The sequence below is a fragment of the Leucopleurus acutus genome (assembly GCF_964270905.1).
Source record: "Leucopleurus acutus genome assembly, chromosome: 7".
NCBI classification, from domain to species: domain Eukaryota; kingdom Metazoa; phylum Chordata; class Mammalia; order Artiodactyla; family Delphinidae; genus Leucopleurus; species Leucopleurus acutus.
Genome location: NC_139150.1, coordinates 28,552,672 through 28,624,760, shown reverse-complemented (window position 1 = coordinate 28,624,760; position 72,089 = coordinate 28,552,672). Strand labels below are relative to the sequence as shown.

The 72,089-nt window shown below is 36.6% G+C and overlaps 1 protein-coding gene across 2 annotated transcripts; it reads left to right on the top strand.

The window, feature by feature from the left end:
- Window positions 1–17,559: 17,559 nt before the first annotated feature.
- Window positions 17,560–69,562, top strand: SMC2 (structural maintenance of chromosomes 2). Of its 2 annotated transcripts, none has more exons than XM_082843190.1 (25): window positions 17,560–17,629; window positions 19,070–19,298; window positions 19,927–20,076; window positions 22,290–22,412; window positions 23,031–23,069; window positions 25,698–25,808; window positions 26,015–26,059; window positions 27,336–27,569; window positions 27,807–27,956; window positions 31,084–31,317; window positions 32,750–32,909; window positions 33,419–33,536; window positions 34,293–34,431; window positions 34,814–34,933; window positions 42,262–42,466; window positions 44,413–44,548; window positions 47,860–47,984; window positions 52,089–52,282; window positions 53,314–53,457; window positions 56,652–56,846; window positions 58,660–58,860; window positions 61,188–61,304; window positions 64,446–64,606; window positions 67,698–67,845; window positions 68,725–69,562. In XM_082843190.1, the coding sequence occupies exons 2-25, from the start codon at window positions 19,131–19,133 to the stop codon at window positions 68,881–68,883; spliced, it is 3,576 nt and encodes a 1,191-aa protein (XP_082699316.1). In that variant the 5' UTR covers window positions 17,560–17,629; window positions 19,070–19,130; the 3' UTR covers window positions 68,884–69,562. The 2 variants fall into 2 exon arrangements, with proteins under 2 accessions (XP_082699316.1, XP_082699317.1); XM_082843191.1 differs by lacking the exon at window positions 17,560–17,629 and adding an exon at window positions 18,124–18,201.
- The last annotated feature ends 2,527 nt before the right edge of the window (window positions 69,563–72,089 follow it).

The following is a 72,089-nucleotide window of genomic DNA, read 5'->3' as shown; positions in this document are numbered from 1 at the left end:
GACAGAAAAAAGAACTCTATATTTTTAATAAAGAATTGTGTAACTTAATGGGGAATGTGGTATAATTAGCTAAAATCCATACAGCTATTATTATTGAAAAAAAGTGTTCTCATTTTTCAAAAATAACACACAAAACATTGAAAACACCATTTTCCAGAATTCATTTTTTCCTTTTTCCCTGTCTAAGATGTATTGAAGTGTTGAGAACTGGTGAATAATTGTTTTATCATTCATTCTAAACTCTACCCAATGCAGACTACATAAATTCAAGCCTATTATTCTCATAGCATTTATTTCATATTGATGTCAGTTTACTGCTTCAAGAACATTTAATTGAATCTGTTGAATAAAGGAGATGAAGCATTTTTGGAAATAGGAAATTACACTGATATTGATAAACTATAAAAAATCAACTTATAGGTGCCTCCAAGGTCTGACATGGGAGTAATTCCATTTTATTAATTTCTAATTCTGCTTTCTGTTTGTAGCACAGGAAGCATTTTATCAATAATGAAAAATATAAATAAAAATTAAAATCTCTTGCAATCCCACCTCACTAAAAAATCCTTTGTTTTCATATTTTATGTTCCCTTTATCATTAGAAAGCAAATTTTATGCATTTGAAAGTAGTGCACACTTTAATGTTTTTTGCACTTGACAGTATGTATAAGCACTTTTACATGTTGCTGTTCTTCACAACAATACGTTTTAATGGGTGGTTTATAGTCTACAAATTGATATCCTGCTTTTTTTTTTTTTTTTTTGCAGTACTCGGGACTCTCACTGTTGTGGCCTCTCCCGTTGCGGAGCGCAGGCTCCTGATGCGCAAGCTCAGCGGCCATGGCTCACGGGCCCAGCCGCTCCGCGGCATGTGGGATCTTCCTGGACCGGGGCACGAACCCGTGTCCCCTGCATTGGCAGGCGGACTCTCAACCACTGTGCCACCAGGGAAGCCCCCGATATCCTGCTTTTTACTGAACCATTTCTCAGTTTCAGACATTAAGCTGCTTTCAAGTTTTCACTATTATAATTAAGTTGGCAATGAATACTTTTGCATGTGATTTCTTTTTTCCTTAAAATAATATAGTCTCGAAAATATCAACGAGAGGTCCAAAAACTTGAAAATTTTCAAATTTTTTGCTATTTGGTTTTCAAAAAATTACTACAATTTATACTCAGGGCAGTGTGCATTAATGCAGTAGTTTCAACACACACTCACTTGCACATATAAGGTAATTTAATAGTTGTAAAAAGATATATCATTTGATTTTACTTCTTTAATAATTAGTCACATTAAACTTTGTTCCCTATGTGATTATTGGTATGTGGACTCATTATCCCCTTCTGGATTGCGGCTCCCTGATATAAGGACTCTTAAGACAATGACAAGATTATAAAGGAAGCTAATAATCCTCTGAAGGGAAAATGATCCCATCCCTCTTTTAGCCCCTTTCCAATTTGCTGGTTTATTCTTTAACTATGTCTGATAGGGATTTGTATTATACTTTATTCTTACCACAAAATCACTAATTCAATATTTTCTGATTTGGGGACATGATATGTATCATTCTGCATTTCATCTTATAGAGGAAGTAGGGATACTAATTAAGTTGGGGACGGGGGTAGGTGCAAGCTCTATAATTACAGAATAGCATAGGTGTTTCTATTTGACATATAATCTAAGAAATCATATAAGTAAAATATGAGGAACCCCTGAACTTAAGAGTACCACTGAGCTTATTCATGATTGTGTCACTTTAAGGTCGCTATTAACACTTTGATTCTAAGGGGACTTTTAAAATGTATTAAATGCTACTTTTGTAAAAAATAGCTACTATGTATCAAGTGGTATATTTTTTCTATATACCTTATATCTAATTTTGCCAGTAATCCTATAAAATAGATATCCATTTTCTCCACTCTGCAGGTTAGGAAACTAGGAATCAGAGAAGTTAAGTATCTTGTCCAGGTCCATGTAGTAAATGGCTAAGATGAATTTCATATCCAATGTTGTCTCTCTCTACAGCTATGATCTTTCACTTATACTGAGTTATTTAAAAGGGTAAGTATATTTTCTTCTTTAAACCTTAATTTGCTATTATAAATTATACTTTAACATTAGTATATTTTAAGATATGAATAAATTAGAATCCATGTAATCAAAACTCTCAACCAATTTCTATTTCTGCTTATAAACCAAAAATTATTTCTTTCCATGTAAATTTTCACCTGAATTTTAAAAACCCAGTATAAATAAAAAACACTTTGGAGGCCTTATCTCCCAGTGCTCTGTTACACTAACTGTACTTTCTGGGTAACAGGCTCATTTACCATTTTTTGAACATGATTTACACCTTCTTGCTTTTGCACCTTAGCTTATTTTCAACTGCAAACCTCCTTCTCCAGCTATTAGGGGTGTAATCCAAAAGATATCTTCCTTATGACAGATTTCTTAATAACTTCAGTCAAAGTAACTCCTACCTCTTTGGAATAGCTATACGACTTTGTTCTATGATCTTCTACTTCATTATTTTTATTCCACACAGTGTATGGAAAGAACATGGGCTTTGAAGTTGTACAGGCGTGATTCAGTACTCTTCCCTAGTCTAAATTATGTCACTTTTCTAAAGATTGGCATGTCAGTTAACTACTGCTGTGTAACAAATCACCCCAAAACTCAGTGTCTTAAAACAGTACGGATTTCTTCTTGCTCTTCAGTCTATGAGTAAGCTAGGTGGTTCTTGTGGTCTTGGCTGCACTTACTTATGTATCTGCAATGAGACTTGTATCAAGGAGGCAGCTTTACTGGTCTTGGCTGGAGTCTTTCATGTATTTGGTGGTTGGCTAGCAATAGATGATGTAGAGAAGTCTCAGGACCACTAGACTTTTTCCACATAATTTCTCATCCTCCATTAAGCTAGCCTGAGCTTTCTCCATATGGTAGTGAGCGTTCCAAGAGAGAGCAAGTGGTTGTCTTAGAGCCTAAGCTCAGAAATGACAGTCACTTCTACCACATTCTGTTGGGCAAAAACTAATCATAAGGGAAGTTCAGATTCAAGTGGTAGGAAATAGAGTCCGCCTCTTAAAGGGAGGAGCTGCCAAAATCAGCATAATGGGAATATCTACATTTCAGAGCTGTTAAGAAATAGGATATCTGATTGAAAAGTACGTAGCAAATGCTTTAAATATATATGTATACTCAACATGCTAAGTTACGTGTTCCTTACACATATCAGCCTGCCATACCCTGCACAAAGTCCACAAGAAATACCAAATGAATGGATTATAGAAATATATAATTTAGAAGACTTTCTGAAAAAGATTTTTAAAAAACATTTTAATAAAAATATGCAATTAAATAGATACACTATTGCCTCAAAATTACATTTAACTCAAGTTATGTAAAATATATAGCAAAATAAAAATTGATGCTAAAAGTCATGACAACTTTAACCATTTTTCTTTAAACTTCTGTTTCCTAATTTATGTTTTTATGTCATATAAAAAGTGGGAATTTTGAAAGGAGGTATTTGATCATTTTCAATATATAATTTGATCAGGACCATTATTTTTGGCAATAGATTTTCTTTTATGGGAAGAAAATAGAGTATATAAATTCTGCATCACATGCTGGGAGAAAATCAGTATGGCTACACATTTCTCATGCTTCAAAGATTTTTACTATAATAGAAATCTACAGGAACATAACACCTTCGAACTTCACTGCCTCAATGTGTCTTAGACAGACATGGTGAGAATGCATTCTCGTGAGTTTTACTTGCTGAAATAAAGCACACATTGTGTTTAGTAGCCAAACAAATGTGCTGACTTTACTTACAGTTTTAGAAACCACCTTATTTTGTCAAAGAGCTTTGAAACAATAATCTGAAAAAACTAGTATTTCCAAGAGAAAATTGAATATACATGTGTTTATATATGTAGTAAAATTCAGGGCCCAGATTTGACTCATATAAAAATGAATAAAATTTCTCTCATTCAATAAGAAAATACAATCCCCTATGATAATGAAACTTCCCTGATTAATCTCCTGTTACAGATTTATATGTTTCTATAGAACCCTGAGCAGGCACTTCAGTGTTTCTAACATTTGACTGACATTTTAGCTTTTATATAGGTCAAGGGCAATTTTCATACATGTAAAAAAAAATACGCAAGTTTGAATGTTCTATATACAATATTTAAGCTTTTAAAATTAGTGTTTCAAAGTTATGAAGTGGTTCAAAAAACTCAGACAACAATGTTGAATAATATAATAAAAATCATGTGCTCAGCACCTAGCTTTACCATATTCTCACATTATTCCATATTTTCTTTAGTTATACTTGGGGTTTTCTCTAAAATTTTTCATATTTCCATTCCCTTCATTCCTTCCCACAGGTAATCTACTCTCATTAACTCAACGTGTATCATTTATAGTTAGGTTTTCTAATATTTCCATTTGTATTTGTCTCTAAACAATATACACTATGATTTTTCAGAATTTTACACTATATGAATGGTATCATATTATAGGTAGGTATTATTTTTCAAATTGCTTTGGGAGCTTTATCCATATTAATATGTGTTGCTCAGGTTTGTCTGCATTATTTTTGTAACATTCTATTTTATGACTATATCGCACTATTTATTCTCCTGTTGATGGACACTGCAATTGTTTCTAATTCCTCCCCTTTTCAAACAATGCTGCCAAAAAGTCTAGGACATATCTCCTTTTGTACACATAGAAGAGTTTCTCTGCTAGAAAATGAGCTGCTGAGTTATGGGGAATATACTCCCTCAACTTGACTAGATATTACCAGTTCACAATTCATTTGCTGTGGTTGAGAGTTCCCATTCTCCACATTTTTCTTTCTATAATAAGTTATGTGCTTTCTTATTATCATATAATAACACCTGTAATGTGTCTCTTAACTCAGACCTCAGTGTAGTACTCAACTATGGTAATTGCCATACTCCTCATCAAGATCATGGATCATGATTAAACATACCAGTTGGTCTACCATGGTTTGCAGCAAGGAAGACGTTTATTTTGTGAGAGGAAGAAATTGGGAATGTTGAGAATGGGACCTCTCTCTGCTCCCATATGGAAGGAATGTTTGATTGGTTAAAGACTGACTATATCCAGATGAATCCTCTGCAAATAAACATGTGGATCTCACAGGGCAAGGCTCTTGGGATTTTGTAGCCTGGGAATCAGTAGTTAAGCATTCTTACCCCTCCACTCCCAAGTTCTCCTAGAAAGTCTATATTTTGAGAAGCTCCTCTTGTCTTTGGAATGAGACACCTTTGGTACGTGTTGTGTTACAGTCCAGGAGACACCAGATTTTGCCCTCCTATCCCCCAGAAAGTGATAAGTCTATTTTGCCTACTGTTCTGATTTTGATCTTCCAGGTGGCATCAAGTTTGTCTGATATTATAATGATACATTAATGATATATCATTATAATGATACATTAACCTCTTCAATTCCCAGCAGCCTCATTTATTCCAGGAGAGACAACTGGGAATCAGGGAGGGAAAGCATTTTCTCAGAACAGCGAGAAACTAGCAAACCATAGATTGTAACCCAGTCCTTCTGCTTCTTAGCAAAATGTTCTTTTTCCTATACCATTCTTCCAAAATGACTCCCTTTAGTTGCTGTAGTTTCTCCTCTGAGATTTTATTGGCATTTGCAAAACTGGGTTTTGTAATGTGTTCCTAGAAATAATACTGTGTAAATATGGACTTTAGTCTCAATATTATACAGGTCCTCTGCATTCAGTATTCTACCCCCTGTCGAGTCTTACAGCCACAGAATTTCAAAGCAGGAAAGGATCTTCAAAAAGTTGGCTCAACACTATCAATTTTCAGATAAGACAAAGGTGAAAAATTAAATATAAAGAGGTTATTCGCCCAGTGTCATACTGCTAGCAAGTGGCACTACCACTATCATACCAACTTCTTCTAATTGTAACTGTAAAGGACAAAATAAAACTTAGCTACAAAATCCTATTAAACAGAGATAACTACTATTAAAATATCTTTGTTTCTCCAATCTTAGTATCCATCAGAAAAATTTATAAAAGAGAAATAAAGGATGCCTTCTCCCCTGTATTAATTGTTTATATCTGAACCATAATACATTTTTAATTGAAGACAAAGACAAATCTTTGGGTGTCCAACTTAGGCTGACTTACATTACGGTATGTCACAAGTTAGGCCACGCCTCTGTGTTTTTGCTTATCTGTGTTTTTGCTCCCACTGCCTGTATCCCCTTTTCTCCTTTCACCTCCAATACTCATCATCACCCTGAAGGAAAAAAACCTAACCATATTGCCAGACACAATTTGATTCTCCTCCTGAATTAAGATTTTATTAATTACTCAATAATAATTGACCTCTCCTATCTTTGTAACACATTGTAGCTTGAACTTATACTTGTCATAAAATGAAGCAATTTTTTTTCATCTTTCCAAGTATATGTCTGTACCTTGGGATTACAGACTAATTCATCTTTCTTTCCTCAGTACTTAGCAGGATAGGTGTTCTGTGAATATTTGTTAAGGAAGGAGAAAAAGAGAGAAGGAAGGAAAGAAGGATGGACTCTGATAAACTGGAGCCAGACTGTGGTAAGGGACAATAGCCTTTCAGCAAGAGAATTGTTTTTATGAGTAGAAGGAATTGGTCTGAAAAGACATGGGCCCCTTTCAGTGTTTTTATTTGTATCCGTTCTAACCCAGGTAGGATTGTGTATACGTCCAGAGAGAATAAAAAGGGCTGTGTGTCAATTGAAAGGTCTGTTTCACTAGACTCAGTAATGACTTGGGACCCAAATAACTCTGCTGTAGAACACTTCTTTTTACAAATGAACATAACATACTTCACAAGTGCAGAAGTACTTGCATATTGGCAGCAGTTAATACTGGCTCATGCCATGATAGATCACTGGACATGATGCCGTTAAAATAAGGGCAGAACAGTTTTGGAGCAGCTGCTGAGAAATCCCTATTATACTAGCAACCTTGGCTGTGACATTAGCAAATCTTGAGAGTGGCTGGTTTTCAATAAATTGTGGTGGTAAAAATGGTCTGATTCTAAGGCCAGTGAGAGGTATCTGCTTAGACCAGAGATGTGTCATCTTGGAGCAGCATTTCTGTAGAATTTTTGAGGCTGGTGGTTGTGGAATCCTGACTCAGTTAACAGAAATGAATTAGCTAATTAATTTCTTCACAAATTCATTCATCATATATTTGCCTAGTGCCTTACCTCTATGTAAGTCATAGTCCTAAGTTTTTGCAAGTGCTGGACACACACTAGGGGACAAAACATCTGAATTTTCTTACCTAGTGCAACTAAAATTTTAGGAGGAGGAGATAGGAAATAAACAAGTAGATGAGTAAATAAGTAATGGAATTTTAGGTATTCATACACAGCATGGGAAAGAAAGGAATCAAGAATGACTTCTAGGTTTTGGAGAATGGTTATGCCATTTACTGAAATGTAGTCATTTTGTGATTTTTTAGTGAGCAAAACCAAGTGTTTGGTTTTGAACATGTAAATTTGAGATGCTGACTTGATATTAATGGAAATGTTGATTAAGCAGTGGAATATAGGAGTCTGGAGCTTGATGCCCAGCAATGAATCTCCACTGCAACAAGCATGGAATTAGGGATAGGAGCATTGGTAGTGCAGCCTGGGGCAATACATATAGGCTGACAGCAAGTGGCTGCCTGGACTGATTCATAATCCGTATGTCCCCATCTCTTGTGTGTTCCCATATATGTTTGAGGATGGTTATTCTGAAAGGAAAGGACCTAGAATTGTTGAGGAGCATGTGGAAGCTTGAAGCAAGCAAGATTTGAGTGCTAATGTTGATGTGCTCACACTGATACCTACAAATTAGTAAGGTATGGCATATTCCCATAATAGATGTACCTGCAGAGTGCTATGTAATTGTTTAACAGTGTCCCAATGTGATTATTTACTCTCACTATATAATTCACAATTAACATTTATTAATGTCAACAGACTAGTGGTGTTCCATCAGTGGAGATGGGTGACAAAATGGGAGGGTACTGGACTTGGAACCAGTGTAAGTAATCTTCCTTCAATGAAGAACTTGTTGCCTCAGCTGCTGGGAGTCCTACTGGCAGACAATCCTCAGCTGTCACCACCTTCAGGGGTTGCTTCAGTTGCAGAGAACCATGCTTCCCCAGTTCACGCCCCTTCCCAGGGTGGCCCACACCCAATGTGGAGAGTCCATGTAGGCAGACCACGGAGAGAGCTATGGCTGAGAAGCCCAAATGGCTCTCACACTGGGTGCTAGAGACTTCCCAGCCCAGGCATCAAACATGTGAGTCAAGCCTTAGAGGTGACCTAGCCCCAGCCATCACCTGATTGCAACTCCTTGAGAGACCCCAGGTGAGCATTGACTAGCTGATCCTAGTCAACCCTCGGGTGAGCAAAGAAATGAGCGCTATTATTTTAAGCCACTGTTTTAGGGTGGTTTGTTCACAGCTACAGATAACTGCAATTATGATTAAATTATTTTACTTCTTTCAGCCTCAATTCCTCTATCTATGGTATGGGAATAATTTTATTAAAACTTCCTGAACCTAACTCATGAGCATGTTGTGGAAATAACTTTAATAGTAATGTAAACTAGGCATTAGAGGAGCAACTTACTATAATTATCACCGTAAATCATCATTAACTTGGAAGGGACTGTACAGAATACCAAAAAAGCAGGGCTCTTAATTTCGAGGAGCAATGATATCACCTTTCAGTTCACAATCATTTGTCCTAACCACACAAACATTTGTGGCATTATCTATGGAATATTTTTTAATATAAATAAGGGATCTGGAATGGGAGGGGTGGAATGGAAATCAAGAAGTGGACTTAAAAACGATAATGTAACATTTACTTTTGTTTAGTCCCTCTGTATAGCTCAGATCAGCAGGCTATTTTCAAGCATATTTGTAGAAGGCACAATTTTGTCCACTCCAGCTTCAAATCTGGAAACTCGGCACTTAACAGTTAGCTTCTTTTACACTCACTAAACACGGCCTGCCCCGCACCCCGTCTTCTCTTTTTTTCTTCCCCTATATAATTTGAATGCCTATATCTCCAACTAGATATGTCTTTAAAGAAACAGATCCAGAGATTTCTTTTTGTAGTTGTGCCCTAAGAGTAACTATCATAGCACTTCGTAAATAGCAGATACCTAACACATATTTTCAAAATAGATAAATAAAAAATCCAACAGTGCAAATATAATTTGAAAGATAATAAAGGATCAGTGAGTACTTACTACTAAGATGCTTTCCATTTAATTGAAAGTTGAAAATTCAACTATCAGTTTAACCTATTTCTTTTCTTTTTTGATTTTCTAGATTCCAAGATTTTCCCCTAGTTGCTAGTACAGCCTGCCAAATAGTCCAGTTCTCCCCTTCTCCTTGTGCCTTTCCAGGCACATTTTGAGATTGCATTTCCTGAGCCCCTTGTCATAAATAGCTGTGGTGAATTGTGAGTGTAAGTGACGTGTGTCACTTTGGATGGAGCATTTTAAATTCTGGTTCTAGGCACTTCCAGAGCTCTTGTTCCCTCTAGCAGGTATCTACAAGATTCTAGGTAGTGGCTGCTCCATTAGGCTGGCTTCCTTACTGACTATGAAAAGAAGAAATGCCTCCTCCCTCTGCAATGGATATGTAGTATGAACAAGAAATAAGTCGTTGTTTTTAAGCCCTTGGTAATTTTTATTTTTTTCCCCACAGCATAATTTCCTGATAGAGCCATTCTGATAGAGCACCTAACGCTTAGTGACCAGAACTGATTGATGGGTTTGGCAAAGCCTGAGAGCAGAAGAATCACAGCTCAGGTATTTCTTTCCTTTCCAGTTCTTTGTCAGTGGAATATAAATCGGTTTAGTAATTCAGCACTTAACTTGAGATGCCAACTTGTTACCGTAGAGACCACGAGTCAGCACTTCTAATGACTGAATCATAGGCTTTCCAAACTCTACATTAAATTCTGTTAAAATAGCCTATAGTATCCCAAATTTTATCTGGCATTATCTTAGGTGGATTCCCCAAAGAGTAGACTGAGACAGAGATTTGTGTGCAGTAGGTTTATTTGGGAGTGCTGTGCAGAACACCTGTGACCTAGTGCAGAAAGCAGAATTGGCCAGAGGGAGAAGCCACACTGCGATGCAGTCACAAGGCTTCAACTGATGGCATGGGGAGCTCTTCAGATGGCCCTTTATAGTTGTCCTGGTTGAAGCAAAGGGGTTTTTGTGTCCCTGCATCAAGTCATTGGATATGGGCCAACACAGAAGAGGAGGTGTAACTTTCAGCTGGGCAACTTCCTTCTGTGGCGGACAATGCTGGGGAAGAGGCTCAGCTGTAAGCAATCTGCAGCCAACACTCCTGGCAACTGGAGGATCTCATGCCTCTACGCGAAGGAGGATTCTGCGTGGTATGGTACAGACCCGCTATAAGAGTGGTATAAATTGCTAGTAAAATTATTGGAAGCCTGTACAGGGTTATCTCCTATCAAAGCCATTACCTCCTTGTATTGTCCCCAAATGATCTGTCCACTTGGACTGTTGTTTCCCTACCTCCAACTGTCAAAGGTCTATTTTTCCTTAAGCATTCAGCTCAAATACCATCTAGGAAAATCCTCTGAGGATGTATCTCTTGATGATGTCCACAGCCATGAATTTTTTCTTCTTTTGGGCTTCCCTGGGACTCTGTACCAATCCTGTGTTACAAGTTTGCCTTATATGAGGAAAAGGTCCTTTAAGTGAATGACTGTAGGGTTGCTTCTCAAGCAAGGCATAGAGAAACTAGGATGGAAGATGGTGGGGTCGGGGGGAATAACAGGAGGGATTCCGATGGGACACTCTAGTGCCATTTGTTTTTCTGGGGTCCCACACAGATGACACTATGCCTGTGAGTCCCAGACTATCTTGTTGACCCATTTTGTGTCTTGTAAGTTAGAGTCTTCTCTCTTTTCACCATATTCTATTGATTGTTTCCCCAATATTATTCTTAAAGTTCTAGTCAAGGATTGTTTAAATGTTCCATTCTTGACTTGGCCTTATTTCAGAGCCTTAAAGGGAGAACAGATCATTTCAATTCCTTCTCAGGCTTTCTGTCCCCACTCCCCACCCGACTCTATCCGCACCCACAGCTGAATCCTGCATGGTGGTTGTGCTATTACTTATTGAGGTATTTGTCGGAGGGAGAGGGAAATGTCAGAGAGTAAAAGTCTGGGCTGTTAGGTCTAACTGTTATTTTACAAGTAAAAATCCTACCTACAGAGTCAACCTCTGATAATCTGTTTTAATTTTTATTTTGCAGGAAAGCAATTTCTTTATACTTTGAATTAAAATCATTCATATACCTATTTTACTTCCTCATTAGACCTTAATTTATTTGAGATAAAGAATAAATTTAAGAAAATCATCAGAAGCCTTAATTTCCCCATTTGCAAAATGAGTGGCTATAATTCTTCCAGGGCCCTTCCCTCTGTAGAAGTTGCTGATTTGATGTGAGTCAGCCTAAAATGATAGGATGTCACAATTCTAGAAGAGTTGAGAATACCTTATTCTCCAGTTTCCATATTAGTTTGCTGGCAGATATGCTGCCTACATCTTTTTGTTACTGTCAAGTAAAATAACTGCTCTGGAACAGAGGGCGAGAATAACACAAAGAAAGTAAAACAAAGAAATTTCACAACAGCCATCATCAGGAATTCAGGGGCAATTTGACTTACAGCAGCTTGAAATTTTAAAAGAAAAACAGAAAATGCAGTGTTTTTTCATTTGCTTTCTGTTTCTTCTTTAAACAAGCATACTCTATCTTCCCAAAGATTTTCCCCTAGAAAGAAAACACATTGCACAGCTTGACCTCTAATTTAAATCATAATTAAGCTTCCAGTTAATCCCCCAGTGTTCCGTTAAATCCCCCTATCCTCTTAAACAGCATAACCCCAGTTTTATTTTCCCCAGACATAAAATGCTGAATTACAGCTTATTTATGAGTTTCATGAATAAGACTAATTTGATTGCCGTTTGCAGAGAAATTCTCACCAGGTTATTACATTTCTAGATCCCATTAACTAATAAAAATATACAAAATAAAAATTATTCTAAATTAGTCTTCCAAGCAGAATCGCTGGCAACATTTCTTTCTATACAAAGAAGGCGTGGGGCTTCCCTGGTGGCGCAGTGGTTGAGAATCTGCCTGCCAATGCAGGGGACACGGGTTTGAGCCCTGGTCTGGGAAGATCCCACATGCCGTGGAGCAACTGGGCCCGTGAGCCACAATTACTGAGCCTGCGCATCTGGAGCCTGTGCTCCGCAACGAGAGGCCGCGATAGTGAGAGGCCCGCGCACCGCGATGAAGAGGGGCCCCCGCTTGCCGCAACTGGAGAAAGCCCTCGCACAGAAACGAAGACCCAACACAGCCATAAATAATAAATAAGAAGACGCCACCAACCAGCCCAATTAGGAAACTTTCCTCCTGTTGTCCCTGCTCAGCACTACTACCTATGCTAAATCCAACCTATTTTTTATTTTACGGGTCAAAAGAGCAGGACTGAGGAAAGCATATGGCGCTGAGAGCTCCGTGAAACCAAAAGCTGCAATGTTCATATCATGATAGATTCCTCAGCCTTATGAATGTCACAGTGGTCGCTGGTGGTATTACACAAAAAGAACACTGCAAGATGAAAAAAATTTTCAGTGTTAGATCAATGAAATAATCACCACTCTTAACTTGCTGAATCTTATAATATTGACTAGTTTGTGGATTATGTCATATAATTCAATATTTTCCAAGTCTTTATTTTTTAAATCTATTCTTTCCCTTTACCTTGATCAGAAAGCAGCAAATGAATCTCCTAAATTTATTCATATTCAACCAATATTGTCTACTATGTGCTATGTCACAAAGATATGTCACAATAGCAATATAGGTCAGAAGAAAAGTCTGGATAAAGGGTTAAGGGATTACAGAAGAGGTTGCAAATAAATCATCCAGAAATAGATAAGATTTGGGGTTACAAGTATCAGTAGAAATACACATGGGGGTAGATATGGAGAAGGGATAAGCATTTCAAGTTCAGCATGGGCAAAGATACAAAGAAGATAACAAAGAAGAGAACATCAATATTTCAGGGATGACAAAAAGTTCTTTAAGATGGCACATAGGGGCTTCCCAGGTGGCGCAGTGGTTGAGAGTCCGTCTGCCGATGCGGGGGACACGGGTTCGTGCCCCGCTCCGGGAAGATCCCACATGCTGCGGAGCGGCTGGGCCTGTGAGCCATGGCCGCTGAGCCTGTGCGTCCGGAGCCTGTGCTCCGCAACGGGAGAGGCCACAGCAGTGATAGGCCCGCGTACCGCAAAAAAAAAAAAAAAAAAAAAAAAGATGGCACATAAAATGCTCCATAATCTGGCTTCTGTGTATCTCCTACACTAAATCTTGCTACTTCTTGCCTCATACATTATGTTTATCTTCTATGCCCTTGCCTGTGCAATCTATTCTGTTTATAATGCCTTTCAGTCTTCCTCTGGTTAATGTCTTTATACATGTCATCTCTATTCAACTATGGACTCCCTTGAGGACAGGCCCACATCTTATTCATCTTTGTATCCCAGAACATAGTACAATTCTCAGAATAAGGTAGGCATTCTATAAATGCCTATTGAATTCATACATTCATTCATCTATCCATTTAAAAAGTTATCGAACACTTTTTTTTTTTGTCATTGGCTGGTGCTTGGTTTACAGTAGTGAACAACAAATGACATGGTAATCTAAGGAAGAAGCTGCAGGAGATGAGTCTAGGAAAGCAGGTTGAGAATAAATTATGAAAGGCCAGGCATGCCACCTTAAAGAGGTTAGAATTAATTCTGTAGGCAATTTTCACCAAGTTTATACAGAGTAAAGAGATATCATATTTCTGATACAGAAACATATATAGCTTGTAGGACATTAGAGAGGGCAGAGACTGGTGGCTAAGTATTGTTGAAGTAGAAATTTAAGTAGGAATTTGAATAATGTAACAGAGAGGAAACGTTGATTACAGAGGGGCAGATCTTGTGGGAAAAAAATCTAAGAGTGAAATCTAGTAAGAATTGAGTTGGTAGTAAAAGGAAACCAATAGAGGAAGGTCAAGCAGATGTTGTGGATTTGAAATAAAAAGTAATAAGGGACCACTGTGAGAGGGAGAACAATGAAATGAGAATGATATTTGAGAAAGGGGAATGAATAATCCTCCCATAATGGAAGGGGTGTGGCAAAGCAGAAAAGCAATGAGATGAGTAGCGTTGGCTATTAACCAGTGTGGAAGTGATAAAAGCCAAGGAGAACTGGAAAAACTGAAAAAATGTGAAATAAGTACACAGACACTGGATTTTATGAGTAGTGCATGAAAATATTTTCTTAAGCGCTAGTATCAGACATCTTTCTCTGTTTTTTAGGAAAAGCTAATTTGAATGTGGAATGTGAGAATCTGAAAGCAAGGTTCAGCAGGAGCAAAACAAAGATCCCTGATGTGCTTCATAAAAGGTCAATGGGAAGACCTCCTCTAGCCTGGCTGACTAAAATTCCCTTTATAAACTCATAGGAATACTGGGTAAAACATAACTATTGGCATGTAAACCATATATCAAGCACGGTAACAAAAAACAAAAAACACTTAGAAAATCCTAAGTGCCAGAGACAATTTGAAGAGCAGGCACTGACAGGCAGCCCTCCAACATTTATTTTACACTTGGCTATAGAGCTCAGAAGCCAGTGGCTGGGCTCTAATGCACAAGCACTGGCCCTTGAGCTTCACTGAGTCAGAGGAGCTGGAACTAGGCCCTTAGGTAAAACCTGGAGCCTTAAAGATCTGCCAGTCATTGGGATTGGAAAAACTCCACCCACTAGCTTGGGTAAGAGGCAAGGAAATTTGTTCTTTGCCTGGAGCTTTGGATAGGGGAATAAAACAAAAGATGACTCCTGAGCAATCAAAACCCCAGACCTGCAACAGATATAAATTTACAATATCTGTATTATTCAGGAACCACAAACTGAGAAACAATCATTTACAAATGTACCCAGATCTTTAAGAGTCAAAGAACCCTGGCAGAAACAAATGTGTAACTGGTCTGAAAGGACGCTTTCACAACTCAGGGCATAAGAGACTCACATAAACAAAACAACCCAATCCCAGAACAGCACCACAGGAGGAAATAAATCACTATGAGTAAGAGTCAGCCACTGCTGTAAACAGTAAGAGTTAGGAACTCAAAAGCTGGAAATAGTAGAAGTACCTGAAAGAGAAGATAAAGATATTTAACTTGACTAAGGAGGCAAAATAATAGAAATCATAATGAAAGTACAGGCAGATTTCACAAGGCACCAAACAGAACATGGAGTATTGAAAAGAATATTGTCATTGAAATGAAAATGAATGTGTCCAAGCAGATCCCACAAGTGAATGAATATAATCACCTCCTTTTCTATTCCTCATTTTAAATTATGCTCAGCTGTATTTCTTTCCAAGTTTGTCAGACAGGTTATACTTGGTGTATTCAAAATGTGCTGCTACTCAATACAATTTTGCAATGTGAACTTCAGTTCATCCCCTTGAACCAAAAATTAATCTCTCAACAAAATGAATCAACCTTTCCATATTTCTGCAATGAAGGTAAAGTTCTTTCAGTTTTTTCCTTCTGTCCTAAATTCCAGGGAAAGAGGATTCACCCAGGTCCACAGAAGAACTACTGTAGGACTCCAAAATTAGAAAAGTGCACCCAGGGAAAGACGGTCCCTGCCAATGCCCTGGAAGAGTAGAAGACCAAGTCTTTTTCCTAGGTCTTGTTTTATGGCTTTTATCAGTGTCCTTGCTGGTGCTGCTGCCTTCTACATAAGGACGAAGACTACACTAGCCAGCCAATGTTAAAGCTTTCAAAAGCTTTTGATACACGGTGATGAAACAAGAACAGTGCTCTATTTATACTATATCCACCCTACAGTCTATCTTTACTTCCAGCCCTAACCTCTCCACATTAGAGTGGTTTTAGCGGCTTTGTGCCTTGGTGTTCTCCACTTCTCTGTGGTGATCTCAGGGGCCAGTTGTAAGTCAGCCATGAGTGAGTTCCTCAAGTCCACCTGTACTAACGGAAATTCCTTCGTGCTTCTGACGTGTTCTAAGACTAAAATTGCTCTAGATCTCTCCTTTTATAAGGAATTTTCGTTTTAATAATTACTTTTAGTAGTAGTTAGATGTGTTTATTTTTATAACTACCCAGAAGTTCTTATCCAGCAAGTGTATTTGCATATATTTTTTATCCATTTGACTTAAATAATATCAGCTAGTTATTAACTAATTAAAATAGTGCAAAGGCTAATAATGTCTGTCTTAACACTTACACTTTCACCCCAAAGAACTGCTTATCTCACAACTTGGTAAAATCCGCATTAGGGTTTGTTGGCAAATTAAAATTCTTTATTCACAGTGATGAAGACGACAGAGTTGAAAAGAAATGTATATTAAGACTGAATAGAATCAATACAAGTGAAGAGCTGTGGAGTGTAGATGAAGGAATCACAGTACACAAAGATAACTGCTTGACTAAATGATGTTAGGCCTGTAATGATTGACGTATATAAGTGGGTGGGATGAGAGTAAACAAATGAATTCTTTCTTATACAAACAAAAAATTTCATAAAACTTATTCTCTTAAGTAGAGAAAGAACTTCAAAACACTGGCTCATTCTTGGTAATTCTTGGTAGTTCGACTGGTATTAAATATTGCAAAGCCAACCCGGGGCGAAGAAAACAACTTTAAATATACAACCTAAAACAGCATACTGACTGAACCATCTTTTTATACATCACCTAGGAATAGACACCACCATAGTGCACTATGAAGCCAAGCCCTTCCTAACTCATTAGTATCAATATCCTTAACTGTGAGTAAACTGGCCTTTTTTTTTTTTTAAAGAAAAGTACACACTGATAACAGGATCTGTTATTACTAGTACTGGAGTCTATACACGAAGAGAAGTAATTATACTATTTAAGAGTACGTGCTCTGGAGCAAGACTGCGTGGGAACAAATCTCCGCTGCTCCGCTTACTACTTGGAATAAGTTGCTGAACCTGTGACTCAGTTTGCTCATTTGCAAAATGAGAGCAATATCACGGATTTCATAGGGTTGCTACGAGGATTTTTAAAAGCCCTTGGAACGCAGCCTGGCACACGAAACGCAATAAATATCAGCTGTTACAAGGTGTTCCCCCTAAAATTCTCTGAAATGTTAGTTCTGCCATTGCTTATCATTCTACAGCTTTTCAGTGAAAGGAGGGGAACTCCTATTCGTCCAGCACCTATTATCGGCCCCACTCAATTTCTCCCTGGGCGCTGCACAGCTTTGGCTGCGAGCCTATCGTCCCTTCCGGACGCTAAACCCGAGATGTAGCCGGCGAGGGGTGGAGCCAGACCGCGACCCACAGTCCTCACAAGTTCGGTCGGCGCTGCCCCAATCCCAACAAGGGGCAGCTTCCATTTTGGACGAATCTGCGCCAGCATGGGGAGATTCCGGGGCTTCTGAAGCAGAGCGAGGAGACCGGTAGGAAGCCACCCTGCCTCCCTTGCTCACAGACCACACAGCAGCCGGCACCTGCGAATCCCCCCACGCCCGCGGGAAGGCAGGGCTTCCCGAACGCAGCTGCCGCAAAACCGGGCCTGAGGCGGGGCGGGGCCGGCGAGCGCGAGGCCCCGAGGCGGAGGTGCGGGGCTGTCCGAGGTGTGCCGGACGCCGAGCTCAACGTATGCCACCAGCTCCTTTAGTCCTCAGGCCCAAGCCGTCGCTTTCCCGGAGCCGCCACCGTCGCGACCTTCTTTTCTATCTCCCTGTCACTTTGGTTGTTTGATGGAAGAGAAAAATGGAAGGCAGGCATCTCTGAGGCACCAGCCAATGAAATAGGCAGAGGAGGTGGGGTCCTTTGCTCGCGCCTAAATTCAAAGGCATAAATAGTTCCTCTCCGCTGTTGAGCGCGGGCTGAGTGTTGTAGTCGCTATGGTGGAATTTGCTTCTTAGCTCCCGAAGCCGGGCAAGGCTGGCCCACTCTCCGCCCTAGTGACTAGGAAGAGCTTTGTGGGTGCCGCAAGCCCAGGCGGCCTGACGCAGCGGTGAGGCAGGTGCGTGCGCGCGGCCGGTTGGGCCTAGCCTGGCATTCCTGGCCGGAGATGGGCGTCGGGGGCTGGGGAGCCGAGGAGCAAGGGACCTCAGACTAAAGTTAGTTCTAAGGGGTTCCTGGCAGAATGGCTAGTTCTTGCCATTGAAGTAGGGCGAGGAAGTGTTGACAGAAAGGCCTGGTGAGGCGAGGAAAGAGCCTGAGTGAAAGCAAAAATCTTCATCTCTTTATGTGGGGTTTATCTATTTAATAAATATTTACGAACCCCCCCCCCTCGCCCCCATCCCGCGCCCTCGAGTCAGGGACTATTCCGGCATACAGCGGTGGACGTAGGCGAAGATGCTACGGAGATTACATTGTGATAGTTTGGATAGCCGAGTAAATAAGTACTGTTTAGTGTCAGCTTTAAGTGCAATGAAGGAAAAAGGAAGCGGAGCGAGGGGGTGGGTAGAGGTGCTCTTTTATATAGGGAAGTCAGGAAGGACCCCAGTTAGGTGACGTTTGAGCAAAGACGTGAGTGTTGGAATGGAGAGTGAGCCATGCCAGTATCCGGGAGAAGGGCATTATGGGCAAAGGGGATGCGGTGTGAAATAATCAGCCTTCGTTACCTAGAGTATGATAACGGTGGAAGATAAGCCTGGAGAAGTAAGTGGTTGGCTTCCAGGTTGAATTAATGGTTTAATTAAGTACTAACTAGAGACTAACGCCTGTATATTTTTAAGTTAAAGAAAGATACCTTTGCATCAGAGGAAGTAGCTTGGCAAGTGGCTGTTTTATTTCTATAGAGCTGTCATTCTTATGTTTCAGTCTTCTACATTTATTATGGTTCCAGTTTTACATTCCACTTATGTGTTGTTATTTGTTTTGTACAGAACTGCTTTGTGGCTTGCTTGATTTCTAGCAGAGATTTGCCTGTCGGAGTCAGTAGTGAAAATGCACATTAAGTCAATCATTCTTGAGGGATTCAAGTCCTATGCTCAGAGGACTGAAGTCAATGGTTTTGACCCCCTCTTCAATGCTATCACTGGTTTAAATGGTAGTGGGAAATCCAACATATTGGACTCCATCTGCTTTTTGCTGGGCATCTCCAACCTGTCTCAGGTAAAGTGTAAACTTTCTCATTTATGTGAATTTAAATTTGAGGAGCCTCGAGGGAATCCTCATTACACTTAGAGACTATTGCTAGTATCCTCTTCATTTGCATTTTTATGTGAAATATCTTATACCTCACCACAGTCCTTTAAAGGTCGGTATTATTACTCCATATTTTAGGTGAGAAAATAGAAACTTAGAGGAGTTGCCTAAGGTTCATCTTCTTAAGATGTTTGGAGCAACACTGAAACTCAGGCATTCTCATTCCAGAGTTGTACCCTCACCCCATCCCTGCCCCCGCCCCCCCCCATTATAATGTCTTTTCAGGACCTTCTAATGGGATTGGATGAATAGTGAAATTCGTAGACACTGTCTTTCCTTAAATCTTTCAAATGAGCTTTTGTTAAGAAATGAGTAGAAAACAGTTCTCTTTGGTGTTGAAAAAGTCCTATGGAGAAAGGTGCCCATTTCAGGTTGTTACCCATTTTCTTTGCTCTTCTTGCTTATGAATGCCACTGCCTATCCTTGCCTGCTTAATGGATACTACATGGGTGATTTTCCGACAGCAAGAAGCACATTTTTAGTGCTATTTTGCGTAGTATGGGGTTTTGTAACTGAAACTTTTCCTTTATTTTAGGTTCGGGCTTCTAATTTACAAGATTTAGTTTACAAAAATGGGCAGGCTGGTATTACCAAAGCCTCCGTGTCAATCACCTTTGATAATTCTGACAAAAAGCAGAGTCCTTTAGGATTTGAGATTCATGATGAAATTACAGTAACAAGGCAGGTGAGTGGCTACTAAATATTTGGTTACCTAGAAACTTGCAGGTCTGATGTGCGTTTTGGCAATGTGACTACTGGAGAGAGAAAGTTTATGAGCAAAATTGATGGATCAAATACTGACTAGATTCCTTAAGAATATCTTCCTTATGTTAAATTTTGATCATGCAAATTCTGCCGTGTACCAAGAGGATTGAAAGGGATCTGAAATCCATCAGTCCAAGCACTCAACCATGCTTAAATCTTGAACCACACTTGAGTCTTCTCTCTCTCTGCTGGAACACCTGTAGCTCTTGGGATCTTTCTATGTTCTCAGGTAACCCATTCTGTTTTTGGAAAGGTCTAATTAGAAAGTTATTCCTATATATTGAGCCAAAGTGCTGTCTTCAAGTTTTACACATTAATCCTCATTTTCTTGAGAGCATCAGGAGCAAATCTAATTTATTCCGTATTTCAATATTTAAGTGTTCTGTAAGTCTGTTTCCTAAGCTAACTCTCTAGGTCTTTCAATTGATATTTAGTTGTTTATAGGTCTTTCAGTTGAATTGAATACAAATTTGCTCCAGTTTTTTATATCTTTTTTTTTTAATGCTTGGCACCTCAAATTACATATACCAGAATTGGTCTAGCTGCGACAGGATTAAGCAGAATTGTTGCTTCTTTCATTTTAAGTACTCTACTTCTATTTTTCTCAATATGATGTTGGAGAGTTCATGATACATTGTGAATTCATATCTGATGTACTAAAAATAACTGTAAATTGTTCATGTGTTATTAGCCACATACTGCCAGTTCTGTATCTAAGCAGGTTTTTGAAACCAAGGGAGGACCTTACATCTGTCCCTTAAAATCTTTTTTTATTATAGTCAATGTTTTCAGTTTGTCAAAATTTTATTTTAAAAAATTCTGTTAATTCGCATTTACTCTCCAACTTAGCATTATGTAACTTAGATTTCCCTCTCTATTTTACTTTTTTTTTTTGCGGTACGCGGTCCTCTCACTGTGGCCTCTCCCGTTGCGGAGCACAGGCTCCGGACGCGCAGGCTCAGCGGCCATGGCTCACGGGCCCAGCCGCTCCGCGGCATGTGGGATCTTCCCGGAACGGGGCACGAACCCCGTGTCCCCTGCATCGGCAGGCGGACTCTCAACCACTGCGCCACCAGCGGAGCCCTCCCTCTCTATTTTAATGAAAGCCTCTGGTTGAAAAAAAAAAGGGTGGGGGATTGACTAGATCGGGACAGAATCCTGTTCTCTGTCATTAAGCATCTATCAAATAATAACCCTTTAAGGATTTTAAGTAAGTCTGCTACTAATCCACCCCAAATTCCTGTCCTCATGCAATCCATATGCCTGTATCTTCACCATAATTTTGTTATAAAGACTGTCTCAAATTACTTATGGGTAAATTAGGACTGTTGTTCAAATATATTAATAAATGATCTACCACCCTCATAATCCTGTCAGGGAAAAGGAGTGAATTAATATTTATTTAATATTTATTAAGTGCTTAATGTGTGCTGGGCATTGTTGAATGCACTGGGAAATACAGATAGAAAGAATGAGAAACATACCTTGTCTTTAAGGACCTCAAAATATGGGTGAGACAATCATACCCAAAAAATGATAATGCAAGTGCTGTAGTAGAGTGTGAACAAGCTGGTATCTTGTATAAGTTGTTCCTATTAAACCCATGCCGAAGTTCCATGGTTACTCTTTTTCTTTCAAGTATTTACCAGTCCTGTCTTTTACTAATCCCTTTTAGCATCTTGACAGGGATTGATATTAAACTATTTGCCTTTCATTTTCAGTATCTGACTTCTTTTCTTTTGGAAATCAAAAGGGAGGAAGAGGGCTTAACCTCTGAGTATGGAAAATTGTAGAAAGAGGGTGATCAGGGATAGAAACTACAATCTACACATACTTGGAAACATGAAGCTAGGAGGGCCCTTAGAGACCTAATCCACTGCAGGGGAGGTTAGGAGGCTTGTGCTTGGTTACGTAACTAGTTAGTAAAAGTCCCTGGATTAGAAGCCAATTATCCTGACTCAGTCTCATATTCTTTTTGACCATGTCACACTTTCTTTATTATTTACCCTATATTGATTTTGTTTACCATTAGTTGGACAGAACAAACATGAAAAATAATGTATTTGGGAATTTATCATCATAGCACAAGATGTGTGTGTTCATTTATATCTTTTAAAATTCTTTCCTTTTTAGGTGGTTATTGGTGGCAGAAATAAATATTTAATCAATGGAGTAAATGCAAACAATACCAGAGTACAGGATCTCTTTTGTTCTGTTGGCCTTAATGTTAACAACCCTCACTTTCTCATCATGCAGGTATTTCGTTTGTCGTCTTTATATCTCTTTCATAATAGTTTTGACATCTTTTATTTTTTAACTTATAAGAGAAGTGCTTCTGTTTGGATTTTTCATTTTTTATTTTACTATTAGCCTGCTGTTTGGGCACCTGTTAAGAAATGTGGGTTAGTTTTTTGTACTTACGTGTTCTAGTATATTGTATACGTTTGAATTTTGAAGAATGTCTGGAAGTAATTTTCTTTGACTTATCTTGGAGGGCCATTGTTCCAAAAAATCAAGAAATGTTCAATAATTATGCTAACATTAATTCATATACTTACCTGTCTTAGAATTGGAGACTTATACATCATTAACATTAACTGTTTCGGAAATATGGTCGAGTTAACTTTGTATCATTTAATAACATGTAATTTGTATCACTCATGAGAAAGTGGGTAACGAAATTCTAGAGTTATAAGCTACCTTTGGTCTCAACTATAATAAAAGAAACATCTTTTCATGTAGGTGGAAGAAATAACTCCCAAAAGATTGGTGTATTAGGATACAACAGCTTCAGTGCAGATAAACATGTATGTCTTAGGTTATTCTTTCTGTATTTTGTTATTATCATAGTAAGTTTGCCAATTTTATTTTCAGGGCCGAATTACAAAAGTGTTGAATATGAAACCTCCAGAGGTAAGAGTACTCTTTAAGGACAGTAAAAATAGTAATTATAGATATTGTCTTAATCTTCTAGGTAATCAATTTTTTTAACATAATTTTTTCCATTATTAAAACTCTTGGAAACATTTAAGAATGATAAGTAGAGGAAATAGTTTTGTTTTTTAATATTTAACACTGTGCCCCGTTGTTTTTTTAAGTTATGTAACAAACCTTCTGAGCCTTACTTTCCTCATCCATAAATTGGAGCCAATAATCCTTACCTCAGGGTCTGTTCTGAGGATTAAATGAGAATCCTTAAAAGAAGTAAAAGAAGTCTTAGGACCTTATTAAGCAAAATTTTTAAAAAATTATTTTTTTAATTGAGATATAATTCATAAAGTAGTTTCAGGTGTACAACATAATGATTCTATATATATACACATATATTTAATATATGTATATATCACAAAATGATCACAGTAAGTCTACTCAACATTTGTCACCACACAGGTAAAATTTTTTTTTAAGATGAGAACTGTTAAGATTTATTCTGTCAGCACTTTTCAAATATGCAGTACAGTATTACTAACTCTAGTCACCATGCCATACATTACATCCTCAGGACTTAGAGTTTGTACCTTTTGACTACCTGTACTCATTTTGCCCACCACCCTTTCCCCACCTCTGGCAACCGCCAATCTGTTCTCTGTACCTGTGAGTTCACTTTTTTTTTTTTAAGAGTTTACATAGAAGTGAGATTATACTGTTTTTGTCTTTCTGTGTCTGACTTAATTTACTTAGCATAATGCCCTTGAGGCCCTACCCATGCTGTCACAAATGGCAGGATTTCCTTTTTGTATGGCTAAATAATACTCTATTTAATTTATTTATATATATAAATATCACATATTCTTTATCCATTCATCCATCAGTGGACACTTAGGTTGTTTCCATGTCTTGACTATTGCAAATAATGTTGCAGTGAACATGGGAGTGCAGGTGTCTTTTCAAATTCGTGTCTTTGGTTCCTTGAGATAAATGTCCAGAAGTGGAATTGTTGGATATGGTAGTTCTAGTTTTAATGTTTTGAGGAGACTTCATGCTGTTTCTCATAGTGGCTGCACCAACTTACAGTCCCACAAACAGTGCACAAGAGTTCCCTTTTCTCCACGTCCTCACCAGCACTTGTTATTTCTTGTCGTTTTGATAATAGCCATTCTGACAGGTGATATCTCATTGTGGTTTGGATTTACATTTGCCTGATGATTAGTGATGTTGACCATCTTTTCATGTACTTGCTGCCCATTTGTATGTCTCCTGTGGAAAGATATCTATTCATACCCTCTGCACATTTTTTTCATTTGATTTTTTTCTATTAAGTTGTATGAGTTCTTTGTGTATTTGGTTATTAACTGCTTATATATGTGATTTACAAATATTTTCTCCCATTCAGTTGGTTGCCTTTTCATTTTGTTGATGATTTCCTCTGCTGTGCAGAAGCTTTTTAGTTTGAGGTAGTCCCGCTTGTTTACTTTTGGTTTGGGTGCCTTTGCTTTTGGTGTCAAATCCAAAAAAAAATCATTGCCAAGACTGATGTCTAGGAATTTTATGTGCCCGATACAGTATTAAAAGAAATTTTGCCTCTATAAAGTAGCCTTTCTCAACTGGTGTTCCATGTCAGCCTATAGAAAAAGATTTGAGTGAAATTAATTCATTACGTACAATGGATTGCTTAGGACATTAAGACTTAATTTTCTCTTAGAGCCCCCTTGAGAAAGAGTTGGTACGAAGGAATGAATGTTTTGTATAAGAGCAAAAGCTCTTTTTGTATTTTTTTTCTATGGAGAAGAACTAAGAAGACGACTGATAATTGATAATACTAGTCTGGTTTGACCATAGGTCATGCTTATTTTCTTTAGATAACATCTTAAGGGAAAACTTCTAATTCAAAACCTGTCAAATACATAGAAATCAAAATGGTTTTCAGAGAAATAATCCTCTTGAGATAGGGATTGATGGTGACTAGAAGCTTCTGAAAAAGGAGTGCTAGCAAAATTGTCCTACTTACAAAATTGTAATTAATATTTGCCTTTTTCAGAGTACTTCTCATGAATTATTTTACTTCATGTTTACTTCTCAGCAGTGTTGTGAGATATTATCAGTACTCTGCAGAAGAAGAAACAGAGGCGCAGAGAAAATTAAGTTACTTTCCCAAGTTCTTAAAGCATGTGCCACAGTTGGAATGCAGACGTTAGGCCATGCTTCATCCTTGTAGGAACAAAATGGCTGAAGTCTCACTTGGGACAATTTTAAGTAGAAATTTCTAAAATGAAAACTGAATGTTGTTAGCCTTTACTTTTTCTAAGACTCATATTTGAAGGAAAAGAGGAGGAAGGAATTACTGGCTTCAGTTTTAAAGGAAATGCACTCTGGAACCTCAGCGTGGCATAAAGTTTGATTTTAGAATTGGAGTGAAGGCCAGAAATGTTTCTTGAATGTTAGGGTTATTAGCTAATATGCACAATTTTATGTACTTAACTTTTATGATCCATAATTTTGTTAAGATACTTAGGTTAAGGCATTAAATAATATCCTTAATGTAAATTCCAATGAGACTCATTGTCTTGGATTCTTAAAACATTAATACAATCGTCTTTCCAGATTTTGTCCATGATAGAAGAAGCAGCTGGAACCAGGATGTATGAATACAAAAAGATAGCTGCCCAGAAGACTATAGAAAAAAAGGAGGCTAAGCTGAAAGAAATTAAGATGGTAATTAAATTTATATAAAATATTTTGAGAGAAGAGAGTACTTTTGCATTTAGAGTTTCTCTGCTGTAAAAAGGGAAATTCTACCACACCCCCGCTCCGCCCAGCCTTAGTTCCGTTTTCCTTAGTCTTACATCCTACTTCTCCCTTTTAAATTTCTTTAATGGTACTTCACATACTGAAAAATATGATCTTCCTTTATTTTCCAGATACTTGAAGAAGAAATTACTCCAACCATTCAGAAATTAAAAGAGGTATGTACTATATATGTGAGGACAGCCAGCTAGAATGTTTCTCAAAATTGGTGATGTATCCACGATCATACACATGGGGATGAAATGTGTACCACTTCTCAGGAATTATTCTGGCGGATGAGATAAGGCGTTAGAGTTGGTAGTGCATACTTAGCCTTCTGCTTGTAGAGGACAGTGTACTTCATATCTATTAAGTCATAATGGTTTTGTAAATAGATTGCCTGTCTTAATCTCAGAAAATATGCCAGATTTTAATTCTTTGTTGAAGAGAAGTCTAAATTTTCCTGTACATTTAGAATTGAATGGAATAATATTTCATAAAGATATGGCCCTCTCAGTGACTTTTCTTGGTAGAGTGAATAACTTCTCAGATAAAAGGGGGCTGTCATTATAATTGCTGCTGTCAAGGCAATTGGTAAACGAAAGGTATTGAAACAGATGACTGTTTTCTCTATAATCTTTGCAGCTTCTGACATTGTAATTAGTGTTTCAGTGAAAGAATGTGTTTATAGCACATTGGTTTTAAATTATGTATTTAGGAATTTATTAAATGTTCATTAAAGTTTGATATTTCTCAAGCTCTCTTCTGAATCCATATAGTAGCATAGACATTATTGGAAAAACTGAAAAATTGTGATCTTGAAGGTTCTGCCTTTTGTATGTATGATTTAGTAGAAAACACTAGATCACGAGTTTAAACCTAGATGTCATGTTTGATTTTGACAAGTTCTTTCTAAATCTAAAAATATGGAGTGGTCATTTAATCACCCTGAATTTGTTTCTTCAAGTTAGGAACTTTTTGTTATTTTGTTACTTTGTCCCAGTAGGTCCTAACGGGAATCAAGTTTAGTAATGTGTGAGCAAATACTTATAAATAGTTACATGAATGAATGTTGGGTGGGCATCTTGGTAATACTACTACAAAGTACATCTAATAGTGCATCATTCATGGTTGTGTAGGTTGTATTTATATAGACTTCTTATTACTGCCAGTCTGTGAATCTTATGTCTGCATTTATTTGTTCATCCCAACTGCCTGATTATATTTGAGAAGAAATAACCACATTCACTAGAGATGGTATTATGCTATCTAACCGTAGTTCTAATGTTATTTAAAGCTTTCTAAAATTTATAATCCATGATCACTCAGTTTAAGACAAAATCCATTATATCATGTAATGGGAAATTGTATACATGTTGCTGTATTTTGATTCTTTCCAAGTTTGTTTAAAAATATGAATTTTGAGTTATACTTTACTGGTGATTTCTCTTTCAGGAAAGATCTTCCTACTTGGAGTATCAAAAGCTAATGAGAGAAATAGAACATTTGAGTCGTTTATATATTGCTTATCAGTTTTTGCTGGCTGAAGATACCAAAGAACGCTCAGCTGAGGAGTTAAAAGAAATGCAGGATAAAATTGTGAAGCTTCAAGAAGAATTGTCTGAAAATGATAAAAAAATAAAAGCACTTAGTCATGAAATAGAAGAGTTGGAAAAAAGAAAAGATAAGGTCAGGCAAATATGTAAGAATAGAATATACACTCTGAAAAAGATATTAAATTATATATTATACAATAACTATTTAGGATTTACTGGGCATTGTCTTCTGTATCGATTTCTTAATCTTAAAGTATAATAATGAAATTGCTTATAAAAAGTCAATAATTTATGTAGAAATTATACAAGAAAAGGGCATCATGAACAAATTTTTAAGTACATTGATTGAACTGGGTGCATTTGATTATAGGAAATTGGAGGTATACTCCGATCTTTAGAAGATGCTCTTGCAGAAGCTCAGCGAGTTAATACTAAATCTCAGAGTGCCTTTGATTTCAAGAAGAAAAATCTGGCAAGTGAAGAGAACAAACGCAAAGAGCTGGAAAAAAATATGGTAGAGGTAAGCAAACGAGAAGTGTAATTTAATTCTAGTAGTATACATTTATCCATTCTGTTAATATTTATTGAGTGTCTGCTATGGATCAAGGGTAATTGTTTGGGGTAGGATGTAGCAATGGACAAAACACCTTGTGGGTCTTTGTTTCAGTGAGGGAAATGATGATAAATAAGTGAAAAATATCATATGTTATATAGTGATAACTGATGTGGAGAGAAAATAAAGCAGTGGAGAGGGTTGTAGTGTAGGGGACGGGGGTGTAGTTTGGGATTTTAAATTGGGTAGCCATCGAAGGTCTCATTGGGAGGGCTGTATTTCATTAAAGACCTGTAGGAGGTCAGAGAACAATGTAGATAAATTGGGAGGCTGTGGGGAAAGATGTTCCAGGCAAAAGAACAGCAATTGCCCCAAGTGCCTAAGGTACTGGAAAAGTAAAGAGATAAGTGTAGCTGGTTATCACTAAGTAGTAGAAATGCAGAAAGGTAATGGGGTGTAGGATCACATGTGATTTTGCAAAACATGTGAAGGACTTTGACCTTTATTCCGAGTGGCATGGGAAGCTGCTGGAGTTGGCTGAGCAGAAGCATGACGTTTTAATATTTTAATAGGACTATTGCTGTTTTGAGGATAAACTAAAGATAAATGGAAGAAGCAGGGAATCCAGGTAGTAGGTGTCCAGGTGATAGCCCTTGGATAAATGCTATAGAAGTTGGGATATTAGAGAAGTTGTGGGAATTTATGTGTATTTTAAGGATAGGTCCAGCAGACAGACCCAGTAGATTTTTTTTTTAATTGAAGTATAGTTGATTTACAATGTTGTGTTAATTTCTGCTGTACAGCAAAGTTACTCAGTTATATGTATATACTTTTTCATATTCTTTCCCATTATGGTTTATCACAGGACATTGAATATAGTTCCTTGTGCCATACAGTAGGACCTTGTTGTTTATCCATCCTATATATAATAGTTTTCATCTGCTAGTCCCAAACTGCCAACCCATCCCTTCCCCACCCACCTCCCCCTTGGCAACGACAAGTCTGTTCTTTATGTCTGTGAGTCTTCCTGTTTCGTAGATGTGTTCATTTGTGTCATGTTTCAGATTCCACGTATAAATGGTATCATATGGTATTTGTCTTTCTCTTTCTGACTTACTTTGCTCAGTATGATAATCTCTAGGTCCATCCATGTTGCTGCAAATGGCATTATTTCATTCTTTTTAATGGCTGAGTAATATTGCATTGTGTGTGGGTGTGTGTGTGTGTGGGTGTGTACATACACACTACATCTTTATCCATTCCTCTGTCCATGGACATTTAAGTTGTTTTCATGTCTTGGCTGTTGTAAGTAGTGCCAGCAGATTGGTTTTTGACTGTGAAAAAGGACTGAAGGATAACTCCAGAGATTTGTCTTTGACAGTGTGAAATATGGTTACCATTTGTTGAGTGGAGGATAATAGGCTTGAGGAGCCAGTTAGACATCTAAGTAGAGATGTTGGTTTGATAGTTGAATATATGAACCTTGAATCCAGGTTGAAAATACAAATCAAAATACATATGCTGGCATGCCCCAGGGCTAGTGCTCAGACTTCTTTTATATACACTCATTTCTTAGGTGATCCCGTCCAGCCCTATAGCCCTAAATACCGTCTATATATTGATGCCTTTCAAATCAATAATTAGCCTTGACTCCTTCTTTGAAGGACTCGTTTGTCAAGCTATTTAATTGACATTTTTATATGGATGACTTTAGAAGTCTAAAACTTAACATAACCAAAATAGAACTCTTAAATTTTCCCTACCTACCCAAACCTGCCTGAGTTACTGAATTTTTCTCATGTAAGTAAATGATACCACTATTAACCTAGCTGTTCACTCCAGAACCTGGAGTCCTCCTGAATTTTCCCTTTTCTCTCAAACTCTATGGTATCTAGTTCATCAACAAATTCTGTTGACTCTAAAAGTATATCCAGAATACAGCCACTTTTCACACCTCCTTCACTGCTAACCTGGTTGAACCCATCACCTCCCAGGAGGGATACTCAGTAGTGTCCTTAATAGTTACCTCGCTTTCACTTGCTCACTGTGCTCCAACCACAGTTCCTCTAACACCCAAGCATATTTCTCAGAGCTTGCCAAGTATGCTGTCCCCCTAGTATTAGCATGATCACTCCTTTTGTTTAATTTAGGTTTCTGCTCAAAATATCATCACAAAAGGCCTTCCTTCATCATTCTTAAAACAGTAGTCCCATCATTTCTTGTCCCTTTACCTTGCTTTAGTTATTTGTTTACTATGTCTTCCACCTTAGAAATGTAGGCTCCCTGAGGACCCTATGTCTTTAATGTCTAGAATAATGCCTGGTACATATCTAATAAATATCCAATGAATCATGAATTAAGTGAGCCAAAATTTCTGGTCACTTTCATGTAAATATGACTAGATTTTTTTTTTCTTTTTTTTTTCTTTCAGTGCTGGTATCTTACATAGCATTAGATACCTGGTTACTAGAACTTAAAAGGTGTTAAGTGTTAGTAATGCTGTTCCCATAATTATTTAACACTTAAATTTATGGCCTTTAATAGCTTATATTTTCCTATTCATGCTATTAATCCTAAAATCTCTACTTTGAAGCTTTGGGTAGGGTGGTTATTATTTCAATTTTATAGGTTTAGAACTTGATTTTTAGTTTTTTCAAGTGGTTTGTTTAAATTTGCAATGATGTTTTAGTTCACTGTCTCCCAGATTCGACTATAACATATGGAATGAAAGTATTATTAGGATAAGAGGTACATTTATCCTAAAAACTGAGAAAGGCTGAATTTCAAAAAGGCTGAATTTCAAAACTGAGAAAAGGCTGAGAAAAGGCTGAATTTCAAAAAGGCTGAATTTCAAAACTGAGAAAGGCTGAATTTCAAAAAGGATAAGAGGTACATTTATCCTAAAAACTGAGAAAGGCTGAATTTCAAAATCTCAAAACTGAGAAAGGCTGAATAAAGTATAAAGTTATGATGGTTAAGTTACCATGTTCACTTCAAATTGCTGTGAAATTTGATGACATAAAGGTATATGTGTTTAAGAAAATGGATGGTTTTCTAAAATATAATACTTTCCAATCTGAAACTCTTCCTAAAGGATTCTAAAACTTTAGCAGCAAAGGAAAAAGAGGTTAAAAAGATGACAGATGGGCTGAGTGCCCTTCAAGAAGCAAGTAATAAAGATGCTGAAGCTTTGGCTGCTGCACAGCAGCACTTCAATGCTGTTTCCGCTGGCCTGTCCAGTAATGAAGATGGAGCAGAAGCAACTCTTGCTGGTCAAATGATGGCCTGTAAAAATGACATAAGTAAAGTTCAGACAGAAGCCAAACAGGTAAATATAGACAGTAAGCACTATGTGATTGCAGTTTTTTTAAATTTTTTTATTTTCATTTTTTTTTGAGAAGCTCCTTCACATTATGCTTTGGCAGTTGTTATAAAATGTTGAAAATAATCAGATCAATATCAAGGAACTTTTTATTGTTTACTATATTCTGTCACTCTTTAGCACCTAAAACAATGAAATTCAAATATGTTGATTGCTAACTGTTGACAATGTTAGTTTAAGATGTTATAAAACGTAAAATACCTTTATAGATTAATTGAAATTATAAGTGCCATAAATGCTCTGTTCTGCTTTCAGCATTGTATGGAATATTTGAGGTTAGTTTGTTTTCATCTTTTTGCTATTTTATTGACATAAAATTGAAGTTTTAAGCTTTAACAGGAAAACAAAAATGTCTTCATTTCTATGTCTACCACACTAAGTTCTTTAAAACTTTGTTTCTGAAACTTCGTAGTATCCTCCTTGGAAGTATCTCTACCTCCAATTTACCCCCATTCCAGTCTTTGGTTTCCCTACTCTGATTTCATAATCTTCAATGGCTTTTCGATCTATAAAATGGTTTTCATATTTGTTTAGATAGTTGTGCAGCTTAGAAGTCCTATGAACGCAGGAGTTTTGATGGCAGAAAGAAAAAATGTATATATACACACGCACATTCATTTATTTGTTTTTTAATGGAGGACTCATCTTTAAAAATATACACAGATGTATGTGTATTAATCCCATTCAAGGTTTTCTATTATATATTTGCAACTTTTTCATTCGAAGATTATGGTCACAAAAAAGGTGATGGTCCGTTTTTTTTTTGTTAACTTATTTTATATTGGGAAAAGTCCACCATTCAGTTTTAAAGGAAGTATACAGTCATTTAGATCTTAGAATACTAGTTGATGGTTTTAAGGAATAGTGCTCAATTATATAAACTAGCATTTAAATATCAGACTTATAGCTTTTAAATTTTTCTGTCAGTTTAGCTTCCTTTTCCTGTATAATTTTATTTCTCATCGTTCAATACAGTTGTACAATTATACAACACAAATATACATAAATACAAACATGCATATCTAAGTGGAAAAGGAGGGAAGAAAGTGATAGAAATAGCTTTCTATTTTTTTTAATTTAACCAGCTAATGATAGTTATTCTTTGATATAATTTTTGAGCTCATTGGTATCAGTTTTATAAATATTAAAAATATGGACTTAAATTGCAAATTATTTAATGATTGAAGCTTTTATTCATTTATATTCTGAGTAGTGTTTTGAGGTGAAAACATTGGGAAATGATCTATTGAGATATTGATCCAAGTGACCAAACAGTTACATTTTTAAGGCTGATGTCTCTTAAAGCAATCTGAGTCTGTGGCCATTTTATCACTAGCACTGTTTGCCTCATATAGTCTGTTACATTTTTCTGTTATAGGCTCAGATGAAGTTGAAACATGCCCAACAAGAATTAAAGACTAAACAAACAGAAATTAAGAAGATGGATGGTGGCTATAGGAAGGATCAAGAAGCTTTAGAAGCTGTGAAGAAACTTAGAGAAAAACTTGAAGCCGAAATGAAAAAGCTAAATTATGAAGGTTGGCCTTTAAAGATGTTAAATCGTTAGGAAGTAGTGATTATTGATAGAAACTTCCTTAAATAAAGGAAATAGCAAGTAGGAAATATTTTATCCATTAATATTAATGGGTATTAGTATAGGAATTAATTATAAATATAGTCACAAAAAATAAGTATAAATCAACCCTTTGAATTTTTGAAAGCTCAATGCTGAGAATTTCCTGCTTTAGTCACTCTGAAGTGCCACTTGAAAACTCAAAAATGTTATTTTTATATTTCTACATTAGTAGGTATCCAATTCATATGTTGTTTCTTGGCATGAAAATGGTGTTATGTGTTGGAAATATGTCTACTTGACACTTGATAGAAATTTGAATGTCAAGCATGCTTTTATTTAATACTTAGCAGAAGTTTGTATTTTGCTTTTAGAAATGCTTTGGAAATAGAGGTTACTAATATTTTCCTTAAAGCAGTAGAATATTTGAGTTTTTAAAACTTGGTTTCAATTTACTTATGACTTATTGTTCAGAAAACAAGGAGGAATGCCTTCTGGAAAGGCACAGGCAGCTATCTCGTGATATCAGTAGATTGAAAGAAACATATGAAGCTCTCTTGGCCAGATTTCCCAATCTTCGATTTGCCTACAGGTAAGAGAGCTAAACACTGAATTCTAACATCATGGTAATAACCAGGATATATTTTTGTATGAAAGTTATTGTAAGCTGCTTTTCCTTAATTGATATATTTTCCTTAAATGTTTATTGAATGTTTCAGGTTTGTAGGCAGGGGAAATTCTTGTGAAATTTAAGGCTACTAATGCCACTAATCTTAAAACCAAAATGAGGGGAATTTAATCTCAGTTGGAAAGTTCCTTTAAAGTTATTATATCATTAATATCAAATAACTGTAAACATCAACATTTTACAGTTTGTTTTACTATATGGTTCTTTTTTCATGGACTACTTAATATATGTATTACAAAGATTAGAACATCAAAGTTATTTTTGTTACATTGAAAACATATACACTGAAAGATCTTTTAATTGATTTTAAAACAATAGTCAAGTGTATAGTAGCATACTGTGTAAAGAAACCAATGTACATACCTTAATTAAAAAAGGCTTTATTACTTAAAAATACTATCAGCTGACAGTGCAGGGTTGCCATAAACCTTCAATTTGTAAAAAGCAAAACAAAACAAAAAACAGCAGTATTTGTGAAACACAATAAAAGGTATGCCTGTAGCTGGCTAGTCATCTGAGACATTTGAAAATTTTTGTTCCATTAAAACTATATGATTCTTGTGCTATTACTTTATTGTCAGAAAGAGCTCTTGACTACTAAAGTACAACTTTTTCTATTTTCTTATCTAAGATTAATTTTTGTCCACTTTTCTGTTTTAGGGATCCAGAGAAGAACTGGAATAGAAATTGTGTGAAAGGACTTGTAGCTTCACTGTTTAGTGTGAAAGATACTTCTGCAACCACAGCTTTAGAATTGGTGGCTGGGGACCGACTCTACAATGTTGTAGTAGACACAGAGGTAAATTGATTTTCATGAAAGGAAAGCTATAATTGCTGTTTAGCTTGAAAAATCATGTGTTCCTAGTAGAACTGGGTACTTTCTTGATGTTTTAAGCTTCTCCTAAGGCTGGATGCTTATCTTTACAGGGTAAAACTATAGAGTTAATGACTTTTTAATTATGTTATTGATTATATTTGATTAACTCTATTCCGTTCTTTATTATGGCTGAGTAATGCTAACTCGGGAGCCCAGAATGCATATTATCGATCTTAGAATTTTGATTGTTCAGGATAGTAGGCATTCAGCATTTATTTGATTATGGATTCCTAAACTTGCACTCATCCATTTAAATGTTCTCTGTCATTAATATTTTTTTCATTTCTAATGCACAACGTTTTAGGTTACTGGAAAAAAGCTACTAGAAAAGGGGGAATTGAAGCGCAGATACACTATAATTCCACTCAATAAAATTTCAGCGAGACGTATTGCTCCAGAAACTCTGAGGGTTGCTCAGAATCTTGTAAGTCTTTTTTATATGCTTTATCTGCATCTTACTTTTTTTTAAATTACAGGACATTAGCTTTGTCCTTTGAAGTAAATTCGGATTTAAGTCACATATCAAAGCACAAAATTTTATTGTGATACCATGCTTAAAAAAGTTAAGATACCAAAGAGAATAAGTTGGCTTTTGTGAAATTAGATGGAGAGAGAATAGAAATGATATTTTAAAGTTGTAGTATTAAATGTCCTTATTTTATTTTTTAAATTTTTATTGGAGTATAGTTGATTTACAATGTTGTGTTAGTTTTAGGTGTACATCTACGTGATTCAGTTATATATATATATATATATATATATATATATATATATATATATATATATATATATATATCTCCATTATTTTTCAGATTATTTTCCCATATAGGTTATTATGGAATATTGAGTAGAGTTCCCTGTGCTATACAGTAGATCCTTGTTAGTTATCTGTTTTATTTATAGTAGTATGTATATGTTAAATCCAGTCTCCTAATTTATCACTTTCCCTCACGTTTCCCCTTTGGTAACCATAAGTTTGATTTTGAAATCTATGAGTGTCTCTGTTGCTGGTCTCTTAACTTCAAATGCATTTCCCATTTCTTGGCATTTGTACTCTTCTCTTCTCACAGTTGCTGGTTTTGATACTGTATTTGTGTCTGGATGATTTCCAACTTTTACTTTATGTTTATCTTTCTTGGTGAGCTTTCCCATTTGTGATTTTCTTGCTTCTAGTTGTGGACTCCTTTTTGGTTTTTTTCCTGCCTAGAGAAGTTCCTTTTGAATTTGTTGTAAAGCTGGTTTGGTGCTGTTAAATTCTCTTAGCTTTTGCTTGTCTGTAAAGCTTTTTTTTTGTTTTTTTTTTTTACATCTTTATTAGAGTATAATTGCTTTACAGTGGTGTGTTAGTTTCTGCTTTATAACAAAGTGAATCAGTTATACATATACATATGTTCCCATATCTCTTCCCTCTTACGTCTTCCTCCCTCCCACCCTCCCTATCCCACCCCTCTAGGTGGTAACAAAGCACCAAGCTGATCTCCCTGTGCTATGCGGCTGCTTCCCACTAGCTATCTATTCTACGTTTGGTAGTGTATATATGTCCATGCCACTCTCTTACTTTGTCACAGCTTACCCTTCCCCCTCCCCATATCCTCAAGTCCATTCTCTAGTAGGTCTGTGTCTTTATTCCTGTCTTACCCCTAGGTTCTTCACGACATTTTTTTTTTCTTAGATTCCATATATATGTGTTAGCATATGGTATTTGTCTTTCTCTTTCTGACTTACTTCACTCTGTATGACAAACTCTAGGTCCATCCACCTCACTACAAATAACTCAATTTTGTTTCTTTTTATGGCTGAGTAATATTCCATTGTATATATGTGCCTCATCTTCTTTATCCATTCATCCAATGATGGACACTTAGTTTGCTTCCATCTCCTGGCTATTGTAAATAGAGCTGCAATGAACATTTTGGTACATGACTCTTTCTGAATTATGGTTTTCTCAGGGTATATGCCCAGTAGTGGGATTCCTGAGTCATATGGTAGTTCTATTTGTAGTTTTTTAAGGAACCTCCATACTGTTCTCCATAGTGGCTGTACCAATTCACATTCCCACCAGCAGTGCAAGAGCGTTCCCTTTTCTCCACACCCTCTCCAACATTTATTGTTTCTAGATTTTTTGATGATGGCCATTCTGACTGGTGTGAGATGATATCTCATTATAGTTTTGATTTGCATTTCTCTAATGATTAATGATATTGAGCATTCTTTCATGTGTTTGTTGGCAATCTGTATATCTTCTTTGGAGAAATGACTATTTAGGTCTTCTGCCCATTTTTGGATTGGGTTGTTTGTTTTTTTGTTATTGAGCTGTATGAGCTGCTTGTAAATTTTGGAGATTAATCCTTTGTCAGTTGCTTCATTTGCAAATATTTTCTCCCATTCTGAGGGTTGTCTTTTGGTCTTGTTTATGGTTTCCTTTTTTTTTTTTGCCGTACGCGGGCCTCTCACTGTTGTGGCCACTCCCGTTGCGGAGCACAGGCCCCGGGCACGCAGGCTTAGCGGCCATGGCTCATGGGCCCACCAGCTCAGCGGCATGTGGGATCTTCCCAGACTGGGGCAGGAACCCGTGTCCCCTGCATCGGCAGGCGGACTCTCAACCACTGTGCTACCAGGGAAGCCCTATGGTTTCCTTTGCTGTGCAAAAGCTTTGAAGTTTCATTAGGTTCCATTTTTTTAGTTTTGTTTTTATTTCCATTTCTGTAGGAGGTGGGTCAAAAAGGATCTTGCTGTGATTTATGTCATAGAGTGTTCTACCTATGTTTTCCTCTAAGAGTTTGATAGTTTCTGGCCTTACATTTAGGTCTTTAATCCATTTTGAGCTTATTTTTGTTTATGGTGTTAGGGAGTGTTCTAATCTCATACTTTTACATGTACCTGTCCAGTTTTCCCAGCACCATTTATTGAAGAGGCTTTCCTTTCTCCACTGTACATTCCTGCCTCCTTTATCAAAGATAAGGTGACCATATGTGCCTGGGTTTATCTGTGGGCTTTCTATCCTGTTCCTTTGATCTATATTTCTGTTTTTGTGCCAGTACCGTACTGTCTTAATTACTGTAGCTTTGTAGTATAGTCTGAAGTCAGGGAGCCTGATTCCTCCACCTCTGTTTTTCTTTCTCAAGATTGCTTTGGCTATTCAGGGTCTTTTGTGTTTCCATACAGATTGTGAAATTTTTTTGTTCTAGTTCTGTGAAAAATGCCATTGGTAGTTTGATAGGGATTGCGTTGAATCTGTAGATTGCTTTGGGTAGTAGAGTCATTTTCACAATGTTGATTCTTCCAATCCAAGAACATGGTATATCTCTCCATCTATTTGTATCATCTTTAATTTCTTTCATCAATGTCTTATAATTTTCTGCGTATAGGTCTTTTGTCTTTTAGGTAGGTTTACTCCTAGATATTTTATTCTTTTTGTTGCAGTGGTAAATGGGCGTGTTTTCTTAATTTCACTTTCGGATTTTTCATCATTAGTGTATAGGAATGCCAGAGATTTCTGTGCATTAATTTTGTATCCTGCCAGCCTTTACCAAATTCATTGATTAGCTCTAGTAGTTTTCTGGTAGCATCTTTAGGATTCTCTATGTATAGTATCATGTCATCTGCAGACAGTGACAGCTTTACTTCTTCTTTTCTGATTTGGATTCCTTTTATTTCCTTTTCTTCTCTGATTGCTGTGGCTAAAACTTCCAAAACTATGTTGAATAATAGTGGTGAGAGTGGGCAACCTTGTCTTGTTCCTGATCTTATTGGAAATGGTTTCAGTTTTTCACCAGTGAGGATGATGTTGGCTGTGGGTTTGTCATATATGGCCTTTATTACGTTGAGGAAAGTTCCCTGTATGCCTGCGAGGCCACCATCACCCTGATACCAAAACCAGACAAGGATGTTGCAAAGAAAGAAAACTACAGGCCAATATCACTGATGAACATAGATGCAAAAATCCTCAACAAAATACTAACAAACAGAATCCAACAGCACATTAAAAGGATCATACACCATAATCAAGTAGGTTTTATTCCAGGAATGCAAGGATTCTTCAATATACGCAAAACAATCAACGTGATACACCATATTAACAAATTGAGGGAGAAAAACCATATGATCATCTCAATAGATGCAGAGAAAACTTTGACAAAATTCAACACCCATTTATGATAAAAACCCTGCAGAAAGTCTATAAAGCTTTTGATCTCTGTTGAATCTGAATGAGAGCCCTGCTGCGTAGAGTATTCTTGGTTGTAGGTTTTTCCCTCTCATCACTTTGAATATATCATGCCACTCCCTGTGGCCTGCAGAATTTCTGCAAAAAATCAGCTGATAACCTTATGGGGGTTCCCTTCTATGTTATTTGTTGCTTTTCCCTTTTTACTTTTAATGTTTATCTTTGTATTTAATTTTTGTCAGTTTGGTTAACATGTGTCTTGGTGTGTTCCTTCTTTGGTTCATCCTGTATTTGATTCTCCTTGCTTCCTGTAGTTGAGTGAGTGTTTCCTTTCTCATTTTAGGGACGTTTTCGGCTACATCTCTTTAAATGTTTTCTCAGACCCTTTCTCTCCTTTCTCCTTCTGGGACCCCTATAATGTGAATGCTGTTGCAGTTAATGTTGTCCCAGAGGTCTCTGAGACTGTCCTCATTTTTTCTCATTCTTTTTTCTTCATTCGGTGGCAGTGGCCAGTGTTGTGGTGACCAGAGCCTGCACTAGATATTGAGCAGGGCCTCCACTTTCCTCTGTGGTTGTCACTGCCGTCAGGGGCAGGGTCTGCTTCCTAGTTGTTGGAGTAGAAGGCCCCAGATCTGTTTCTGAGCTGTGTTTCTGATCTGCGGTGTGAGGTAGGCAGGATTTCTCTCCCATTGGGAGAGAAACCACTGAGTATTCCTCCTCTGGAGTTGTTCACCTGTGATTATGCTCTACTGTGTCACCTTCCACCCATTGTGCTGGCTCACAAAGTACACTGTTGTTGGCCCTGCTCTCATCCCCTCTTAACTGTGGGTATGCTGGCAGTTGGCCCTGGTGTCTCTAAAGCATTGTTTTCACCAGGCCACCAATGCACATCCACTGAAGTCAGGTGCCAGGACTGCAGAAGTCATGCACATGGAGTTGCTGTGGGACCTATGGAGGCAGCTCAGACCCTGGCCTGGTTCAACCCACACAAAGCCCACAGCTGCTAAAGGCAGACCTGTCTCAGCTGCAGGAGCACTCGTTGTCTGTTTGGATATTCTGTAGGTGGTAAATTTACAAAGCTGGCAGCAGAGGTGTAAATCCATGGTTGACAAAGCTGCGAGGAGAGACGTCAGCTCTTCTTCCTTAGTCACACGGCCCCTGTGGCTCAGACCTACCAGCCTCTGCTCCTGAGGCTGCCCCTGAGCACAATGAGCCTGCCCAGGCAGGAGGGGGCCGGAGTGGTGACTGGTGCTTGTGAGGCCACTCAGGCAAGAGGGGGCCAGGGCGGCGGTCAAGATGCTCGGGTCCGCCCAGGTGGGAGGGGGCCAGGGCAGTGGTCAGGATGTGGGGGCTGCCCAGGCGGGAGCCCCTCGTAGTGCCTGCAGTGGCAGGTGCCAGTGCGTGGGGAAAGAGGCTGCAGTGGCGGCTGTGTCCTTCGCACACTGCTCAACAACAGCGCTTTGCTTCTGTGGTAGCTGGGTCTTCTTCCACGAACATTCCTGGTTGCCCTTATCCCTTCAGGCTGACTCCATGCAGACAGAAGTGGTCCTCTCCCCAGGTCAGCTCTCCAAACCCCACATTCCAGCGCCTAGCCCCTGTCCGTACCACCACACATGTCTCAGGCTGGGGTGCGCACGACTGTGGCACGGACTGTCCGCGTGTAGGTCTCACTCTGTCCTGCCTGTCACAGACTGGTTGCTGTACTTCCCTCTGAGCCCTCGAAGCTCCCTTCCTGTCCCATCTGATCTCCCCACTGGTGAGGATATCTCCCCAGGTGTGGGAACCTCTCCTCTCCTTCAGCTCCCCTCCAAGGGGTACATGTCCCATCCCACTTCCTCTTTTCTTTTTTATTTCTTTCATCGTACCTGGTTACATGGGGATCTTTCTTGTCCTTTCAGGTGTCTGAGGTCCTCTGGTAGTATTCAGAAGGTGCTCTGTGAGAATTGTTCCATTTGTAGATGTATTCTTGATATATTTGTGGGGAGGTGTGTTCCACGTCACCCTACTCTGCCATCTTCTAGAATGTCTTTAAACCTAAGTCACATGACTGTCAGGTGGCATTAAATGTTAAAAGTTTTGATTTCCAAATTGAATTATAGAGCTTATAGATAAATACAAGAATTCTTCAGGTTTTTTCATGCCAGGCACACTTAAACTGACTACAGTGACAACCGTTATGGAAGGTATCCATCCATCTTGCAGAGATGCTTCTCTGTTAGAGCTTTTCTAGATTGCTTACCAACCTATGAACATACAAAGCAGGTAACCAGTATATGCAGTCAGCTGCTGAGATAGATCTAAAGTGGTGTGGTTACTAGTAAACAGATGAGTACAAGGAAATACATTTAAAAGGCTGTTGTGGTTGCATAATATTTGGTAAAAACATGAAGCCAATCATAACATTCAGCAGTGATATCAGTTATTGAGCAGGCATTCCAAGTGCATGAGTTGAAAAGAAAATTCTATGAAACCTGAAAATGCATGTATAATTAAGATACTAAATGGATAGTATATTTCTTGAAATTGAGACGCCTTCAATGAAAATTGTTTACTATCAGAAGAAGAAAGATGAGTACAGAGTAATTGAAAGGTGGTAATTTTGGTTAGTATTTACATCCTTTACTTAGAAAAATCACCTTAGAGTCTAGAAGGTTTTGGAAGTTATTTTAGTCCTATGTCAAGTTCCAGTGTTAGAAGTCAATTGGGGTTTTAAGTAACAACAAAAGCACTTCTACCCAGATCCCTCAGCCAGACCCATTTAATGGTAACTGCTATGTCAGAGGACACTGCTGAACATATGTTACATAGAGCTGCCTTCATTATGATTTCTGCTACTACTAAGCTCCATAAAGTATGCTAAGTTGTTCTAAAAATGTGGGCAGAGGTAGACATTATAAACAAAGGTTGAAAAGACAGTTGGATCAAAATAAAAGATTGAAGGATTTTAAAAGATTTTTTTTACTCAATTGTTTTTATTTCTGTAACTGGCAGGTGGTTGCCTTAGCATGTTTTATTTGAATGAAAAAGTATTCACTTTGGAACAACCAAGTTAATAATTGAAGCAAAACATTTTATGTAATTGTGTTGATCCAGAAATTGATGTACTTTAATTAAGAAAGGATGTTCAATAGAGGGGTGGGATAGGGAGGGTGGGAGGGAGGGAGACACAGGAGACACACGAGGGAAGAGATATGGGGACATATGTATATGTATAACTGATTCACTTTGTTATAAAGCAGAAACTAACACCATTGTAAAGCAATTATACTCCAATAAAGATGTTAAAAAAAAAAGTTTGTTCAAATAATCCACTTTGAATTTAGAAACTTGGTAGTGGCTTCTGCTTCATCGAAACTCTCATAATGACTGGTATTCTAGCTAAATGTTTTACTTAGATTTTTCAGTGTTTAAACTTGGAATTGTTTTTTTCTAAAAGTGTTGTTTTCTATAGCATTTTAGAAAATTCAAAAGGAGTTGTAGTGCTGGATAGGTATTCAGTTTCTGTTGTGGCAGTTCTTACTATTTTATAAAATAATATTTGAAAGGAAAGGAGTAATATGTATCACGACATAACTGTTTTCCCCCAGGTTGGCCCTAATAATGTTCATGTGGCTCTTTCCCTGGTTGAATACAAACCAGAACTTCAGAAAGCAATGGAATTTGTCTTTGGAACAACATTTGTTTGTGACAATATGGATAATGCAAAAAAGGTAGCTTTCGATAAAAGGATAATGACTAGAACCGTAACTCTAGGAGGTGATGTATTTGATCCTCACGGGACGTTGAGTGGAGGTAGGTTTTATATCATTTTGTCCTCACAATTCTGCGTGGTAGATAGGATGGGGTTTTTTTTTTTTTAAACAGGAAATATTGGGCTTGGAATGAGTTAATCCAGTGTTTTATTCCTAATCAAAGGATTGAGTTTTCTTTTGAATACCTACTTTGTGACAGGTGCTTAATATTAATTGAGAAATTCTACACTGTCATTGTCCTGAAGGAACTCATAGGCTAGTAATCAGTCCTATAGCTTTTCTTATTCATCTTAAGTCTATTCCCATTTATTTTCTCTTGCTTTTTGTCTTATTAAGATATTCTTGTCACTAGGATATGAAGTCTTTTTAGTCAGTACATTTGTAGCTTAACTAACCCACTTCTCGTTTAGGAAACACGTTAACTTCTAATTTGTGTATATGTTACTGCTCCTGTCAAAAGTAAAACAAAAAATTAAATCTGCCTGAATGCCTTAAGTAAGGAATTCTGAGATAATGACCATATATTTCTTGTTCTAATATTTGCAACACTGAGTTTCCAGATCCGTGTCAAGTGACCATGTAATAAATAACAAACACTAAATAGTACTTATTGTGTACTGGGCAGTGTTGTAAGACTGTACTGTCCAAAACAGTAGCTACTAGCCACATGTGGCTCTTTACACCAAAATAAGATAATTAAAATTAAATAAAATTAAAATAATTTCCTTAATTGCACTAGTCATATTTCAAGGGCTCAGTAACCACAAGTGGTTAGTGGGTAATTGGACAGTGCAAATATAGAACATTTCTATCATTCTATAAAGCCCTATTCTAAGGACTTTAAATGATTAGCTTATTTAATCCTTACAGCAACCATAAGGTAGACATTACTATCATCTCCATTATACAGTTGTAGCAACTAAGGTATAGACTGATTAAGTAACTTGCTGGTAAGTGGCAGAGCTCAGAATTTGAACTCAGGTGGTCTGATTACAGAGTTTGTGCTTTTAACCAAACCAAGAGACTTGGATGCCTCTTGAGATATCAAGTGTCTTAATTTCTTTCTAGGTCAAGAAAACAGCCAATATAATGAATTCCATGATATAGTATCAAGTTCCCCAGTATACAAGATGACTAGCATCTGCAATTGGAAGATAGAGACCAAATATTTTTAAATATCTAAAATAGAAGAAACATTTTAGATTTCATTGAATTGGAGGTTCTTACAATTCCTGCTTAAGAGATGGCAAATATGTAACCCCATATCATATAAACAAAGTGCTCACAATAGCATTGCTAATTGACCTTTGCATCCTCCCATCATACCTAGAGTTTTCTTGCCAACCTAACACCTCAGCCTGTTACTGCCAGACAGTTATAGTGCACGTAAGGTGAAACCAGTTTATGCTGCTACATCGAGTTTAGACCACATTATGATGTGGTAATAGACAGCTCCCAAATCTCAGTAGCTTACAAGTTTATTCCATAATTATGCTACATTAACTGTGGGTCACTTGTCTCTGCTCCATGTTATTCTCATTATGGGACCCAGGCTGACCGAGAAGTAAGTCCCTTTTGTGAACATACTTTTCTCATGGGAAGGGAAGGGGAAAACATGGTAAGTTATGTGCTGCCTCTTAAAGCTTCCTTTCAGAAGAGGTACATTTCCCACTGGTTGGCTAGAGCAAAGCACATGGCTAAGCCTGATGACAGTAGAGAGGGAAATGGACCTGGGAGGGATGGGCCCAGTAGGCAAGGGCAATGATTATTTTGAATAAATAATCCACCACATCTACTTAGAAGTATTTGTTATCAAGTATGTATGCCCTAAGATTCAAATGATGAAGTGAATTCTGTAGCTTCATAAACTTATTAAAGATTGGCTGTTGAATTATTTCAAGTATAATTCTCTCAGAAAAGTTTTTATTGCTTACTAAATACATGGTAACTTGGTGTCAAAGGCCTGTTTCAATTTGCCTCTGTCAGGTGCTCGATCCCAGGCAGCTTCTATTTTAACCAAGTTTCAAGAACTCAAAGATGTTCAAGATGAGCTGAGAATCAAGGAGAATGAGCTACAGGCTCTAGAAGAGGAATTAGCAGGCCTTAAAAACACTGCTGAAAAGTAAGACTTTGGTTGGATTAAGCTGTATTTAAAAATTTTCAAGGAGAATGAGCTACAGGCTCTAGAAGAGGAATTAGCAGGCCTTAAAAACACTGCTGAAAAGTAAGACTTTGGTTGGATTAAGCTGTATTTAAAAATTTTCTTGGTCAAAGATTTGGATGGTAGAAGATGAAAGAAAATTTTATTTAAAGAAATACTTCTGGGCTTCCCTGGTGGCACAGTGGTTGAGAGTCCGCCTGCCGATGCACGGGACACGGGTTCGTGCCCCGGTCCGCGAAGATCCCACATGCCGCAGAGCGGCTGGGCCCGTGAGCCATGGCCACTGAGCCTGTGCATCTGGAGCCTGTGCTCCGCAGCGGGAGAGGCCACAACAGTGAGAGGCCCGCGTACCACAAAAACAAAACAAAACAAAAAAGAAATACTTCTGACTTTTTTAATAATAACCTTGGTATTATTGAATAAGTTGTGAGTTGATAACATCAGTTTTTCTTAATATAAATAGTGTCTTTGTTTTAAGAAATTGGGGAAAGCTAATTAAAAGAAGGAAAGAAAAATCAGCCAAATATTCCCCTTTTTCTGCTGAGATACACTCTGTTAACATTCTGCTGGGATTAGTGAGGAAATCCATAGATACTCTAGAGGTTGATGCCAGAGGATACTTGAGTCCTTGATTTGAAATGATGTAATATTATAGCGTCGATTGGGTGTCTGCACTAAGTTTTGCAGCATTATGGCTGTCCTGTAGATGTTGAAGATCGCTAAGTTTCCTATGGAGAAGTTAAACAAGTTCATGTCAAAAGTCACTGCTAGAATTAAAGTGTTTACTTACAGTGTATTTTCTGTGTGGGTGTGGATATAGGTATGTATGCGTACTTTTCAACATTAGTTCTGCTTGTGTATGATACATATTTTGTGTATGACACAATATGTGTATGTCATTTTTTTTTCAAAATTGGTACTATGCTATTTAATGTAACCTTTTTTGTCACTTAACGTTATTTACTGTTGTGTGCCTCATGCCAAGTACTCTTCGAGGAGCTGGGAATATAGCAGGGAGTCAAACAGATAAACCTCTTCATCTTGTTTTGATATGTGTAGCTGGGCAACAGACAATATAAAAAGGTAAACTGGTAAAATGTATGTTAGATAATGCTAAGTTCTAAGAAGAAAAAAGTAAAATAGTAAAGGAGATATGAACTATCCAGGGCAAAGAAAGAGGTGTTGAAATTTTATATGGGGTGGGCAGGGAAAGCCTTACTGAGAAGACTGTTGAATAAATACCAGAATGATGTGAGTGAACTCGCCGTGTGGTTATCCAGGAGAACAGTCCTTACTTGCTGTAAAAGCTTCAGGAGTATAAATGCCACAAACTTACTAAGTACAGTATTTGAGAGCTTAATTGTAATTTTTTTCTAGTCACTCTGAAGATGGCAAATGGGAACTGAGATAAAATTAAAATCAGGGCTTCCCTGGTGGCGCAGTGGTTGAGAGTCCGCCTGCCGATGCAGGGGACGCGGGTTCGTGCCCCTGTCTGGGAAGATCCCATATGCCACAGAGCGGCTGGGCCCGTGAGCCATGGCCTCTGAGCCTGCACGTCCGGAGCCTGTGCTCCGCAACGGGAGAGGCCACAACAGTGAGGGGCCCATGTACCGCACAAAAAAAAAAAATCAAACATTTTATTTAGAATTCACAATACTGAATAAAGCTTTAAAAAAGAGAGAGAGAGAGATAAAAACCTTGAAATGAGAGACTTTCCTGGTTCGAGCCCTGGTCTGGGAAGATCCCGCATGCCGCGGAGCAACTAAGCCAGTGCGCCACAACTACTGAGCCTGTGCTTTAGAGCCCCGGAGCCACAACTACTGAAGCCTACGCACCTAGAGCCCGTGCTCCGTAACAAGAGAAGCCACCGCAATGAGAAGCCCATGCATTGCAATGAGGAGTAGCCCCCGCTCGTCTCAACTAGAGAAAACCCATGTGCAGCAATGAAGACCCAACACAGCCAAAAATAAATAAATAAATTTTAAAAAACTTGAAGTGATTTTTTTTTTTTGGTTAACTTTTGGCATTCATCTTCTGAAATCATCAAAACTTAGAATGGTACCAAGACTTCTTTGGGACACAGTATTATATGGAAAAGATTGCTGCAGTAAGTCAAAGTGGCCATTTGAAGATGTAAACTGTATCAAAATGCCCACTTTCAAACATTATATACATGTAAAGCTTGCCTTTTACCTTCATTAACATACATTAACCATAAAGTGAATGAACTTTTTCTGTGAGAAAGATACAAGAAGATTTCTCTGATATATGGAAGCTCTGTCAAGGCAATGAGTTTGTGGTCATATTTGGCTTGGAACTGTTAACTTTGTTGAGCAATACTGGATCATTATTCTGCAGAGATGTCTTGTAGACTAATTGTGGCCCAGAGGTTAAGGAAGAGAAATAGATTTTGAAAAATGAGAGTGGAAGGGTCAACTAAAGCCATTCTTTCATATATCATATCAGGAAAATAGCTTATATCTTTTTGCACATTTCTACACTTTACATTTTTAAATGAGTTGGAAAATGACTCGTTAAAATTATGCTGTCAAGCAGTCTCAGACAAGAATACTCAAGGGAGTATTTATGTTTTATAAGTTGCTTCCTTACTTTTTCCTCAAACCTCATGAATTTCTAGTGACAAGCAACCTTTGAATTTACTGTAATTTAAAATTTCACTGCAGCTGAATTAGCGAAATACCTTCCAAAGTAATAACTTGAAGCATCCAGAACTGGGGGAGAATTATAGGGTTTGCAAAAAAAGTGCTTTGCAAATGTTTAAGTTCAGTACTGTGCCATTTTAAACTACCAGTCTCCTTACAAAATGTAGGGAACATTTTTTTTTTAACATTTGAAACTAGGGATTAATAGATTACAAAATTTTTGAAATTTTATATAATTGTTATGTATTCTATTTTTGTGATGGGGAGCTGTTATGGAGTTTTTCTTTTTGATAAGGATCAGTGGGAGGAGTTATTTTTAAGGAAACCTATTTATTCAAAGATTATTGGTATTTTCTAAAATTAAGAATATTTCTCTGGATAGTTACTATTGGTCTTGGTCATTTAGGGTTGTTTACCTTCAGTAACCAAGTCAAACTTGAGTTTAATTGATGCCTCAGAAATGCGGAAGTTATCAAAACGAGTCTTGTAACCAGTGGCATCTTATATTATGTTGTATGAGTTTGTTTTGGGTAAGAGCCTGTTATTTAAAAGCATGTCTCTAACATCAGAAAAACTGTTGTCATTTATTATAAACTTCTCTTTCTTAAGGTATCGCCAACTAAAACAGCAGTGGGAGATGAAAACTGAGGAGGCAGATTTATTACAAACCAAGCTTCAGCAAAGCTCATATCACAAGCAACAGGAAGAATTAGACGCTCTTAAAAAAATCATTGGTAAGACAAAAACATTCGGTGCTAATCTGTTTCTACTGATAACCTTACTTTAGGTATTTAGCAGCTTTTGTGTTTATTATATATTTATCTGCATTAATTACTTTAAATATTTTAATTTAAAAACATTTTTCAATTTAAATATTTTAATAATTTTCTATTAATTTGCCCTTTTTTTTTTTTTTGCGGTACGCGGGCCTCTCACTGTTGTGGCCTCTCCCGTTGCGGAGCACAGGCTCTGGATGCACAGGCTCAGCGGCCATGGCTCACGGGCCAAGCCGCTCCGCGGCATGTGGGATCTTCCCAGACCGGGGCACAAACCCGTGTCCCCTGCATCGGCAGGCGGACTCTCAACCACTGCGCCACCAGGGAAACCCTTCTTGTCTTTTTGATAATAGCCATTCTAATGGTCAAAGTGATATCTCATTGTGGTTTTGATTAGCATTTCCCTGGTGATTAGTGTTGAACATCTTTTCATGTACCTGTTGACCGTCTGTATGTCTTCTGTGGAAAATGTGTATTCAGGTCCTCTGCCTATTTTTGGATTTGGTTGTTTTTTTCTATTGAGTTGTATGAGTTAATATATTTTAGATATTAACCCGTTATCAGATATATAATTTACAAATATTTTCTCCTATTCGGTAGTTTGCCTTTTAATTTTGTTGATGGTTTCCTTTGCTGTGCAGAGGCTTTTTAGTTTGATATGTAGTCCCACTTGTTCATTTTTGCTTTTGGTGTCAAATCCAAAAAAATCCTCAAAACCTATGTCAAGGAGCTTACCACCTGTGTTTTCTTCTAGGAGTTTCATGGTTTCAGGTCTTATGTTCAAGTCTTTAATCCATTTTGAGTTAATTTTTATGTATGGTCTTAGTGGTCCAGTTTCATTCTTTTGCAAGTCCAGTTTCCTTCCACCATTTATAAAAGAGACTGTCTTTTCCCCACTGTATATTCTTGACTCCTCTGTCATAAATTAATCGACCATGTATGTGTTGGTTTATTTTTGGGTTCTCTATTCAGTAGTTCCATTGATCTGTCTGTTTTTAATATCAATACTATACTGTTTTGATTACTCTAGCTTTGTAATAAAGTTTGAAAACAGGGAGTATGATTCCTCCAGCTTTGTTGTTCTTTTTCAAGATTGCTTTGGCTGTTTAGGGTCTTTTGTGGTTCCATACAAATTTTAGGATTGTTTATTCTGTTTCTGTGGAAAATGCCATTGAAATTTTGACAGGAATTGACTTGAATCTGTAGATTGCCTTGGGTAGTATGGACATTTTAACAATATTCTTCTAATCTGTGAGCACAGAATATCTTTCCATTTATTTCTGTCTTCAATTTCTTTCATCAGTGTTTCCTAGTTTTCAGTGTACATGTCCTTCACCTCCTTAGTTAAATTTATTTTTAGGTATTTTCTTTTTGATGCAATTGTAAATGGGATTGTATAGAAACACAACAGATTTTTTATACTACAACTTTGCTGAATTTGCTCATTATTTCTAACAGTTTTTTGATGGAGTCTTTAGGGTTTTCTATTTATAATACGTCATCTGCAAATAGTGACAGTTTTACTTCTTCCTTTCCAGTTTAGATGCATTTTTTTTCTTTCCCAATTGCTATAGGACTTCCAACACTATGTCAAATGAAAGTGGAGAGTAGGCAAGGATCCTTATCTTCTTCCTGATCTTAGAGGAAGAGCCTTCAGCTTTTTACTGTTGAGTGTGATGTTAGCTGTGAGCTTGTCATGTATAGCCTTTATCTTGTTAAGGTATGTTCTCTCTGTACTCACTTTATTGTGAGTTTTTATCATAAATAGATGTTGAATTTTCTCAGATGCTTTTTCTGCTCTTCAGATGACCATGACTTTATCCTGCATTTGTTAATATTATGTATCACACTGACTGATTTGCAGATGTTGAACCATACTTGTATCCCTGGAATAAATCCTACTTGGTCATGGTGTATGATCCTTTTAATGTATTGTTGAATACAGTTTGCTAAGGTTGTTGAGAATTTTTGCATTTGTGTTCATCAGGAATAATAGCCTGTAATTTTCTTTTCTTGTGGCGTCCTTGTCTGTTGTTGTTTTTTTTTTGTGGTATGCGGGCCTCTCACTGTTGCAGCCTCTCCCATTGCGGAGCACAGGCTCCGGACGCACAGGCTCAGTGGCCATGGCTCACGGGCCCAGCTGCTCTGCAGCATGTGGGATCTTCCCGGACCGGGGCACAAACCCGTGTCCCCTGCATCAGCAGGCGGACTCCCAACCACTGCGCCACCAGGGAAGCCCCCTTGTCTGGTTTTGATATCAGGATGATGTTGGCCTCACAAAATGAGTTTGGAACAATTTCTTCCTTGTCTGCTTTTTGGAAGAATTTGAGAAGGAAGGATTGGTATTAATTCTTCTTTGAATGTTTGTTAGAATTCACCAGTAAAGCCGTCTAGTCCTGGACTTTTGTTTGTTGGGAGGTTTTTGATTACTTACTAAATCTCCTAATAATCTCTTTTCAGATTTTGTTTCATCATGATTCAATCTTGATAGGTTGTATTTTCTAGTAATTTATTTTTTCTAGGTTGTCTGATTTGTTGGTGTAAAATTGTTAATAGTAACCTTTTATGATTCTTTATATTTCTGTGGTATCAGTTGTAACATCTCATCTTTTATTTCTGACTTTGAGTCTCTTTTTTTCCTTAGGTCTAGCTAAAAGTTTGGCAGTTTTAAAGAACCAGCTCTTACTTTCATTAATTTTTTTTTCTATTTCTTTTTAGTCTCAATTTCATTTATTTCCACACTGATCTTTGTTATTTTCTTCCTTCTACTAACTTTGGGCTTTGTTCTTCTTTTTGATGCAGTTGTAAATGGGATTATTTAGTGTATAGAAATACAACAGATTTTTGGTGTAAAGCTGTTTGAGATTTTTCTTGTTTCTTTAGGTAGGCATTTATTGCTATGAACTTTGCTATGAACTTCACTCATAGCTAGAACTGATTTTGCTACATATGATGTAAGTTTTGGTATGTTGTATTTCCATTTTCATTTGTGACAAAGTATTTTTTTATTTCTCTTTTGATTTCTTGGAATGACATTTCTACAATGAAAAGTAGTATAGGAAATTGTCTAATCATGGCTTTTAGGGTTATATTTGTACCTAGGTCCTAACGCTTAACAGTGTATGTCAGTTGTGACCATCACATGCTCATTCTGTCTTACTTTTTTATTTTTAAATTTATAAATTTAGAGGTAATATGTTTCCTATGCTTCATCCTAGACATGTTCTCACAGTGCTTCTCTACTTTAATAAAAGATTCCTTGAATAAAAATAAAGGAGCAAGGAACACTAAGTAAGCTTGCTTATGAAGTAAATTGTAAGCTTTCTTATAACTAAAATAAAAAGAAAATACCATAGTTACACACTCAGTTCTGATGTTAGGAAGCATACAGTCATATAAAAAGATGGTGTAAAAGATGGTCTGTGATATATATATATTTTTTTAGATGTTGGGGGTAGGAGTTTATTAATTTATTTTATTTATTTTTGCTGTGTTGGGTCTTCATTTCTGTGCAAGGGCTTTCTCTACTTGTGGCAAGTTGGGGCCACTCTTCATCACGGTGCGCAGGCCTCTCACTATCGTGGCCTCTCTTGTTGCAGAGCACAGGCTCCAGACGCGCAGGCTCAATAGTTGTGTCTCACAGGCCCAGTTGCTCCACGGCATGTGGGATCTTCCCAGACCAGGGCTCGAACCCGTGTCCCCTGCATTAGCAGGCAGATTCCCAACCACTGCACCACCAGGGAAGCCCAAAATAGATGGTCTGTGATCTTTTTATAAGTTAAGTTGTAGGTAAAGTTTATGTTACTCAATTTCATGTGACTGGAAATAATTTCTTTACAGATCATTAGATAATTCAAGTATGGCTCTTAGGCATGATCTGTGTTTCAATATACCATTTCTAGAATAAGGTTAGAACAGTTGATTTTTTTTTTAAACTCTTGGCTCCAACTTTCCATACCTTTTCTTCTATTAAAAGTTGAATTTGTAAGCCATTAATGTCTATACCTGTTAATAGTTGTTGGAAGACCTCACATAGGCATATTTACCTGCTTTATGATGCAGAGGAAAGTGAGGAGACCTTAAAAAACACCAAAGAAATTCAAAAAAAAGCAGAAGAAAAATATGAAGTATTGGAGAATAAAATGAAAAACGCAGAAGCTGAGAGAGAGAGAGAACTGAAGGATGCACAGAAAAAACTAGATTGTGCCAAAACTAAAGCAGATGCTTCTACCAAGAAAATGAAAGAAAAACAACAGGTAATAACTTTGTTTTGAAATGGAACTAATCTTTGAACATCAGAATAGAACTGAAGGTGGTAGAGCACCATTGGTTGGCCTTGGCCTTATTCATCGGTATTTATCACAAAATCCAAAAGTGAGATGTACTTTTTTAGGAGACACATTACACATCTTATGAGTCAAATTAAAATATGCTTTACTCTGAAACCCTGGAATTAAGTGTTATGTAATTTTGAGTAGGGGTTGCATTGGCTTGCTAATTTTGGAGAAAGAGCAAAGTTGCCTTTTGGTAAATGTTTCATTCAAGAGTGGACCAAAGCTCATATCATGTACGCAGAGCTGTGTCGTATCAGAGATTCACTGTTGACATTTCTGTTTGATCATCTTCGTGAACATACATAAACTGTGAAAGAATGATGTAAGACCAGGCATGTTATATTTACAAAGTGCTATTTGATCATAGACTGGTGATATCTGATTATATCTTTTGGATAGTGCCAAGGCTGGAATTTGACCTGCGTTTTTCTGTCTGCAGAGGCTGTGCTCAATCACTATTCTGTACAATTTCACTGAAGTCTAACTTTTGTTCATAGTTTTTTTTTGTTTGTTTTTTTTTAACCCACCTTATGATTCTTTCATAGCTTGCACAGTATTTTCTAAAGAACTAAAGGCTATAATGGGAAAGAAGAAAATTAAGAAACTAATTTTTTTGTCACTGAATAATTGTTTAAAAAGGCTTTACCTCTGTTAATTTATCTGCTGTGTAGAACTGTACATCGTTTATCCCTATAGGAATAAAAGGATATAGTTTATACAAAGTTCTTTGAACCCTTAAAAACTGTATGTACATTTGTCTTTTTTTTTTAATATAGAAAAATAAATTTCCTTTCCCCTTTCTTCTTTAGAAGTAGCTTACATGTTTTGGTAGTTGAGTAACTAAGCTATGGGTCTTACTTGCTTGAGAATCTTACTAATTTTGTTGACATGCATGTATTTATTTTTCAGTAGTTAATAACCTGTTGAATGCCCAGATGCTGTGTTTCTTATAGGAAGTTGAAGCTATCACCCTGGAGCTAGAAGAGCTCAAGAGAGAGCATGCATCCAATGAACAACAGCTTGAAGCTGTAAATGAAGCTATCAAATCCTATGAAGGTCAGATTGCAGTAATGGCAGCTGAGGTGGCTAAAAATAAGGTAAGATTTACTAACCATATTAGAGAAATTACAAATGTTAATCTAATTCTGAAATGGTGGCTTGAAGATGTTTGACTTTAGAGGTCTTTAGAGACTTTATGGTCTCTTCACTCCTGTCATGATGAGTTAAAATTATGAGTACCAATCCAGAAAGAGACCTGAAATAATATTACTGACTGTTTTGGTCCAGGTCTATTCAGAAGACAAAAACTACACAGTAATTTGACCAGGCAAAGTTTAAATAAAAATTATTAACTATAACAGGAGTTTGTAATGATGCAGCATTGATTGCTAAGAGATAAAGAAAACTCTAAAGACTATACGAACAGCAGATACAGGGAACAGCGTTACCCATAAGGCTGAGGCAGTGCACCCTTGGAAGAAACAAATCTGGAAAGGAGCCCCATTTTACCTGCAGGGCTGAGAACCACATCTACTTGTAGAAGATAACTGTGGCCCACTGGTGGTGGAGTTTGGTGGAGTACTAGGGGAAATCATGCATAGGAAAGTGCTACACAGGGGCACTTGCTGGGAAATAGCTTTCCAGGGTGCCATGGAGAGGTGCCCAGCCTGCGGACTTGCTGGGATGCCAGGGGAAGCCATGAAAGCTGCTAGCCCCTGCACATGACAAGCTTGCCTTTGAGAAAAGCACGTTGGACCAAAGAAGTAAAGCCCCTTCCTTCTACAGTGACCCTATAGCATCCTTTACTGATGAGGCTTCATACTGTTGCACCTGGCAAGGGAGAAATGTCCCCATCTCAGAAGCAGGAAGTAATGGGTGGATTTGGGACTGAGGGGCTTTCAAATGTTATGAAGACATTTCTATTATCTACAAATATTAGAAATGGTCCCTCATGAATATTGGATACCCTCTTAACCCTGTTTTTAAATTCTGAACTTGAATTCTGTTTTATTTCGTATTATTTCTACTCCTACTTTTTAAAACTGAGATATAATTAGCATAACATTTATATTAGTTTCCTGTGTACAACGTAATGATTCAATATTTGCATACATTGTGAAACTATCACCACAATAAGTCTAGTAACCATACATAATTACAGAATTTTTTTTCTTGTGATGAGAACTTCAAGATGTACTCTTAGCAACTTTCAAATATACGGTAGTGTTATTAAATATTGTCACTATGCTTTACAAAGTGTACCCACTTTTGTTTTTTCAATATAACTTTCATTTTTAAGTTTTCTGCTGTGTGGCTATGTAGATACTCTTTTTGTAAGTAATATATCATTGATCTTCATGTTAACTAAAATATAACAGCTTTTAACAGGGGAGTTCCATCCATTTTATGTACATTATAGTAAAGTGTGCTTTTGCCTTTTGTCATCAGCTTTTACATTTTCTGTTGTTTTTCCCTTGAGATGATTGTTTTAATTGTTGTAGCATGCAGTGTTTTAGAAAGTAGTTCCTTCCTCTTCATTCTGTTTGTGGTTAAATTCAAGTTTTTTTTTTTTTTAACACATTATTTATCAAACCAATAGCAGAATAACAATTATTTACTCTTTTTGAAGATAAGGAATAGAAATGCTTTTCAGCTTTGTGTTTCTGATTACATTTTCTACAGTTTCTTTTCTGCCTTCTGACTTGTCTTTTAATCTCATTTTTCATCTCATTCCTCCATATTTTCTACCATCTTTCATGGACATCATGTTGTGGGATTTTAAAAAGTTAGATGTCATGTTTCTAAAGAGAAATGTGGAAGTAAAATAAGCCACTTCTTCCTTAATCTAAATAAAGATAAAATCAAAACATGTACATATTTCTATAAAAGAGGGCATCCATTTCTCTTTATGGAAAACTATAAAGTGGATCACTTAGTTTGTAAAGGTTGTTTTTTCAGGCTTTACATTCTAAATTGTTTCCATTTGCTGATAATAGTCACTAAGGACACTCTCAGGGAGCTAAGAAGAGAAATTGCCTACTAACTAATTAGGTTCAAACAAAAGTAAAATTTTATTTTTGCTCAATCTTAAGTGATAGATTTCCTTGTTTTTTTCTTACCATTGTAAAGATTGAAACAGTCATACCTGCGATGCGATCTTCAACCTCTAGGCATGAGGGAATCTTCATAAACACGATTTTGTCATGGGTTTTTGTTTTGGGTTTTTTAGCTGAATGCTGTGATTTATCTTCCTCCTGCAAAGGACCTTAAGTGAGACAAATTAAACATTATAAAACATTATAAGGAAATTAAAGCATTTATGGCACATTCATAACCTAACCATAATGTCAAGTATTGTTTACTGCTCAAAATGATCTTGTTTTCTAATGAGCATGCCTAAAAAATTCCTAAATTTTTATTGGTGCTTTTCATCACTTACAGAGATCTATGCTTCCTCAGTCTTTTAGCAGGTTGTTCTACTTAATCTGTTTTCCCTCTACCTAAATCTGAGTTGAGCTAGGTTTTTTTGTTTTCAGACATTTGTGTGAGTCTGTGACCATATCTTTTTACCAGAAGGACTTTTAAGATCTAGCAAAGAGGTTTGAGGGGGAGGAGGTGAGAGTTGATAGACTAAATCCCAGCTGTAATTATCACTTTGGAGGTTGAATAACTTCAACCTCGGGAGGTAGGGGATAGTAAAAGTCAAAGCAAGAAGTTTTTCTTTGTGCCACAGATCCATTTCTTCAAAAAAGTTTCTCTTCCTCTTCCATATCTCCGTTTTGATCCCTCTGCTAGAACCAAACACTGACTTTCTACTGCCACTGGTAAAGTCCCTATGGCTTACTTCTATAGAAGGGAAAGGAACAAATGCCAGCTTACCTGCTTCCACCCCTGTTCTTTGCCCCTCCTAATAAATGTCATTTGGGAGTCTGTCATATTATCTTGTAAACTCCCCAAAATGCCACTTTTTTGAGAGACCTCACAGGTCAGATTCCAGTAGTCCCTCCTCCCCAAGGTGATCCCAGTTACACTGTATCTTGCAGAAACATTGTTGCTTTCAGCATGAACAGTACATCCCATCCTTTTTTTTTTCTAGTGGTAATACAAGTTTTCACTTATCTGTAAATTCATTAGTCATTTTAATGGGGATATAAAATGTAGAGGGTTAGATGACTACCTGTCTGTAATCACATTGCCATCTTGCCCAGAAGTCTGTTAGATGATCTTTCAGTAAACTAAAAATGTCTCCATCTTACCTTGCTATATGTTGTCTTCTAATGATCTGTTTCAGGAGTTAGTAAATAAAGCTCAAGAAGAGGTGACCAAGCAAAAAGAAGTGATAACAGCCCAAGACAGCATAGTTAAAGCTAAGTATGCAGAAGTAGCAAAACATAAGGAGCAAAACAATGAATCTCAGCTTAAAATTAAGGAACTGGACCACAACATCAGCAAACATAAACGGGAAGCTGAAGATGCTGCTGCAAAGGCACGTTTGTGTTGTTCGTTTTTACCCTTGATCAAATTTTTGCCTCTGTGTTGAAATATTCTGGTAAACTGCTCAATGAAGACCTTACTATAAATGACAGAACTACTGTGTAACATAACTTTGAGGCTTACAACTATGTTAACTGCTCCTCAGCAATCACCAAGAGGCAAAAATGTTTTATTTTTAAATTTAATTTCAGGAGTTTATTCCATCTCCAAGATGTTTTTAACCAAATATTGAGTGGTCTCCTATGGAAATGACTGGTTTTTATCCCCAGTTGCTCATAGAACTAGTTATTAATGTGTTAGTAGTAATAATATGTATTCTTTACCTTATTGCAAATTGAATTTAGGGAGCTCACAGAGAAATATACACAGGCAACTTCTAAAATAACGTCTTAAATGGTTTCTGGATGTCCTTATGAGGATCGGTTATAGTCAGTTTTAGCAGCCGCATTTGAAATCTGATGTTTTGCCAAGCAGTTATCTTTTTGAAGTTATCCCACAGTTTTTTGGTTACTCTTGAAGTTTCTTTCTTTCATGTGTCACAGTGCCTTAAGTACTTTAGAGAAAATACATGGTTTTGTAGAAATTCGTTGTTTAGTTAAGAGATTGCATTTATGTGGTCTTAGTAATTCACTCAGCATGTTTTCTTACTGGTGTGTAACAGTTTGGTGCCTTTTAAATCTTTTTAACATCATAAAAATACAAGAGATTTAACATACAGAACAATTTTCCACCCTCTCTGAAAGAGCCATGAGTATCTGTTCAGGTTCATTACTTGGTTTAAAAAACATTTTTTTATGGCCACGTCATAATATCCTAGTATTTTATAATTGAAAATGCTAGTATTGGTGATTGCTAGGGGATTTTATTTACAGTTAGGGAAGGGGGTAGAAAGAAGGACTTGTAAGTGGAACTGCTAAAAAGTCAAGGATTCTTTGAAATACATAGTTTGTCAAATATTTATTGCATACTATGCCAGGCACTAAAGATATAAGAATGAACACAGAATGTGTTCATAGAGCTTACAGATCAGCAGGAAAGAAATGATTATTTTACTTTGGATTCTAGTGGTGAGACTGTACCTATGGAACTAATAAGGATGACTGAAGAGGATTAGATTCTACCAGTCAGAACCAACCTTGAACAATTCTAGTAGAAGAAAGTCTTCCTTAAGCACTATAATTAAAAAACTTTAATTGGTTATATTATATGAAGAAGTATTTTACTGTGCCTTGTCAAAAGAGGGTGGCAAGGGGATAGAGTCAATATTCAGGACAGTTTACTTAGATTAGAATTTCCAGAAGAATTATTAGGTATCACTCAGGATTAGGCTTCCATGATTTTACCAACTCTGCAACTTAAGTATTCTTATAAGACTTTTAACTTTCACAAGTTGTTTTTTTGAAGCAATTGATTGAATTTGGTAAAATCTGGAGCCTCATCTGACTTATATTTCATTATAATGGAGATGTTCTATATATGTGTGTGCATACACACACACACACACACACACACACACACACACTTTGTAACTATTTCTCTTGAGTTGGCTCTTACTCTCATGCTTGAGTAATAGGAAAATCTTCTTCTGTATAGTCTCAAGTTTCTTACCTATCCTCCAGGTAAAAATATTCTTACTTATTATAGGTCCACTGTCAACAGTGAATCTCATTTTTTCCAAATGTGTCATTGTGGGATTTTTTCCCAAAATGTGTGGTTTAAAATTAGTAAATATTTAAGAAACTAATTTTTAAATAAAGGTTTGTAAGCAATGATATCATTCTATTATCATTATCACATGTGGCTAGGTGTCCAAAATGTTGAAAGATTATGACTGGATTAATGCAGAGAAACACCTCTTTGGGCAACCCAATAGCACCTATGATTTCAAAACTAACAACCCAAAAGAAGCTGGTCAGAGACTTCAGAAGTTGCAAGAAATGAAGGAGAAACTAGGAAGAAATGTCAATATGAGAGCTATGAATGTACTGACAGAAGCTGAAGAGCGGGTAAGTCACTTTGCTATGACTATTTGGCCACTTCAGAATATGAGTAGCATTGATGGCTTCATATGACCTCTGAGGCGATTATTAGAGTCAATCTTTTACTTGATGCTTTTGATAACTTGTTTTCTTTGCATTTTCCCTTTCTCCCTTTCCAGTTATTTCTTATTTCATTCTTTTTGCATCATCAGTTATATATTCTGTTTTACCTTGAATGACTTTTCCAACTCCTTTCTTATTTTTGGTGTAAATAAAAACAACATTTTTGGTCATGTTAGCTCTTCACATTTCTATCATTTCTTTCACTTGCCTTTTTGAAAGATTTTGAAAAATAGAGTACAGGTTTTCCCCCACTGTCCAAAAGTAGCGCCAATCCTGTGAAACTATTCCTGTGAAATGGTATAAAGCAAAGAAGCAATTACCTTAGGGCACATCTTGCTAACAGATGCATAAAATAAACTGAGATAAAGCACAGATGCTCATCGACACAGTTCAAAGCTCTGGCGGCTTAATGCTGAGATGCTTAGTGTTGTTCCCTGTGAGGAGCTTGATGGTGCCACTCTCCCTGCTCGGGGTGTGTGCTGCTTCTCTAAGGGATCACTGCAAAACACGTGTTGAACACTATTTGTGCTTTTTACCTTTTCTTGTAAAAGTAGTGGTGTAAAGCAAACTTCCGAAAAGTGGGGGACACCTGTGTCCTGCTGTCTGCCTCCTCACGGTCAGCCACTCCATAACTCCTGCCTTCCTTTGACTCCAGTATATGCTGGAGCCATCACATAAGTAAATGGCTAAGATTGTTATATACATAAACACTGTTTCACTAATCTGTAAATGCAGCAGTGTCTTCTCTGTTTTAATGCTCTCAGTTACTTGATAATGTTATCCATCTCCCCTACCTTTTATAGTCTGCATGTCCCTAGAAAAACCCAAAGGAGAAAGCAGTTCCTATTGATGGCTCCATAGGAAATAGCAATCTGAGTAATTTTATATTATACCTTCTTTAATTCTGTAAAATTCTGTTTGAATTTGTATAGCAGAGTTAATGAGAGCTCTGTAAAAATGGAAATACTTATGAGCTCAATCACTTTTAACAAATTTTTTGGTAACAGGTTTTTGTAAACCGTTATTGACATTAGTGTCTACAGAGAATCTATGTTAGATGCTGAACAGTCTAATAATGCACCTGCTGTGATCTCTATAAAATGTTCCTGCTGGTTTACATTTCTCCATTAAACCTTTGCAATATATGGCATCTTTTTGGAAAGGAAATATTTTGTCTGAATTTGAGCTGCTTTACATCATGAAACTTGTTTACTTTTACTTGTTTGCTTCATTAGATAATGATAACTGGGGCTAATATTTTTTTAAAAGAATTTACCAACTCTCATCTCCTTACCAGAGAGGAAGGCTCTATGGTTGATCAGCAGCTGGCCTTTTGTTGTTATATTTTGTGTCACCACATATAAGAAACTATATGGAATTAGCAAGGAATAGGATAAAAATATGGCCAAGCTCCTAAAACCTCCTCTCCACAAAGGAGAGGGATGGCAAGGAAACTAGCAAGACTGGCTGGAGTTTTTCAGGGAGAATTTGAAGCTCCTTGAAATGTGAGGCTTTGAGGAGAAATAAGTTAAAAGGATTTTTAGAAAGTTCTGCTGCTGCTCATGGTTTGTTCTCCCTCCGTTGCCTCCCTCAAAATTTTTTTCAGTAAATTTCTACATTAACCAGGGAAGGCTACTTTGAAGATGTGATGTTTGAGTGGAAACTTGAGGCACCTGTTATGTCAGAAATAGAGGAAGAACAATGCAGGGTCCATAAGGCTACAGTGAACTTATTATGTTCACAAAACTGAAAAAAAGTGACCATATGGCTGAAGCCTGGGGAGGAGTGTGATGCCAGAAATTCAGAGATAAATAAGATCCAATTTATGTAGGACTTTATACACCATGGTGAAGAATTAAAATTTTATTTGTGTCACTGCTAAGACTGACCTTGCTTCTTAAGCATGCAGGGCTACTTTTGAGTTTACATATGACAAATTTTCCTTTTTGCCTTGGCTGCTAGGAAGATAAGGGAATACTAGTGGAGTCAAAATATTTCAACAGCTTGTCCTATAAATTCTCAGTTATAGTAATTGAATTTTACATATAGATGATATATTTACTTTCCTTAATTTGGCTTACATTATAATTCAATGTAGTATATCTTTTTGGTAAATAGGAGTTGTATATATTGCATATAAGAATAATGAAATCTCTTTATTCTTGACTGAATTCTAGAATATAAAGAAAATTTTGTGTTTTCCCAATTAAGTATGCCTTTTATCTTACTAGTATAATGACTTGATGAAGAAGAAGAGAATTGTAGAAAATGACAAATCCAAAATCCTTGCAACTATAGAAGACCTTGACCAGAAGAAAAACCAAGCCCTAAATATTGCTTGGCAAAAGGTATTTGAACCAAAAATTGTATAATTTATTCTGTATGAGGAAAGGATGAAAGATAAAGTTAATAGGGTTGTACTCTAAGATGAATTTGAAATAGCTAATTTTTGTTTGAGGCACAGCTCAGACCTTAATTAAAACCTTGTAGGCTTTTTAAAGCATTTTGTCCTTTTGGACTTTACTACTGATTTGCAAAGATAAGTTGTGTCATTCCATCATGCTCTCATAGTCTACTTCTCTGGTTCCTAAGCTATATTAAATTTCTAATTTTCTAGATTTCTACATGTTTCCTTCTTACATCGTTTGCCGGGTCTGGGTTACTGTTTACCCTCTTTCCTTCTTATGAGATCATAGGTTCTAATATTGGACAGTATCTAAGGTTTCTTCCAATTATCTGCTATAGTCCCACTCATCCTCTGCTTAAAACTGGAAGCATTATCTGTTTCACATGGGGGAAGCTCTCTCTAACTGTTGGAAAACCTCTCCAAAGGACTCCTTCAGTTCTTAGCTCTTCAGTTTCTCTTGCCCAGACTCACAGAGGTCAAATATTAGTTCTAAGAATGTTTCTATAGCAAGATTGTGTATTCCTTACCACTTATAAATTAATTGCATTTCAGAATTCATAAGTATTAGGCATTCTTAGATTTTTAGCAAAGGATTTTTATACATGTTAGATTAATAATTACATAAAGTAATACTAATTTTATATAATTATATTATAGTTAAGAGCAGTTCTGTCATTTTACATGAATTATCTTAATTCCGTAACTTTGATAATTATTATCACTATTTTACAAATGAGGAAACAAGCTTAGAAAGGTGAAATAGCCTAATATCATAACAGTCAAAAGGTAGAAAAAGTGGAATTCTCTTTTCCTAATTAGAACTAAAGTTAAAATTGCCTTTTGTTGCTTTTTAAGAAGTAGAAATGGGTAATAAACAAGGAAGTTCAGTATTCATTTCCAGGATTCATATGCAACAACAGAATCCCAATTACCATTTTTGTTTCGTTTTATGACAACTTTGGCAGATTTCAAGGTTCTTTACTATTATTTCTACTTCCCTGGCTGCATAGATTTATCTCCTTTAGGATAATTCCTTAGCCTCTTCTGTGAAGTTTTCCTATACCTACCATAGAAAAAGACTCCTCCTCAAAAGATTCCATAGTTACTATGCTGTTTGGTACTTTAACAGGCCTGGGCCTCGGGGATTAAACTGGCACCTTACCTCTTTTTCTCTTTTTAATTCTTCAGGAACTTTATTTTTGGTAATGGCAGAACAATTGTGTCTTTCAATTGCATTGTTTTTCCTGCTCTACAACTTATTTGCAGTGTTCAGTCTCCCTGTAGTATTTGTCTTTTTAAAAATGCTTGCAAAAAGTTGGCCCCATTATTCTTGCACAATATGTGGATTTAACACTAGATCTGAGAGAGTCTGTCTTTTGTTTTCCCCATGGTTCCTGGATTTAGTGTGAGTACAAATTTATCTTTTAAACTGATTTTTCCCCAGTCTCTAAAGTTCTCCCAAAGCAAGTAAATTTATTTTATTGAGTGCTTATGATATATGTCAGGCACTATTCTCCTATTAATTTTCCCACTTAATTCTCAAAGTAACCTAATGAAGTAGGTACTATTATTATCAGCATTACATTATTTCCTTATGGCTTCAAGTATAGTTGATTGACAAAGCCAGAGTATTTTAGGCACTGGTTGTGTTTTTTGCTTTTTTGTTTCCTTCTAGCCTTATTGGAATTTCAAAATTCAGTTTATTTCCTATCTATATTCTTCTCTACCCATTAATTGAAAGTTTGTCTTTTCCCTTTTGGAGGAATTTCCACATGGGATCCAGGATCCATGGTCATCTTTGGGATTTAGTAGCATTTAGTAGTCTTAGTTTTGAGCTGCCTCTCTCCTGCCTGGTCAAAAAATTTTTTAAAAGAAAAGGTGTTTATATTATAAATACAATGCTATCTTCTGTCATTCTCCTAGAAAAGACAGCAGTCCTCTCCTCATTGTGATGAACCTTGCCTAGCTCTGGAAATCTATCCCAGATAAAACTAGAATCTACTTTCTCTGTGTAGGATATTAGCATGTGTACAGTTGTTCTTAAGATATGTGTTCCTTAGTAAATTTATATTTAGGAGACTGTTTATGTCTAGGAGATTTCCTTATTACTACAAATATTCATAAAAAGTGTATTTGCACTTGAATTTTATACTTGAAGGTGGAGATTTCCCTAGAGAACATGGATGTCAAATCCTCGTGTGTGTGTGCACATGTGTGCATGCATGTATACATTCTCAATTTTGTCTGCTGAACTCTCTAAGATTATTAGTCATGTCTTTGAAGACAGATGGCTGAATTCTCAAGGCATTGATCAAGTGTGTATGCACAAAAATTACTCAGTTACAGTCTAGAATATTGGTCCTAAATCTCTGTGTAATCTTCTGCTGAGCTTTATGGGAATAGGCCAAATAGCTTCTTTAGCCTTTTTCTTTTGGGGCTCAATCCTGTTCCTGTCCCTTGATACCTTAACTTCTTTGGCTTTGAGAAGAAGCATAGAAAAGAACCACTGAACACCTTTAACAGATCTGGTTTGATTTCATGCCTCTTTTTCTCCTAGACTTCACCCTGATCTTAGGCTTCTTAAAGTTAGCTGATAACCACAGGCCTTACCATACCAGTCAACAGAAAACAAATTTTTTAAGAGAACATTTTATGCCAAAAGAGTTTTTGTTTTTCTTCTCCAGCTGAAAGTTCAATCTCCTATATTATCCAGTTGTGTGTCTCTGAGGATTCCGGCAACCATGGCCTTTTGTTGTATCAAAACTTCATGGTAGAGTTAGAGGTATAGCCTCTAGTTTCCCCTGGAAGTTAGAGCAAAGCTCAGTAAACTCTTTCTGTAAAGGGACAGATAAGTATTTCAGAGCCATGTAGTCTGTGTTGCAACCACTAGACTATATTGCTGGCAGCCATAGACAATACATAAGTGAATGGGCATGGCCAGATTTGTCACATGGACCATAACTTGCCAACCTCAGAGCTAGGGTAACAGACAACAAAATGCTCCTGCTGGTTTGCATATATACACATCATTTGATTCTTCTTGGAAAACCTTCTCTGATAGTTTAATCTTTTTTTTATCCAGGTGAACAAGGACTTTGGATCTATTTTTTCTACTCTTTTGCCCGGTGCTAATGCTATGCTTGCACCACCAGAAGGGCAAAATGTATTGGATGGTCTGGAGTTTAAGGTTGCCTTAGGAAATACTTGGAAAGAAAACCTAACTGAACTTAGTGGTGGTCAGAGGTGAGTGAGTAATCCCTTTGCAATAATCCTCTTACTTTATTATAGTCCAACATCTCATTGCCTCCCAATTTTATTTCAGATTTGCTTTGCTATCTTTGCATGTAGAATTTAAGGAGCCTAATAATATGTGAGACTACAAATTTTAGTTAGGACATTTGATTAACATAGTAGGCAACAAAGTAGAAATAAGGATTAGCAACTAGAAAACTAGACAAAATACATGAGAAACAATTACTTTCAGACATTGGAAAATGGATAACCCAGGAGATACCTGAGAGAAATGAAACAAAAATGCTGAGTCCACTGTTTACCCTAGCTTTCTCCCTAGGAGCAATTTTTTGACTGCAGATGCAGGGAGGGAAACCCACACAAAGTCCAGTAGTCTTACTAAAAAATGAAGGAAACAGATTAGAATTTGGGGAAGCCCCAGAGAGCTACACATTAGCATTACATTTGCACTACCTCTAAAGTGAAGGCTATTTTAGACACCCCTTAGCAAAGGTTCATTGCAGGCCCAACATGCTTTAAAGACAGACAACAACGTTGAGACTGTAAACAACATAATAACAGTGTTCAGCATCTAATAAAAATTACTAGACAGAAATCGAGAAAATGATTCTAGACAGAAATCGAGAAAATATGATTCATAACCTAGAGGAAAAACAGACCCAGAAATGACAGGTGATGAAACTAGCAGACAAGGAGGTTAAAGAGTTACATTAACTATTTACACGAAAAAAAGAATGTGATGAGAGACATGGAAGCTATCCACGAAGAATCCAGTGGAACTTCTAGAGATAAAAAATATACCTGAAAGGAAAAGTTTACTGCATAAGATTAACAACGGATTCGACAGAATAAAAGAAAGATGACTCACTCAATTTGAAGACATATCAATAGAATCTATTCAAGTCAAGCTTAGAAACACGCAACTGTAAAAACAAAAAGAGCTTCAGTGACCTGTGGGACAATATTGAGAGATCTAACATACATGTAATTGGAGTTTCAAAGGGAGAGGAAAACAGAAAAAAACAAAAAAAATAATGGACCCAGATTTTCCAGATTTGATGACTTCTGTAAACCCACATACTTGATTTCTGTGAACCCCAGGTAAGATAAACGCATACACTCGCTTCCTGCACATACAGTAACACAGCAAGGCATGTCATATAAAGTTGCTGAAAACCAGTGATTAGGAGAAAAATCTTAAAAGCAGTCAGAGGTAAAAAGGCATATTAAGTGCCAAGGAACAAAGAAGAATGACTTTAGCCTTCTTGTTAAAAACTATGCAAGCCATTATAAAGCAGAAACTAACACACCATTGTAGAGCAATTATACTCCAATAAAGATGTTAAAAAAAAAAAACAAAAAACTATGCAAGCCAGAAGTCTGGAACAACATCTATAAAGTGCTAAAAGAAAAATGTGTCAACCTAGAATTCTGTATCTAGTAGAAATATTCTTCATATTGAAGGCAATATATTTTTTCAGAAAAACAAAAGGTGGAAGAATTTGATTCCAGCAGAACTGTACAAGTTAAAGGAAGTTCTCTGGTGAAAGGAAAATGATACCAAATGGAAACTTGGATCTACATAAATGAAAGAAGAGTACTGGAAATAGCATGTTCTGGGCTTCAGGGAAGTTTCTTCCAGCCTTGTGTTATGCAGTGATTCAGACAATCAGTATATCGAGAGAAACTTAGATGGTCATTTGGCCTAACTTTTTAACTGCAGAGAGCCAAATAATTAAAACCTCCTGAGAGAAAATTGTGAATATCAATATAATTGAAGATGTTTATTAATTCTGTATTTTTTCCCCTGCAGGATGTACAGTCCACAGTTCTTGAATTGTTCTCATGTGCTCTGTGCCATCATGTAACTCTTCTCTTATGGATGTAGAAAATACTAAGACCTGTTAATTTCTCTTATGAAATCTTTTGTCATTTTTATGAATAGGAGTCCACTCTTTATTTTTCATTACTGATAAAATTCCAAAATATTTTAAGTCAAAAAAGACAGCTTCTGCTGCCTGTCAATCAAAGTTGAATTCCACAGTTTAGATCACAGCATCTTTAATTGTTTTGCCAAAGTCCTAGAAAATTTTTTGAGGAAAATAGAGAATGTATGCTTATTTTCTTACTGGAACCTAAAAATTATTTCCATAATTAAGATGATATAAACTTATTTTCAGATTATTATGGATTATACCATAATCCAGCATAGTAGTTTAAGTGTTGATGAATTGTTTTTAAGCTCAGTGCCTTAAATATTTGGTACAGAGAAAGACACTGAAAAGTAATTTTAGGTTTCTTAAGTGACCTCAGCTACCCTCGCTACCCTCTATAGCAGTAAAGATCAATTTGTTTGGTTTTTATTGTAGTTTCATTCATTTCCTTTGCTAGAAATTTTGGTTTCACCTTCCTAGACCCCCTCTACTTATACACACAATTTTTTTTCCCCACTTACATGTTTCTTAATAAATACCCTATTGGAATACAGTAAGCATTAGACTGTTTACTCCAGTGCTGCATGTCAGGAGATATTTGAAGTTACAGAATTAAGTGTGCTACAGATGTTACTGTAATTTTAATCCTATTTTTAAATAATTCTAAACATTTGTATTACAATAAACAAGGCTTTTTAATGAAATATTTAAGAAAAATATAAGAATTGTTATATTTCTTCATTCCAGACTAGAACAAAAACAGCTGTAGTTAAAGGGGATATAGAAAAGAACTGAAAAAGAGTTTTAGGGAGAGAAAGAGAAAACTATTAACACTAATATGATCTTTTCTTAAGGTTAGGTGCCAAATATAACATCCTAATTATCTGACAGGAAAGAAGAACATATACCTGTTTTATTCAAAATAAAACTTGTTGAAGAGAGGGAAAAATGGAAAGCTAAAGTAAAAAACATTTTAATGAAACAAAAGTTTTCAAGTTTGAAACTTACGATTCTTTTTTCTATAACTATCTTTCAGCTAAATTGGCACTATTCATAATGGTAACAGGACAGCAGATTTGCTTCAGTGCTTTGGTAAAAAGTGGTAAAATCAAGTTCTGACAGCTTTTCTTTCGACCTTCTTTTCTTAGGTCTTTAGTGGCTTTGTCATTAATACTGTCCATGCTCCTCTTCAAACCTGCCCCAATTTACATCCTGGATGAGGTAGATGCAGCCTTGGATCTTTCTCATACTCAGAATATTGGACAGATGCTACGTACTCATTTCACACATTCTCAGGTAAGAACCAAAAAAAGTCTCAGAATAGTTCTAGTTTGTTTTCTAAAACTACTTTTTAGTAATGGTCAGTATAAATAAGATATTCAGGATTGAGGAATACTAAGGTGTTATGTATCTCTTTAAATATATTTCTATTCAAATGGGTATAGAAGAAAAGAGGGTTTTGTCTCTTATTAAAGAAAAGAGCATACATTCTCCCTCATGAGGGAGAATCTAATTTTTTTTGTAATTTGGAATTTTTTAGGGTAATTATTTTCTCTAGCTAGCTGCCAGAAGATACACAATCAAAACAAGACTGTTTCAAGGATACACCTGAAAAATATATCAGAAAATCATGTGGCACTTGATGGGGTACTCTTCATTCCTCCTAGAAAGTGATTTAAAAAACCCTTGAAGCTAAAAACAGTTTGTTTTTATTGAACTGTTGCTGCAGGAACTAAGGCTACTAAATATGATTATATAGATAATGCATTGAACAATTCTGGGGGGCTTCACTTACCATAGTTATCATAGACTGTGTATTTATTGTGGCAGTTTTTTTAGCAGCTAACAGTGGCATTTAGAACTAGCAACAAGACAGTGATACTAATTGGAGAAGATAGCAACAAGCAGCCAACCAGCAGAAGATAGTAACTTGGGTAATGAAGTATTCAGAGTAAAACTAAGAGACTCCTAAAACTGCATATGGAAAGAATTCATTGAGGTGCCTAATAATAACTATTTGTTACTTGCATTTGAGGATGTGCATATGCATGGAGCCAAGCATTTAAAGCAATAACAAAGTATCTCCAAATGATTCTTAACCTCAGTATAAAAAGAGTGAACTTCTTCAAGGATACTGCAAAAAGTACTTTATGCTGTTTTTCTTTCTCCCTTAAGTTCATTGTGGTGTCCCTAAAGGAAGGTATGTTCAACAATGCAAACGTCCTTTTCAAAACCAAGTTTGTGGATGGTGTTTCTACAGTAGCCAGATTTACTCAGTGTCAAAATGGAAAAGTTCCAAAGGAAACCAAATCCAAGGCAAAAGGACCCAAATGATCACATACGGAAGTTAAAAGTACAAATTTATTCTTTCACCTTGACTTACTTTTTAAACATAAACTTTTTAAGAACTTGGGATTCATGTAATTTTTTCATATAAAAAATTTAATCATTTTGTTACCTAACCCATTTTCTCTTCCTTTATATAATCACTTATAAATGAGCATAAATTCCTCTGTTCTGAATTAGTGTAAACTGTGGTCCAATTACTGTGATTGTGATTTTATGTATGTCATCAAATGTTTTTTCTTACACAAGTCTTTTATATATTAGGAAGCCAGAGATACATATTTGGTGGTATGTTTTGTATGTAAAAGCAAAACTACAAAGAAACAGATGAAATTAAATTATAGGATAAATATAGCTGATAATCAGCTTTTAATAATTAGCTAATTCCTACGGTAATATTTGTGTGTTTTCTATTGCTAATAATGTCATTCAGGTAAGGAAGAATTATAAAGCAAGTAGCTGGACCAACAAAGGGAACACAAAGAAAGCTATTAGGCATGCACTGAGTTATTTGTGGTTAGTTCCTTGAGGACAATGCCAGATCCTTGATTTAGACTCAGATGGGAAGCAGATCTTAAAAGATTTCTGTCATTTTAATGACGTTTGAATATCATGTTTCTGTATGCTTAGTAATTGGTCTGTGCAGTCTTGTCTTTTTAAAAATCTTTATGAGTATTTTAATAAAAGCTTGGGAGAAAGGTATGTTGCATGCTGCTCTCTGTTGCAAGTTTATCTGAAGTCTCCTAATATTTTCAAAGAGTTTTGTCAGCCTTTCCATAATCCAATCAATAACAACCTTGGTGAGTGAGAATATAGGAGCCAATATATATAAATAAATAGATCCATCTGTTCTACCAAAAGGACTCAAAATTTGATGATTATTTTATTTCTTAGTGTCCTCTGCTTTCCAGCTTAAAACCATGAATTTCCTTTAAGATTTCAAAAGATGGCGCTAATAAACACTGTAAGAATACTATATATGGTTCTTAGTATCTCTTAATATGTCCCTAGAACCATGTGTTCCGAACTCCAGATCTTGAAAGTTCTGACACGATATAATCTGACCTTGGGTATGTTATTTTGGCCCCACATTTCTTAATACTTGAGTCTCAGTTCCTTTGTGGTATCCGTTTCCTAATGTATGCTCATACTTCCTGGCCTGGGTTTAATACTTCTCATCCTTCATCCTCATATCATATCTGAGCATGTCAGATAACACCCAGGTAACTGATACTGTGGGGCACATTGGAAAGACTGAATATGGAATTAGTTCTGTCCACTGTGGGAGGAGAAGGAGACAAAGCTGAAAATGCTGAGTTACAGGAAGTCCAGTGTCACATGCAACAGACGTAAGTATATTTCTTTTCAAATGTTTTGCAAATCATTTGCCAAAAAGAATTACATCAGTTCACACTGTCACCAATACAGTATGCCTGTTGACTAAAACCTAGTCAGACCTGGCTGTTAATTTTAATATTTCTAATTTACCAGTTATAAAATGATATTTAATTGCTATTTGAATTATCATTTTATAAGTAACTTGTGGGATTGAATATTTTGCATATGTACTAATTTTGTTTCCTCTGCTAACAAATTTTCTATTTGTTTGTTTGCTTTCTAATGGAAATCCCCAAACATTAAATTTTTGTAATGTCATTATTCTTTGATTAGAGGGAACACATTAAGGGGAATGGGAACATTTGTTTCAAACATCTGCAATAATATGAGTAACTAATATTTATTGAGCTTTTTCTATACATCAGACACTATTTTCATTTGCACACCTTTTCACACTTAATCCTAGTAATCCTAGTAATAATCCAGTGAGGTAAGTAATTGTTGTCATCAGCACTATATAACTGACAAAATTGAATTGAGCAGAGAAGTTAAGAAACTTGCCCACAGTGTTCATACAGATAGTGAATAGCAGAGCCAAGATACAAATCTTAGTAGTTGGTCTCCAGAACCTATTATACACTACCTCTCTGACAGCTCAAACATCTGCATTTATTGTACATAGTAAATTTAAAAGAGGTCTGGATGACTAGTATGCACAACATGTGAAAATTATCTTTAGGAAGAACCACCAACATTTGAAGAAAGGATTCCTTGTATTTTTGTTTTGGTATTTCACGTATGCTAACAGCAAATGCAAAAGCAAAGACTTGAGAATCCCTCTTCCATATGGTGGAGTAATCTAACAGGCCAATACTCCCAGTCATGTCATTTGCAAATAAGAGTGATGAGAGCTGGCATATTTACCTTTTCCCCCAAATTAGGAGCATTCAGTCTTTCACCACTGGATATAACGTTAGCTCTAGGCCTTTGGTAGATACTCTTTATCAAGTTAAAGAAGTTCCCTTCTATTCCAAGTTTGATCATAATTTTGTCTTGGATGGGTGTTGAATTTTCTCAAATGCTTTTTCTGCATTGATATGACCAGATGACTTCTTCTTTACACCTGTTAATGTTATAAATTTACATTGCGTAATTTTTGAATATTAAACAAGCCTTGTATCCTTGGAATAAACCCCACTAGGTCATGATGTATATTTCTTTTTAGCTGTTGCTGGATTCTGTTTGCTAATAGTTTGATCATGATTTTTGTGAATATTCATGAGGGGCATTGTTCTGTAGGGTTTTTTTGTTTTTGGTTTTTTTTTTTCTTCTACTTTTTGGTTTCAGGGTAATACTAGCTTTATAAAATGAATTTGGAAATGTTTCCTCTTTTGTTTTCTGGAGGGTTGTATAGAATTGGTGTGAATTCTTTATTTTGTAGAATTTTCCTGCGAAACCATCTGGGCCTAGAGATTGGGGGGGGGGTGGTAAAATGAGTACAGTTTCTTTAATAGTTATTGGGCTATTTAAGTTATCTATTTCATATTGGGTGACTTGTATTTTTTTAGGAATTGTTTCATCTAAACTATCAAATTAGTGTATAGAGGTTATGGCATTTCCTCATTATCCTTCTGATGTCTACAAGTTCTAAATTGATATCCCTTGTTTTATTCCTGATAATGGTAATTTGTGTCTTTTCTCTTTTTATCTTTGTCAGTCTTGCTGGAGATTTGTCAATTATATTGTCTTCAAAGATTTTCTAATTTACATTTTGACTATTGAATTTTTTTTGGAGTGTTTTTCTTAATATCCAAATACTTGGAGATTTTCCAGGGAGCTTTATTTTACTGATTTCT

Coding starts and splice junctions, on each gene's coding strand:
- SMC2 (XM_082843190.1), top strand. CDS start 19,131: ATGCACATTAAGTCAATCATTCTTGAGGGATTCAAGTCCTATGCTCAG. Junction 25,809..26,014: donor AGCTGAAAGAAATTAAGATG/GTAATTAAATTT, acceptor TTTATTTTCCAG/ATACTTGAAGAAGAAATTAC. Junction 64,607..67,697: donor GAACTTAGTGGTGGTCAGAG/GTGAGTGAGTAA, acceptor TTCTTTTCTTAG/GTCTTTAGTGGCTTTGTCAT.